Source organism: Panthera pardus, unplaced genomic scaffold (assembly GCF_024362965.1).
Source record: "Panthera pardus isolate Hobbes unplaced genomic scaffold, ASM2436296v1 HiC_scaffold_16, whole genome shotgun sequence".
NCBI classification, from domain to species: Eukaryota; Metazoa; Chordata; class Mammalia; order Carnivora; family Felidae; genus Panthera; species Panthera pardus.
In genome coordinates, this window is record NW_026526721.1 from 132,340,585 (window position 1) to 132,412,262 (window position 71,678).

The 71,678-nt window shown below is 47.2% G+C and overlaps 1 protein-coding gene across 2 annotated transcripts; it reads left to right on the forward strand.

Moving 5' to 3' along the window:
- Positions 1-8,010: 8,010 nt before the first annotated feature.
- GALNT15 (polypeptide N-acetylgalactosaminyltransferase 15) lies at positions 8,011-54,349 on the forward strand. 2 transcript variants are annotated; one of them, XM_019435713.2, is made up of 10 exons: positions 8,011-9,274; positions 27,496-27,662; positions 30,274-30,478; positions 37,722-37,889; positions 39,664-39,781; positions 41,465-41,659; positions 44,166-44,297; positions 44,682-44,786; positions 49,706-49,849; positions 52,299-54,349. In XM_019435713.2, the coding sequence occupies exons 1-10, from the start codon at positions 8,730-8,732 to the stop codon at positions 52,443-52,445; spliced, it is 1,926 nt and encodes a 641-aa protein (XP_019291258.2). In that variant the 5' UTR covers positions 8,011-8,729; the 3' UTR covers positions 52,446-54,349. The 2 variants fall into 2 exon arrangements, with proteins under 2 accessions (XP_019291258.2, XP_019291268.2); XM_019435723.2 differs by having other exon boundaries at positions 9,164-9,260.
- The last annotated feature ends 17,329 nt before the right edge of the window (positions 54,350-71,678 follow it).

Here is a 71,678-nt window from a genome sequence, read left to right on the forward strand (position 1 = left end):
TGGCACCTTGGGGAGAAGAGGATGGCACTGAAGAATGTTGCTTGCAAAGAATTAAATGCTTGGCTTTGGAAGTCTAATAGGCTAAATAGGGACAGAAACCCAAAAAATGGAAGAACACCTGAAGAGTATCAACAGTGCCTCCCTGTTCTGTACAAGAGCCAAAGGTCCCCAAAGTACAGTCTGCTGAGAGTAGATTGTGGCATCAGTAGCGACCGATTTCACCCAGAGAGGGCTCACGTGGCAGGTCTGAGGGTGGTTACGAGAATCTTGGTCCCCATTCAGAAGGACAGGAGAGTCATCGGCAGCTGAAAAGATGGAAAAAATAAGAAGAGACTCTTCTGGAGTGTTCTCACAACATGAAGCCAAAATGCACACCAACTGAATTTGTATGGAGTCACTTGCCTGGTACATTGCTGCTGGGAGCTGGCAGGAGCTGTCTGAAGTCTTGTTTCTGGGCTCAGCACGATGTTGATTTGGGTCATGGCCATTGCCCAAGTCTAGGCTTCCCCAGGCAGGCAGAGTCAGTGCTGTCACTCCCCCACCTATCCGGATGGATCCACAGGGGATAAGCTTAGTGTTCGTGATCTCCCTCCCTGTCTGCCCCTGGCTGGTATCACTGAGCAGCCTGCCGAGCAGCAGGGGGAATTTTCTGAATACTTAGGAGAACAGCTGTTGCCTTAAAAGAAATACATAATCATGACCTGAAAACAAAATAACGGGATCTTTTTAAAAAAATTTTTTTAGTGGAATTGGGTGATTAGAATGAATTCCAAAGTACTGTTAGGGTCACTGGGATTAGTTAATCTAGTATATCTAAACTAAAAAATTAGTTGTTTTTTTTTTAAGACAGTCTGACTTTACAATATCAGGCATGGCCTTTACCCTTCAACATATTTTTCCAGGCATAATATAGAATATGCTGAAGAATGTTTCACTCCTTTAAGGACTTCAGATCTAATAAAGTGCTGATTACATAGGTATCCATTTTATTGCATAGACTTCAGATCAGGAAATGTGTCATAGTTAGACTTACATAAAATGAACAGAAATAATCTTGCAGAATACTATAGGAAGTTGTTTCTTTCAGCAATTACTTTCCTCTACAACCAGGAAGAAAAGAAATAAAGTCTTTATGCTGGTTGGCATCTCTTTCTTAGTTTGGATTCTGCTAAAAGAACTTGGATGTAGGTAGTTTATGTGGGGAGAGAAACAGGAAGTCCAAGCAAGGGGATGGCGAGAATGAGACAAAGAAGGGAGAACATGGACAAAGGGCGTATTGATAAGCAGACTGCCACTGGGGACAACTGGGACCTCAATCCTGCTAGGAATTCTCTAATGAATTGTGGAAGTCATATCTCAGAATAGTTTCTCTGAGCTTATTCAGTATTATCCACCAATTTCCTTTCCTTAATGACGGAAATTGCTCCGGTAGTTAAATCCCTAACTTTCCTGCCTCACTCTGCATGAAGGGTGAGCAAGCTCCCTGATGTTGGAGAGACTCTCAGATGGGCAGGGAGATGTGGGCACTGTGGTAAGCTCTCTGCACGAACAGCTAGTGTCCGTCTGCAGCTGTGGTTGAACTCAGAGCAAGGCCAAGTGGGTCTAGTGTAGTCAATCAACCATGGCTGCTAAAATCTCTTGGGGAATTAAAAATAAAATTATATATATATGTATATATTTTTTGTTGTTGTTGTTGTTGTTGGTTTGTTTGTTTGAATCCACTAGGCCAGGAGAGGAAATATTGAAGGGAAGGGAAAGCAAAGAGACCTTGGATCCTGATGGGTTCCTAAAAAGTGCCCTAAGCCCCTCCTCTAAGCCAATTCTCAAGGCAGAAAGTACATGCGGAGGTAAATGACAGAAGCCCCACATAGAGAGGACCAGTGTCCCCATGCTCAGGTACTGTCCAGGGTGATGGTAATTTCCCAGAATCCTCTTCGACAAGCACAGAGCAAGAGCGGGAGAGCAGGAGAAAATTCTTACATAGGTTTAGGCTGGTGGGTGTGAGGCAGTCTCAGAGAGTTCCCCGGGCCCCCCAAAAAGAGTGGTGTGGCTGGGCCTTGGGAAGACTGTGACCCAAGGAAGCCTTGTGTTTGGAGAACAAGTGGATTCAGCAGAACCTCTGTAGGGAAGTTTCTAGAGGCCAGATGGGAACGGGGCCCTTTCAGGGGACTCTGGCATAGATAAATGACAATGACGAGGACAGGCGTGCTCCCTCTCAATGCCTGGGCCCTGTGTAGCACCCACAACCTAGACTCTGCCCTGGGGAGAGGGAGGGGATGAAAAAAATGTGAACTTTCTGAGACTGGTTTATGTGTAAAGGCTGGATGGGTGTTTTTATTTTTGTTGTAAATAAACTCATGAACCCACACTGAGGAGAATGTGTCCTTGCACATCTGAGTCTGTGACCCGGGATTTGTACACACAAAACTGAGCTCCCTTACTTCCCCTTCATGCCCAAGAAGCATATGTCCCAGGCCAGGGAGAAAGAGAGAAGCAACCTGAGTTTGGATTTCTTCTTTGTCATGTTAAGGGAGATGTATTCTTTATTTTAAAAAATTTTTTATTTGAATTGAAGTAGAATGACACAATATTATATTCATTTTAGGTAAACAGCATAGTGCTTTGACAATTATATACATTGAGGAAGAAACTTTTTTTTGAGAGAGAGAGCAAGCAAGTGGGATTGGGGGGCAGCAAGGGAGGGAGACAGAATCCCAAGCTGAGAGCGCAGAGCCTGACGTGGGGCTCGAACTCACACCGTGAGATCATGACCTGAGCCGAAGTCAAGAGTTGGATGCTTAACTCACCAAGCTTCCCAGGTGCCCTGAGGGAGATACATTCTTTGTGAGAGAACTCTCCATCCTTAGCTGACATCAGAAGCATCTGGAAGGCCTGTTAAAACACAGATGCCTGGGCCCATCCACATCAACTCTAGCTCAGTGTGTCTGAGAAGGGCCTAAGAGGGGTCTATATTCTTGGTCACTCTTGCGTTTGAAGATGACCCTGCTGGTGGTGGTTGGGCACAGAGAGGTGGCTTACAGGCATCAAGGATGCCACTCCTCCCTTGAGGTAGCCCTGTGTAAACCTGCTCTCTGTCAGTGCTTGTCATGGTGGCCTTGACACACAACCTAACCACTGGTGATGCTCTTTTCCAGTACAATCCATGCACAAGGAAAGCCAAGCCAAATGGGTTACAGCAGAGAACCAGGAGTGCGGTGGGGTTGGCCACCTCAGGCCCGGTTCCGTCAGGTGGTCTGAGGGAAGGGGGGAGGTGGGGCTGGCATGGCCTCCCATTTCTTTTCTCCCCTCTCTTAGGCTGAACATTGGGACCCGTCCAGGCTGTCACCTTATTCTCAATGCTGCGTTCAGTGTACATCAGGTCTCATCTTCAAGAGCCATGAACTTGACGCGTGTTGCTGAGCGGGCACCGCGCTGCTTGTGGGAGAGACGAAGATGGAGGGACCGGTAACAGGGGGGCCAAAAAAGCAAACAGCCATCACCATGTGTGGTAACGAAGTAAAGCAGAGGACGCACCTTGGGGAACTATCTTCTCATCCTGTTTCTTGCTCTTCTCTTCATCTCAGGTTCAGATGGGAATCCGAATGGTGACCAGACATACCCCTGTTGACGACATCTTGAATCACCTGGGCCAGGTCCCCTGTTACAAGGCACAGGGTTTATTTACTAGCGGATGCCCACTGTGAATCTCTCAGTCTCTGACTTGTTCAGGCACTTTAACCTGCTACGAAACTGAACTGAAAACTCAACTTTTTTCTAGGCAAATAGCAGTCTTTTCTACACTAAAGGCGCTGTGTCCTATGAGAAAAGCCAGGGAGAGGGAGAGCTGAGGGAAGGAAAAGGTGGGCGGGCAAAAGGAACTATATTAGTTTCCGGAGCTGGTATCGCAAAGCACCGCAGACCGGGTGGTGCTTAAACGACAGACATCCATTTTCTCACAGTCTGGAGGCTGAAGTCGGAAATCGAGGTGTCGGAGACTTGGTTCTCTCTGGGGCTGTGAGGGGGACCCTGTCCCATGCCCCTCCCCCAGCTGCTGGTGGCTCGCCGGCAATCTTTGGTGTCCCTCGGTGCATCACTCTGATCTCTGCCTTCCTCTTCACATCTTCACCCTGTGTGCGCCTCTGTCCAAACCTCTCCTTGCATAAGGACATCGGTAATGGTGAATTGGGGTTCACCTTCATGACCTCATCGTACTTGATCATCTGCAAAGACCCTGTTTCCAAATAAGGTCGTATTCCCAGGTACCCATGTATAGGACTTCAACCTCTTTTGAGGGGACACAGTTCAACCCGTAATAGGAATACAGGTGAGAAAGAGAAGAGAGAGATAATGGGGGACAGGGCCTATGGGACTGTGTCCAGCCCTTCCTCCTCTAACTAGACCTGGACAGGGGCAGGGTAGCCCCTGAGGCTCTGGGAAGTGACAGAAGGGATGTCCCTCAGGGAAGTCCCATTTCTTTCTCTTTTTTTTTAAGTTTATTTATTTATTATTTCAATTTTTAATGTTTTATTTTACTTATCTTTGAGAGACAGAGCATAAGCGGGGGAAGGGCAGAGAGAGAGAGGGAGACACAGAATCCGAAGCAGGCTCCAGGCTCTGAGCTGTCAGCACAGAGTCTGACATAGGGCTTGAACCTGTGAACCGTGAGATCATGAGCTGAGCCGAAGTCAGACACTCAACCAACAGAACCACCCAGGCATCCCTATTTATTATTTTAGTAATCACCACACCCAGGGGGGGCTTGAACACATGACCCCCAGATCAAGAGTCACATGCTTTTCCGACCAAGCCAACCAGGCTGAGAGGAATAAGGTGGAGACTAAAAGGACTTTATGTTGTGTTTGGAGATCCATGGCTTGCTTGCTTTTGTTTTGAGTGGAAGACACAGAGAAGAAAATTCCAGCTGCATGAAGACAGAAGCTAAGTGCCAGCGTTGTAGACTGAAGATGCATGGCTGATATCTGGGTGCTAAAGGGGGGCTCCTTTAGCTGGTACAAGCAGCAAAGTAACACCCCCGTGAGCCAGGGGCTGGGATGGGCCAGGAAGGCCTGCTGCTCCCTCTACTTGGGGTGGCTCTGTCCACGGGGGGATGTACATGGGAATTTTATTTCCTTCTGGGCAGACTGAAAGTATCACCCCATGATTATGGGCTGTGTGGAACCTTTTAGGGCTGATCCATATCCCAGAGTCTCAGAGGACACACAGACCTCACTTGAGTTGAATCAGAATAGCTATAGCATCGTCCCTATATTCATTCGACAAATATTTATTAAGTGCTTACGCTCTGCCAGATACAGTCTCTGGGGAAACAGCAGTGAACAAACTGATAGAACAGCTCTCCTTGTGGAGCCCACCTCTTATGGAGGTGGGATGGGGGCATAGACAACAAAGAGCCAAGTGTCTTACTTACCAATTGTTGGGAAGAGCTCCAGAGACTCTCAAAGAAAGCGAGGCAAGAGGACAGAGAACACCATGGGTAAGATGGAGGGCTTCCGCTGTGAAACGGTGGGGAAAAAACACAAAAGCGAGTAAATGAGCCTTATGGCTGGTTTCTGGGGAAAAAGCAGTCAAGCAAAGGACGGGCCAGGTAAAGGCCCCGAGGAGGCATGATGTGGCTGACGAGTTTGAAACCAATGTTGCCGGAGAGGGTAGGGGAGGGTGTTCTGCCCTGAGGCTGGAGACTGCGCCTACCTTGTTCTCTGAAAGTCCCCTGGAATCATCCTCGTGAGCCTCAAAATGTACCAGAAATTCTAAATTACATCTTCCAGAGTGTGTCTTGAACCTGAAAGCCATACAACTCTCACCCCAGCCTACCCTGATGTGGGATTCGGAAAGCACGGTCCAATCCAGCAATCCCTAACTGCTGTCCATCGGGACACTGTGCTAGCCTATTAGGAACAATCACATATAACCCACCATGTCACCTCTGACTCTGAAAGGCTTCAGGGGAAACACACACACACACACACACACACACTCACGCACACTCACACACGCTCTAGAAGAAGCAACAGAATCAAAAGGAAAAGCATTTTTTTTTCCATGAGATGTTTAAGCTCACATTCCAAGATCAAAACCAAAACAGAAACAACGAGCAATTCATTTCAGGAATTCCCCAGTGGCGTTCCTCCCCCCACTCCACTCCTGATTACTGGGAAGGCTGGGCCGTTCTGCAGTCATCAGAAGAAATGCGGAGTTAGTCACCCTTGATCAGCTATTCGGGCCAGAAGCTCAGGAGCTCTGAGCATGCTGGCGTCCATTCTGTCTCCCATCTACGTCTCGCGCTCCGTGACCTTGGATCTCATGGCTTCAGACATCATCCCTGTGAAGTTTTACCACCTGCAAGCCAGACCTCTCCCTTCACCTCCAGCTATCGCATGTCCCACTGCCTACTCTCCATGTCCCCTTGACTGTCTAGAAGACATCTCAAACTTCACATGGCCCAAGGAGCCACTGCCATTCATCCCCTTCTACCAACTCCTGGTCTCCCACATCTCGGCCGATGGCAACTCTACTCTTCCAACTACCAGACTTGAAAGCTTGAAAATCATCCTTGACTCCTTTCTTTCTCTGACACTGGGTATCAGTTCATCAGCACCTGCTGTAGGTTCTTCCTGAAAATATACCCAGAAGCCGGGGCACCTGGGTGGCCCAGTTGGTTGAGCATCTGACTCGATTTCAAATCACGTCATGATCTCTTGATTTGCAGGATCAAGCCCTGGGTCAGGCTCTGTGCTGACAGTTCACAGCCTGCTTGGGATTCTCTCTCTCTGTCTCTGTCTCTCTCTCTCTGCCCCTCTCCCACTCTCTCTCTCTCTCTCTCTGTCTCTCTGCCCCTCCCCCCTCTCTCCCCCTCTCTCTGCCCCTCTCCCACTCTCCCTCCCTCTCTCTCTCTCAAAATAAACAAATAAATAAACATTAAAAAAATATGTCCAGTAGTTGCCTACTCCACACCTCCTCCACTGATGCCACTTTGGTCCACACCCTCATCGTTTCTCGCTGCAATAATGTTAGCCTGACTTGACTCCCTGCTTCTGCCCTTTGCTCCCCCAGTCTGATGCCAACACAGCAGCCAGAGTGATCCCATTTAAATCTGAGTCAATTGTGTCCGTCCTCCGCTCACAACCCTCCAAGGGCTCACATCTTAGAGGAAAGAAGAGAAGCCAAAATTCCTACAATGCACTCCGATGTCCCGTAGGATTCCCCCCTCATCTCCTGCCTCCCCCTTCCTCTTTCGTCCTGTTTTCCATCCCACTCTGCCCTCCTCATTCTGCTCCTGCCACACTGGTTCTCTCTGCTCCTCCAAAGGCCTGGCACGTGCTTGCCACAGGACCTTCACTTTTGCTATGCCCCCTGCCCCAAATGCTCATCCTCACATCACTGCCTGCCCCTCCTTCTCACACAGATGCTAGCTCTTCTGTGAAGCCTCCCCTCACCACTCAGTGTCCCCTGTCAGTCCCCAGCTCATGCTCTCCAGCCCCTTTCCCTGCTTTACTTTTCTCCTTCACCCGTATCACCCCTGACCCAATGCCTTTCTGAATTAATTCTCTGTCTGCCTCTCCCACTAGAAGGTAAACTCCATGAGGCACAAATTTTGGTGCTTTATTCATTGCTGGACTCCCAGTCCCGGAATAGTTTTGGCACATAGTAGGTGCGCGTCAACATCTGTTGGTTGGATGAAGGAGGTTTTACAACTGAAGGAACACTCCTCACCGGATGCCCCTGCTTAGTGGCCAGTGCCTTCAGATGCTTTGGTGGCAGGAGGGTCATACAGGAGCGTCTCCCCTCCCCCCCCAGCTTCCGTCATTTTCAGAGGGACAAGGACAGTGGTCCTCAGCAAGGAGGGAGAGTCCAGCCTAACTTCACACATCGCCTGTGGGAGGCTGAGGGTACAAATAGACAGCTGTTTGCATCTATGCCACAGGCACAGGCTTTCTGAAACCAGGAGGGAGTACTATTTCCTTCCCCTGTGGGTGGGGGAAAGAAGTCTTCCTATGAACTATGAACGAGATTCAGATCTGAACTTCTGGGATGTTCCTGTTTGGGTTTGGTCCTAGCAGTGACGGTTTATATTTTGCCCTGGAGCTGTGCGCTGCGGGATTGTGCAAAGCCCCGGGAACAGTGAGGGCATTAGGACCAGGAGCGAGGCTTGGCTTGGCTGGGGCTGCGTCTGGCAGAGAGGGCTCTCAGCTGAGCGCAGAGCTATGTGTGAAAGGAAATCAGGCGCTGCCTGCCGGCTTCACATCTGTTGATCTGACCTGACTTGAAGCGTCCAAAGGAGGACCACTGTCAGCGCTGCTGGACTGAGGACCCACCAGCTGCCTCTCCAGACATCGCCTAGCAACCTGACCATTCATGCAAGGGGGGAGACGAAACACGTGGGACTAAACACCTGAGCAGAATGGAATAATTTTTTTTTTCCTTAGGAGAAAAAGGGGGTAAAAGGGGCCAAACAATTCAATTTGAAGTCCCTGTGAATGGGCTCTCAGAAGGCAATACAGAAATCCACTCAGAGAGGTCCCGTGGCTTTCTGATTATAAGTGGAAGTCAGTCTTACACATGCTGTTGGCAAATGTCAGATGGGAAAAAAAGGAGCAGGTTAAGTGACCAGCAAAAAACTTCCAGGTGGAACTAGGAAGCCAGGTTCTCCTGCAAGCCCGAAGGAACCTGGAGCAGGAGGAGGACGCGAACGTGAATATGACCTGTTGCATATGGCAAGTTCCAGCAACATGCTCCTAAGGAAGCGATGCAGGCATGGGCCGTGCAGACTGCAATTCCTGCTGCTCTTACTGATGCTGGGATGCGTGCTGCTGATGGTGGCCATGCTGCACCCTCCCCCGCACGCCCCGCACCACGCGGTCACAGTCCTGGCCACCCAACACAGCCCAGGTGCTGGGTATCGCCTGGACTTCGGGGAATCCCAGGAATGGGTGCTGGAGGCCGAGGATGAGGGCCAAGAGTACAGCCCCCTGGAGGGCCTGCCCCCCTTTATCTCACTGCGGGAGGATCAGCTCCTGGTGGCCGTGGCCTCACCCAGGGCCAGAAGGAACAAGACCCAGGGCAGGAAAGGTGGCAGCTACCGGCTCATCAGACAGCCGAGCAGAAGGCAGGATGAGGAGGCCCCAGAGAGGGACTGGGGGGCCGAGGAGGAAGATGGGGAGGTATCTGAAGATGAGCTGACCCCACTCAGCCTGGAGGAGGCGCTCAGTGCCCGCATCCCCCTGCAGAGGGCGCTGCCCGAGGTACGGCATCCACTGTAAGTAAGGCCCTGGCTTCCCCTTCCCCCAGGTACTGAGGCATCATCAACAGACCCAGGAATGCCAACTTTCTGCCACCGGCTGTCCTTAGGGCAGCAGTTCCCAAGGTTTGGTCCCTGGACCAGCCGCAGCAGCATAACCTGGGGACTTGTTAGAAACGCAGAGTCTCAGACCGCATCCCAGACCCACTGAGTGAGAAACTCTGATTTAACCAGCCCTGCAGGTGAGGAAAAGGGGGAGCTCTTACTGGTTCTTCCCTTCCCCATCCTGGTTCTAGTCCTTCTGTCTCAGGACTATCAGGTCAAACAGCTTTATCCATATACCACACAGGAGCTTGGGGCAGATGTTCTCCAACCCACCTTCCAGTTCTAACACCCCGCCTCCAGGACGTTTTGATATTATGATTGTTGTTAGGGTTTGCTTTCGTTTCGGGTCAAAGTAACAATCGCAGCTAACATTTACGTGACTCCTTCCATGTGCCTGATTTTAATCTAAGAGCTGTTCGTCTATCAGTCCTTACAAGATGAGTGCTATTATTACCATCAGGCTTATTTTACAGGTATGAAAACAAGGCACAGAGAGGCTGAGTAACTTGCCCACCATCACACAGCTAGCAGGTGCCAAGGCAGGGATTTGAATCCAGGAAGGAAGAAGCTCCAGTGTGCCTGAACTGCCACCCCATTAGACTTAAGGGGACAGTACCAGTGCGCAGGAGCTAGAATGCGGTGGTGCTGCAGCCTGACCTGGCGGGGTAGCCCCACCCCCGGAAGCCAAGCTGGAGAGTGCATCCAGGCTATACCCAGGAGATGCTGAGCTCCCCTTGTGCATCCCCTGTCCTCCCCCTCCCTTACTGTGGCTGGCTGCAGAGGAGGGCCCCAGTCGGGCATCCGTGGCCGGTGCGACTGGTTAGCTCTGGGAAAACCCTTCCCTGTAAGCCACTGCTCTTCCTAGAGCCCAGAGTGCTTCTCACGAAGCAAACCCACGTTCAGACCTTCCGAGTGAGTGGATCCATCTAGAGCCGCGGTCAAGAGCAAGACAGTGTACTCCTCTGATCCCTGGTGGGGTTCCTGTCGGTCTGGCCGCTTGGCAGTCACCCTCGGGGTCAAAGCCAAACGGTCGCTGACGTATTGGTTTGATCGATGCCGGGGTCCCTGCCACGCACACAGGAAGCGAGTGATTGCCAAATGAGTGAACGTACTGTTCTCAAAGTCTTTGGATACATCTTTCTCTTTGGCCTAAGACAAAAATGAGTATCTTCATTTTGCTGATAAGAAGCATTGCCTCAAGCAAGAGGGTCTCTGGCCACCCAGAGGCGTGTATGTGTGTCTCTGCATTATGCAAGTGCGTTGTGACTATGAAGTTCTGTGGGTACGTTGCATATAGTTGCGCGTGAGTGTGTCGTACACGCACTGTATCGTGTGTGGCGAATGGATGCTACGTACGTGTGCTGCGTGTAGTACGTGCGCGTAGTGGATTACGTGGTGCCCGCGTGCCTAGTACCCGCGTGCGTTGCGGTGTGAGTTGTGCACGTGTAATCACACGTGCACGTGTGTGTGGATGTGTCCGTGTCCTTATGCGCGTGTGCACATTGATAGGTGCAGTGGCGTGTGTGGTACACGCGTGATTGCGTATGTTTCGCCCTGGTGTGACGCGCGCACGTGTGTTGTGATTTGGCTTTTGCTGTGTATGCGTTTTTGCGGGACGTGTGTGCATGTATGTTGTGTTGTGCCCGGACTACGTGTGTTTGATGTGCCTGTGTGAGTGTGCGACTCGCATGTGTGGTATAAACGCCTTGTTAGAGTTGTACACGGGTAGGTGTGCTGTGTGTGCTATTCGTGCAGTGCGAAGCGCACAGGCGTTGTGTGTGCGTGTGGTGCACGTAGGTTAGAGAGGCGTTGGGCGAGTTGTACGTGTGTGTGTGCAAGTGTGTTGTGTGTGTTATGCTTCTGGTGTGAAGTGCCTGGTAGGTGTTGCGCGCCTGCGCTGTGAGTGTGGGCACATTTTGTGTCACGTGTGCGACGTGCACTGACATCGCGTGCGCACCACTTCAGTGGTCACTGCTTCAAGCCAGGGTGACCACCTCGGCTCAGTTTGTCTCGGTCTCCCCGGACTGGGACGCCTCCCGGTCCCTGGCAAACCTGGACGGTTGGTCTCCCCGCCCCATACTTCCCTCCCCTTGCCCCGGTTCTAACGACAGCCATCGGCTCTGTCTAGAGGTGTGTGGCGCCCTCTGCTGGTCGCAGCTGCTCCCTGCAGCCTGTGCGGTCTGGGCCTTGGCCCCCAGCCTCTCCTCTACCCTCCGCAGTTCAGGTGCTGGGTGTCTCTTCTGGCCCCTCTCAGGACATACAAGGGATCCTCTGCAAACTGAGGCAACAAGCCCCCACTGTCCCTCCAGGGTGACAGGACTCTCCTACTGTCAGCGCTTTAAAACCAGGCCAAAATTCAGCTTATGAAAGAACGGCCGTATATTAAGCACCTACTCTGTGTGAGTCCTGCTCTGCTTTCCCACCAGGGTTGGGAGAACTCTGGAGACCCCAGTCCCTCTGCCTTCTGCTGGAGTGTGCCAAGCACCACCCACCCCAGGGCTTTGCACAAGCCTGTCCCAACTTGGGCTAGTCCCGCGCGCCCTTCGTGCACCGAAACCTCTAGACCAGCCCTTGGCCTTTGCTCATCACCCCCATCCAGGCCACAGGCTTTTTTCTGAGTACCTCCGGGGTCACTGCTGGAGGTCATTTTGAAAAGGGGCATGCCAGGAAGTTAGTAATAATGTAGGACCAAGACAGAGAAAAAAGTCAGTGTAAAAGGTCAAAAGGCAAACTCTGGAAAGAAAGGTAAAATTACGGTGAACTTTTATCTGAGCACTTACTATGTGCTAGGAACCCTGCTAAGTGGTTTTAATTCACTTAATCTTCCTAATGAACCCATAAGCTGGATACCATTAATATTTCCATTTTACAGATGTGTAAACTGAGAAACAGAAAGGTGAAGGGACTGGGGCCAGGTTATCTGACCAGGTGTGTCTGACACCAAAGTCATGTTCTTTCTGTTTGTTTGTTTTGTTGTGTTATTCTTAAGTTAGATAACATACAGTGTGATACAGTGTGGCCTTGGCTTTAGGAGTAGAATCCAACGATTCATCATTTACATACAACACCCAGTGCTCATTACAAGTGCCCTTCTTAATGCCCATCACCCATTTTCCCCACCCTCCCACTCTGTCAACCCTCTGTTCTTTGTATTAAAATTTTTTTAATGTTTATTTATACTTGAGGGAGGGAGAGAGACAAAGTGTGAATGGGGGTGGGTGGTCAGAGAGAGAGGGAGACAGAATCTGAAACGGGCTCCGGGCTCCGAGCTGTCAGCACAGAGCCCTATGCGGGGCTCAAACTCACAAGCCATGAGATCATGACCTGAGCCAAAGTCGGACGCTTAACTGACTGAGCCACACAGGTGCCCTGTTCTCTGTATTTCGGAGTCTCTTATGGCTTGCCTCCTTCTCTGTTTTTATCTTATTTTTCCTTTCCTTCCTCTATGATCATCTGCTAAGTTTCTCAAATTCCACATCTGAGTGAAATCATATGATATCTGTCTTTCTCTGGCTGCAAAGCCATGTTCTTAACCACCACGTTGTACTTTCTGAGCAAGTCACTTAAGCTAGAAGAATTTCAAGTTTTTCCACCTATAAATTAGGGAGAGCTCACACTGGTCCTCAGGGAGACACGGAGGAGGATGTCTGTCACAGCATCCTTGGTGGCACTGAAGAGTTGGAAACCACCTGGACACGTCATGAGTGGGCACCAGGGAAGCTGGGCACAGCCCAGAGACACGGCGGGACGTAGAAGCAACAGACTCAGTGCACAATACCCGGTGGAGGGAGACCTTCAAGTACCATGCTGAGTGACACAAGTAAGGCGCAGAAAAGGGGTCCATAGCACGACATCACTGGGGAAATGTGAACTCCATGCGTGCTGACCAATGCATTCTTTACAAGAACAGAGGAAGCTCCGGGGAGTGGCTGTGTTGTGTGGAGGGCTGGGTCCTGGGGCAGGCGCGGGAATAGCAAATGAATATATAGAGGAAGTAAAGAGAGGGGCCCACATGGGAGCCCCAGACTGAAGACTAGGACTGACTCGGCGCCTCAAAGCTGCTCTCACAGAGGGGGTCGGGGAGGAGCAGGCCTTGCCCTTCAGCCTCCTGTGGCACAACAGCTTTCAAGGCTCTTCCGAGCCCAGCTCTCCTTGATCATCCTGGGGCCTAGCGTAGGGCAACGACTGTCCGCATCAAAGAGGCTCCTGACGGAGAAAGCGCTCTTGTAATCTGGTCTAGGCAGTGGCTCTCAAACCTGAGTTCACATGGGACCACCGAGAGGGCTTGCTATAATGCAGCTTCCTGGCCTCCTCTCCTACAGTACCTGACTCAAGGGTCAAGGGTGGGGCCCAAGAATTTGGTTTCGACAAGTTTCCTGGGAGACGTTCATGCTGCTGATGTGTGGGCACTCTTTGTATCTAACAGGTTGGACAGAGCCACGCTTCTCAGACTTTCAAGTGTATGCAAACCCCTTGCCCCGGGGAATCTCATTAAAATGCACAGTCTAATGTAGTAGGCTAGGGGTTCCACCCAAGATGCTACACTTCTATCAAGCTCCCAGTTGGTACCGGTGTTGTTGGTCCACAGGCCACGTTTTTGAGCAGCAAGGGGCTTTATCGCTGGTTTGCCAAGTATGTACTTGTGGATTCCCCCACATTGCTTGTTAAAAATGTAGATTTTCAGCCCACTTTTCTAGAGACTCCCCATAGTTCTGATTTGGAATGCAGTGATCTGAATTTTAAAAAGCTGATGTTAGTTTGGGGAACCACTGATACAGACAATGAGCAGAGAGGTAGTAGAGCTCTGGAAGATTCCACAGAGAAGGGAGTCGCGGGATTGGAAAATAGAAAAGAGAAGTAGTGAGCCACACAGTCCCTTTCATGACCTGGAGTTTTGTACTTAAATATAAATGTCAGCTCGGCTATTGCTGGCTCTGTGCTACCTACCTACTCGCATCAGTTTATAACTTGGGTTCATATTTTGGCCCGTGTTAGCCTGGTTTATATACCGGCAACTGTGACTAACTCACATGCCCAAAGAACAGGAAACCTGGGGCCGAAACCCGGCCCCATCTCTTACTGTGTGACCTTGTATAATCACTCAGCCTCTCTAAGCCTCAGTTTCCTCAACTGTAAAATGTAGATAAAATAACACCCTTGCGTGGGGTTGTAGGTTAAATGAGATAAAGTGTTGATGATCTCCCCGCCCCCCCCCGCCCCGGAATTCAAATCCAAACGGAAGTTGTCCTTATCATATTCTGGAGTATAGGGTCTAGGAGTGAATTGAAAGATGGAGAAAAGCCAGAGCAGGCAGCTGTGGACATCACGTCATTGTCCTTTCTCTGATCAGAGTTATTTTCTACCCCGTGGGCTGCTAAATCATCACTCACTTGGTGGCACACTGGAAGCCCCTGGTAAGTGTTACAAATGACCCATACTGGGGTCCCACTACCAGGGATTCTTATTTAGTTGGTCTGGGGAGGGGCCTGGGCCTCCCCAGGTAGTTCTGATGCGCAGCCGGGGCTGAGAAGCAACGCTGTGGGGCACCAGGTGGGCAATGGCATTTCACAGGCAGTGGGAAGACATAGGAAGGGGTATCCTCCGCTTCGTTCCCTCCCTCCCGCCCAGAGGCCGCTTTGGCAGCAGCTCTATATTGTCAAGGAGAAGGTGGTGGTGCAGTCTACCTTCCAGTCAGGTCAGTCGAGTTCCAGGCAGGCAGGGAGCCACTCCAGCATGTCTCCCCACCCCTATGTTGGCCCTGACACCTGGGCTACAAAAGTGAGAGAAGACGGCTGGCAGGGCACCAATAAATCGGAGTGAGTAGGTGCGGCCCTGCGGTGGGGGCTTGCAGGGGAGAGCAGGAAGGAGCAGCCTGGGGCAAACACCTGGTGCTGGAACTCAGCTTATCTACCCTCCCACTCAGGAAAGGAGGGAAGACAACCCAGTGTGGTGAGTAGGCGTGCTTGTTCTGGTGCCCGGCCAGCCAGGTCACAAGGGGAACTCACAAGTACCAAGCTTTCAGCCCTCAAGCCCAGTGTAGCCAGGGCTGGGAGCCGTGCGTCCCCAGATCTCCACCCATCCTCAGTGTCTGTGGTGTAGACAAGGCTGAGTATAACCCTTTGAGATCACGGGGCGCCTGGGTGGCTCAGTCAGTTGAGCGTCCGACTTCGGCTTAGGTCATGGCCTCACGGTTTGAGATTCATGAGTTCAAGCCCCGGTCGGGCTCTGTGCTGACAGCTTGGGAACCTGGAGCCTGCTTCGAATTCTGTGTCTCCCTCTCTCTCTGCCCCTCCCGTGCTCACACTCTGTCTCCCTCTCTCTCAAAAATAAATAAACATAAAAAAAAAAATGTAACCCCTTGAGATCAAATGTGCCCGTGGTAGCCAATGCAGTAGAGTCTTGCTTTGTGCTTCGGGTTAGGCTTGGGGATTAGATCAGAGGTGGTCAACCTGCATCTTATCTTGTTTAATTCTTAAGGAAACTGCTATTTCCGCTGAAAGTATGGCCCTCAGACCTGCAGCATCAAAAATGCAGACTTTCAAGCCCCACTCAGACCTACTAGATGAAAATCTCTATTTTTAACAAGATCTCTAGCTGATTTATATTCATGTCAGAGCTTGAGAAATGCTGATGAGGCCAATGGTTCACAGCCCTGCCTGCACATTGGAATCAGCTGCAGAATTTTATAAATCATCACACCCAGGCTCCACCCCAGACCAACCAATTAGATACAATTCGAGGGGACTCTCCTAAGTGATTCTAATGTGCAGCCAGGCTGAGAACTCCTGCCAAGGCCCTTTTAGGTGAAAAGGAGCAGAAACACTGGTGTTACTGCAGGTGGTGGGGTTCCTGTAGTTTGCACAGGAAGTGAGGAACATGGACAGTCCAGGGAGGACTGCAGGGGGTATAGGAGGAGGACAGGAAAGACACTCACGAGCCATGGTACTTCTAGGGCTCAGCCTTCCTGATGTCCTCCAGCAGCTGGCGTCCCTGGAGCCTGCTCATATCGCCCTCATGGCCACTTACTTGCTGGTGTCTCGTCACTAACAACCATTGTCCTCTACTCAAGCTCTGGTCTGGAGGCCCAGCAGCATCGGGATCACCTGAGATGCAGAACCTCAGGCCCCACCCAGACCTCCTAGATCCAAATCTGCATTTATGGAGATGCCCCGGTGGTACAGGTACAGGTTAACGTGTGAGAGGCACTGGGCTACCTCTTGGCTTCTGCTGCCTCACCTTTGACTTACTGCCTGTCCTATGACCTGCTACCAACTGCTGATCCTCTCTGTATGTCTGAATATCAAACTCCTTGAGACAGAGGATCTGGAAGTTTCACTTGGCCATTATTTGGGGGAGGCTATGCCTGTTAGGGGAAACTACTGTGCCAGGATGCTTCATAGGCTCTGGTCAGTGTTCAGACCAGCGACTACCTGTCAGTGCCCACTTTTAGTCCAGGGCTGAGGAGCCAGAATCAGAGCAAAGCTAAGGATGCCTGGAGCCCCTAGAAGGAGGCTGTGAGGCTTCTGAGGACCCTACAAAGAGACTGTGTGCCCCTTGTATGACTTCTCTCTAACTCTGGGGAATGATAGGCGGGCAGCATTAGCCTTACCCACAGGCTCCAGCCTGAACATACTTCCCTCTCATTCATAGGAACACTGTCCATCCCTCACAGGATCATCCCCAGGCCATGTCCCAGCCCTTGTGTCTCCAGGCATGGCCTGGAAATTGGTGTTCCCAAGATGAGCCCCATTAACTACAGACAAAATGTACTAAACATTGGGATTTTCACAGATTGTGGAGAACTGAGTCTACGGTTATTACCCTCCCATTTATATAGACAACCAGTCTATATACTCCTTGTGAGCAAGAACAGTGTCTACCTTCATTCACTGAACAAATAATTATTTAGCAACTATCAAAGGTGAGAAGGTGAGCAGGACCCCGCCCCAAACCCAAGGAGCTTGGGGTGAGTTGAGGGATACAGATAAGCAACCAGGTTGTTACATCGCTGGGCTCAGGGCAGCGATATGGAAACTCGTCTGCGTGGGGGACTTCTGCTGATTTGGTAGAAGCTGGAGGTCAGTAACCCCAAGACAGAAAACCCAGCAGAAAGCTTTCTACCCTGGCCAGGTGAGGAAAGGGTGGGGGCGGTGTTTGTGCCACAGCCAGGCCATCTGGCGCAAAGCTGTGACTCATCCTCTCCAGAATCATCATCCAAATGCATTTTCTGAGTTCACAGGGGACCCTGGAGCTGCATGCAGAGAGGGCATGCATCTGTGTATAAAGCCAGACCCGGACTCCCCTGATCTTGGAGTGTGAAGATATGAAACTAACTTGTATTCAGCAGCTCTCTAGAGCCAGGACGATCCCTTTAATCCAAGAAGTTCCCCTGGGCTATCGAAAAGTAACAGCATCCTTGTGTTGACTAATTAGGGGATGTAAATAGCAGAACCAGGATTCAAAGCCGAGTTGATTGGATTCCAAAGCCCTTGGTCTTTCCTTCCCCACTGCTGCCACTCAGAAGATGGACACATGAGGTCAGGTGAGCTTTTCATGTATACGAACTGAGATAGTAAAATATCCACCAGATATATGGTTGAAGAACAAAGAACGTAACCCTATTAGCTAATAAGAAGAATGTGCATTTCTTCCTTTTCACAACTACCTGTCACATTTGGATACTGCTCTGCAATGTCCGAAAGCTGTTTCTATGCGCCGCCCCACTGATTCCCCCCAACAGAGCCATGGCACAGATAGAGCAGGAAGAATGTGCATCCCCACTCGACAGAAAGGATGCGAGACGTGGGCAGGTGAAGTGACTTGCCCGGGGCCACTTGCATGGACCATTTACCTTTTGCTCACTTGTTTGTTTACCTACCTACCTTCATCCCTCAAAGGATTTAAAAATACATCATAAAATAGAAAATCGCTATTAATATGATGTTAATCAAGATAAGGGGAAATATACTTTGGAACACCTTCCTTCAGTTACTGGTATACACCAAGCTCCTTTTTACCTCTAGGCCTTAGCAGACGCTATGACACCTGTCAGGAACACTGTTCCCCACCCACACACCTTCCTTCAACTGCCTCCTACCCACCCTTCAGGTCTTGCCTGTCATCTCACTGCTGCCCCACTCCCTGAGGATCTCCTTGGAGCACTTGCTACAGTGGTTAAATAATTATTTGGTCATCCGCTTAATAGGATGTAAGCTCCATGACACCAGAGACTATCTTAGCTTGGGTTCCTCCAAAGCAAACCCTGAGACAAGCATTTGTTTTGCAGATGATGTCAGGGAGCACCGGTAGGGGACTGGCAATGTGGAGCAGAAAATAGGACAGCAACGAAAGGTGTGTTTTCAAGGCAGTTACCTTGGTGGTTAACTAGAGCTAGAGCTCGGCCTGCGGGGGAATCTGGGAGAGGCTGTGGCACACGCAGCTCCATGTGTTAGACCTCCTTAGGGTCAGGGGTTGCTGGGTATTAATATGCCAACTCTTTCTCATCGCTGGCTGAGGACAGCTGTCAGGGGCGGGTGGGAGGTTAATTCTCCAGCTCTTCAGGCCTGCTTGAGGAGAGCATCTCCAGCAGTCAGAGAAAGCCCTCACACGATTGGAAGGCAGGCTGTTCTGTACTATATTGATAGGGCCAAAGGGGATATGGCTGGGCCATCACAATTCTGCTTCAACGATCTTATCTATTTTAGTCCTCATGCATATAAGCTTGTCAGTAAATATCTGTTAAACCACCAGTTGGACGATGGAAGGTCAGGATCAAAGAGAAAATTAAAATGAAGACAGACAATCCGTAGAACCGTCTCGGTGACTAAATATCCTATTTCCTTACTCTGAGCTTCCTGGCAGCCAAACTGAGAAAGGAAACACCTTAGATATATCATGATCCTTATTGCTCATGAGGAGAAAACATACCAAGTCCTCAGAGGAAGAAAAGTGCCTTTTCCCGACACTTCTGCCTGAAAGGAATTTGCCTTCAAAGCTGCGTAGAGGGAATAGTCAGTGATAGAGGACACGACAGCCTCAACAGTTTCCCTCTGTAATGCAAAGCAGGTTTCATAAACCTGATGAAAGCTGAGAGAGTGATGCCAAGCATGACTCCACATAAGCACATTTCTAAGGCAGCCAAGACAGTGCTTTCTGAGGACCTTAACGAATCAGTGTAGACAGCCCAGAACATGTGAAGGAATCAATGGATTGCGTATTCTTCAGATAACCCTCCATCATTGTCACTTTGATCCGGACAGTGGGACCCAAGCCTCATGACTCTGAATCCAGAACATTCTGTCAGCACTTTCGTCAAAAATAGCGATATCTATACTGGTTAAGAGCATTAGGTGTAGAGTCAGGCTGGCCATCTGCTATCTGCTGTGTAACTTAGGCTCTCTGGGCTCTAGTTTCCTCATCTTTAAAATGGGAATATGAACCCATTATCTAGTGCTGCACACACACCACCTCAAAATTCCGTGGCTTAAAAAAACAGATAAACTGAACTTCATGAAAATTAAAAGTGTTGTGCTTCAAGAAAGCGAAAATACAACCCAAGAACGGGAGAAAATATTTACAAATCTAATAAGGGGTTTGTTTCAGAATACATAAAGAACCCTTACAACTCAGCAAAATGACACCTAATTTAGAAATAGGCAAAGATTTCCGGAAGCCTGGGTGGCTCAGTCAGTTAAGCATCTGACTTTGGCTCAGGTCATGATCTCACGACTTGTGAGTTTGAACCCACATCGGGCTCTGTGCTGACAGCTGGGAGCCTGGAGCCTGCTTCAGATTCTGTCTCCATCTATATCTGCCCCTTCCCCACTCACACACTGTCAATTATCTCTCTCTCTCTCTCAAATATAAATAAAAATTTATATTTAAAAAATAGGCAAAGATTTGAATAGGTATTACTCCAAGGAATACATGAAAATGGCCAAAAAACACATGAAAAGATGTTCAAGCCATTAGTTAGCAGGGAAACACAAATGAAAACCACAGTAGATACCACTTCACCCCCCACTGGAATGGCTAAAATAAAAAAGACAGACAATGACAAGTGCTGACAAGGATGTGAAGAGGTTGAAATCCTCACACATTGCTGGTGGGGTTGCAAAGTGGTGCAGCTGCTTTGGAAAATAGTCTGGCAGCTCCTCAAAACGCTTAACGGTTACCACATGACTCTGAAATGCCAATCCTGGGTATACAACCAAGAGAACTGAAAACATAGTTCATATGTTCCCAAAAACTTGTTTGATGAGTTCATAACAACTTGTGCATGAATTTTCATTGCAGCGTTATTCAAAACAACCGAAAATGGAAACAAATGCCCATCAGCTGACAAACAGATAAATAAAACGTGGTGTATTCAAACAACGAATATTATTTGGCAGTAAAAAAGAGTGACGTACTAATACATGCTACAACATGATGAACCTTGAGAACATTATGCTAAGTGAAAGAAGCCAGTCACAAAAGGCCACATACTGTGTGATTCCATTCATACGTATAAAGTGTCCAGAGTAGGGAAGTCTATAGAGACAGAAAGTACATTAGTGTTTGCCTGGGGCTGGCGTGGATGACAGAGGGATGGGGAGTAACTGCTAATGGGTAATGGGTTTCTTTTGGGGTGATGAAAATATTCTGGGGGGGCACCTGGGTGGATCAGTTGGTTAAGCGTCCAACTTAGGTTCGGGCCATGATCTCGCGGTTCATGAGTTTGAGCCCTGCATCTGGCTCTCTGCTGTCAACACTGAGCCTGTTTCAGACCCTCTGCACCCCCCTGTCCTTCTGCCCCTCCCCGCTCATGTTTTTTTCCTCTCTCTCTCTCTCAAAAATAAGAAAGAAATATTTTTAAAAATCTAAAAAGAAAATATTCTGAAATTAGATAGCAGTAGTAGATGAACAGGTTTGTGAAGATACTAGAAACCACTGAATTGTATACTTTTTTAAGGGTGGATTTTATGAGGTGTCAATTACGTCTCAATGCAATCATTACTTCAAAACACTAGTAGCTTAAAACGATAACCATTTACCCATGATTCTATAATTAGGCTGGACTGAGCTGGGCATTTCTTCTGCCAGCCCCACCTGGGGTCCTTCCTGTGGTTGCTGTCCTCTGGAGGCTAACTGGGACTGAGCGATCCAAGATGGCCTCACTCACGTACCTGGCAGCCGATGCTGGTTGTCTTCGGGGGAACCTCAGCTTTTCTCCAAGTGGCCTCTCACCCTCTGTTAGAGTAGATAGCCTTCCTGGCATTGCAGTTTATGGCAGCCAGCAGAAGCGGCAAGGCCCCTGGGAACCTAATCTTGAGAGAACATCACTTCTAGTACATTCTATCCATCAGAAAAAATCACAAGACCAGCTAGGTTCGGGGGGTGGAGAAATAGGTTGCACTTCTCAGTGAGAAAAGCGGCACAGTCACGTCTCAAAGGAACATGCATGTGAGGGTGGACAGAATTATGGTGACCATCTCTGCACACGTGAAAAGACCTATTTCAAAATGCACTTGGGAGGATTAGATGTGATAACGCATGTATTTAGCACAGCACCTGGTACACAGGAAGAGAAGACTCATTAAGTGGTGGCTATAAGGAATATTAATAAGACACTGCAATATCACATGGTCCACCCTAATTTCCCCAGTCCCCCATTGTAGACAATGAGAGAACAGAGTGTAGACGACAAAGCTGGAAATGTCTTTAGACACTGTGCAGTGAGTGAACTCCTCCCTCATCAGATATGGAAACTGGGCCCCAGAGAAGAGACAGACCTGCTCAAAGTCCCTTATTTCCCTTCCTCACAGGGGATTCGGAAGTCTGAGCATGACATAGGTCTTCTTCAGTGCACACGGCACATGCTCTCTGACACCTCGTCTCACACTCTTCCCTCCAGACCAGTATCCCGGCTCGGGCTCTAATCATAGCGCTTGCTGGCTCCAAGCACGAGGGTCTTAGAGGGAAAAGAAGCACCGAAGGCAAATTGTTGCCTGGGATGAAGGACAGGAGTCACAGGAGTCAGGGGTAACTCAGATGTCACCAAATGACAGTTCGCAAGTTGTATCCTGTCACAGACATGTGGTTTGGCCACAGTTGTTTTTGTTTAAGATTTTATTTGTAAGTAATCTCTATACCCAACATGGGGCTTGAACCCACAGCTCTGAGATCAAGAGTCATATACTCTACTGACTGAGCCAGCTAGGCCATAGTCTTTTTTTTTTAATATTGGAAGAGTGACCAATATTTAAAAATTGACAGATTTGGGGCACCTGGGTGGCTCAGTCGGTTGAGTGTCTAACTCTTGATTTCAGCTCAGGTCATGATCCCAGTGTCATGGTATTGAGCTCTGTGTCGGGCTCCATGTTGATCATGGAGCCTGCTTGGGGTTCTTTCTCTCTCCCTCTTCCCCTCTCCTCCTCTTGCTCTCTCTCTCCTTCTCTCAAAAATTAAAAAAAAAAAAATTTTAACATTTATTTACTTGAGACAGAGACAGCACAAGCAGGGGAAGGACAGAGAGAGAGGGAGACACAGAATCCAAAACAGGCTCCAGGCTCTGAACTGTCAGCACAGAGCCAGACGCGGGGCTCAAACTCATGACTGCAAGATCATGACCTGAGCCGAAGTCGGACACTCAACTGACTGAGCCACGGAGGTATCCCTCAAAAAAAAATTTTTTTTAATCAAACCAAGAGATTTCCCATAAATAATTCAGGTTTATGGCTCTTTCTGAAAATCAGAAAGATCCGGCAACACTGGACTGAATTTCCTCCTAGTAACATTGGCTGCTCTTGGGGAGGGCGGCGGGTGGGGGGTGGCGGGTGAGGCATGTGATCTTCAGCTCACTGCAGCCCCCACGGGGCCAGGTTGCTGTCCTCTGGATGTATGCCAGTCTCTGCGGACGTTTGAGTGTGTGCTCACTCTGTACCCGACCAAGGAGCACTTGCAAGGAGGTGGTGGCCTAGATAAACTTTAAGGCCCCCCTTTAACAATCTTTGCTGGCTGGATTTTAGAGGGTTTGTTTTGTTTGCTTGCTTGCTTTTTAGAGGCTTCCAGCAACTTCTCTGAATCACTGCTCAAGCTCTCTCCCTAGTTCTGGCCTACCACACCCCTCGCTCTCCACCCTCCAAAGCTCTGTAAGATTGGTGGGAGGTGGGGAGGAAGCATGGGTATATTGTGAAGCAGACGGCAAGCTTTTAGTGCCAACTGCCTTCCTTTCCCCATTTCCCACCTCCTTCCTTGTGCCCTCTCTCTCCTTAGGGACCTAGTATCCCCGTGGTGACATCAGGGGCCCAGGGTTCCCAGACACAGGTGATCAGGGCCCCATGATCCGGACCATTCCTTACTGTTCCATCAGAATCTCCCAAGCCTCACACACTCACGTCAGTTAAGGAGTGAGTGGATGCTTGCTATCACAAGCCTTACTCTCTTGAGGAGAGTTCATCCTGTATTTTTACAAAACAAAATGGAAGCCACCTAAGCCACTTGGATGAACAAAGGGGCTGGGAGGCCCTTGTTCCCAATGGCTGCCTGGGCGATTGTAGGCTGGTGTTCTACAGAGAGTGGGTCCGGCAGGGGATCTGGATGAACTCCAATCACTCATATGTCTTTCTTTGCCTGGAATCCTCTGTGGTGGATGCTACCGTCATGCTGTACAACTCCGAGGGGCACCATCATGTGGCATTCTATGAGCGTGGCACCCACTGGAGTTGGGCAATGCAAAAGCCCCGCGATGGGAGTGAGCATTAAATGACATAGCACGTGGGAAAATCCTACAAGTACCAGCAGTCCTTATTTTTAGAACACCTGACCAGTCTTCTACCATGATAGAAAGCAACACCGGAAACCAGCCCGCACACAACACTAACCTGAGTAATGGCAACAGCTTCCATTTATTGAAAGCTTGTATGGACAAAGCACACAACACACATCTTTGTTTATATAATCTTTACATAGCCCCGTAAAGTAAATCTACATGTTATCCTCATTTTATAGACAAATTCAGGTAGTGAAGTATCTTGGCACACAGAAGGCTTGTAAGAAATAATAAAAATGAACATTTATTGAACTCTTACTATGAGTACTTTATATGTATTAACTCATTTGGCCCTCCCAACAACCCCATTTTACAGATGAGAAAACTGAGGTTAAGCCTATGACATGCTCAAAAAAAGGCTTACATTCTCACAACAGACCCAAGGGGTAAATATCATCCAGTGTTCAGATGAGGAAATGAAGGCTTATAAATATCGGGTATATTACCCAAGGGGTTAGGAAGCAGCAAGGTGAAGATTCAAATCTAAATATGATCCTAAAGTATAAGCTCCTTAAGCACCTTTCTTCAAGGACACACGCACCACACACTGCTGTTTCCAGTGCTCACATTCTATGGACTGGGGAGAGAAAAGACAAGGCCGTGTTCTGCACCAAGGTGACAGACTTCAGTCCCAGTAAAACTGCAGCCCCCGGGGCACCTGGGTGGCTCAGTCCTGTTAAGTGTCTGACTTCAGCTCAGGTCATGATCCTATGGTTTGTGAGTTCGAGCCCTGCGTTGGGCTCTGTGCTGACAGCTCGGAGCCTGGAGCCTGCTTCAGATTCTGGGTCTCCCTCTCTCTATGCCCCTCCTCTGCTCTCGCTCTGTCTGCCTCTCTCTCAAAAATAAATAAACATTAAAAACAAGCAAACAAAAAAACTGCAGCCTCAAGAATGCCATATGCAGGCCTCTCTGTCCCCAAGCATGACCTCAAGCCATTGCCCTAGTGATGTTTTCAGTACCTACTGGATTCACGAAGGAGGCATGATTTCTTTTCACAGCCACCAGATGCCCCCGTCCTAGGACTCCGGGATTTGCCTACACTCTCAACCACAAAGGAAATAGAGAGGACACAAAGGAAATTTTGAATCTGTTTGTGAACAGGTCTAGAGCAATTCTGAGGGCAGAGTGGAAATTCTCAAAGTCAGTGGGGTGGGGGAGAAAAATTCCACCGGGGTTTGGGGAGAAAGGAGGGGGGAATGGGGGGAGGAGATGAAGGGGTAAAATACCTCCGCATAGCCCACAATATGCGCTGGGGACCCCTTTATCTTCCAAAAACCTTATGAGAATGGGTTCCCCTTTGGACCTGTTATCTGAACAGCCCTGAAAGCAGACTGTAAAAGTGCGTATAAAACTCATTATTTCATTTGTCACAGGCATGCTGCTAAGGACGCTGTCACCCATTTAGGGACTTCTCTCTAAAGTCCATAGGAATTTCTCTTAAAAACTAGTGCTGGATGTAACAACTGGTGAAGTTCAGATAAGGTCTGTATTTGAGCTAATAGTATCTGAACCGTGTGAAATTCCTGATTTTGCTCATGGTGGATGGTTACGTAACATATCATCACTGGGGGAAGCCGGGTGATGATAACACAGGAACTCTCTGTACTATTTTTGCAACTTCTTGAGTCTTAAACTATTTCAAAATAAAAGTTATTTTTAAAAAAAGTATTAGAAAGAACATCACTTTCCCTTAAAAAATCTGGGATGTAACCTCTCCGATAGTGTCAATTCCGTTGCAGAATAAACCTCCTGTTTTCCTTTGGTTACTAGGAAGCTCACATTTAAAATTCTTTCTGGAAACACCCAGGCCCTTATGGCCTATATATTTATGTTCTTTCTCCAAATGTTGACTTTCTACTCTTGCTTGTATTTCCCTACTCCTGATTTTCATCCTTACTTTTATATTACCATTATTTGATTGTACGTATTCCTTTTGAGTGACTTCAAATCCTTTATGGAAAGAAAGAGTGCATACATACAGAAACTAATAAAGTAACTGGCACAGCTAGTTTATGAGATGTTCATTTTTTTTTTTTTTAAATCTAGGATTTCTGTTTTACTGTTACCTTAAAGCTCTTCCTGACTATCAATTCCCTTCACCGCCTGTGATAGGATTTTTCCCGAGTCACATGCAGGTGTCCTGCACACGGAGGGTTTCAGCCTTGGTTAGCATGGTGCCAGGCAGAGGGATGGTGAGCCAATGGGGCAGCCTGGTATTTCTCTCAGGCGGGGCCAGCCTTAGTCCGGCTGTCAGACTAAGAACCGCATGCACTTTGACCATCACAATTGCCTTTAGGTGTCAGAAGTTTGAGGTCCCTGAGATAAGCCCTACTCAAAAGCAAATACTCCTCCACGGAGGGACATTTAGAAGCGACCTAGGAAAACAAGTGCCTCCGTGAACAGTCGTGAGTCACGCACTGCTCTACGCATCCCGTTGTTGTTATAATTCATTCCACTGTGGTCTCAGTCGGAACCCTCAGCAGAGGCAGGGCAAAGCAAATCCGAAGCATCGTGCTCATCTGCAAAGGAAGGAGGGAACCGGACAGGCCTGCGAATGGCCTGGAGGAGGGAGCTCCTCACACTCCCATCTGTCCAGCCACGAACCAGCAGAGGGGAAAGGGCACGACAGCTTTGAAGCTCTGTGCCACTTACTGGTACTGTGACATTTGATAAGTCTTGCCCATTCTCTGAGCCTCGGTTTCCTTATCCCCCAAATGGGGGTAAAAGCCCAAACCAAAGACGTATTTTAGTGTAAACAAGCAGTAATATGTGTAAAGGGTCTGGCATTTTGTTGGCCCTCGCACATGTTCAATCCTTGTCCTTCCGTAAGAATAAGAATAATTCTTAACATTTATTATGTGCCAGGTGCTATGCTAGACTGCATGGAAGCAGACACAAAGAGAATAGTGTTTCTGCCCTTCAATGAATGATAATTTGTGTTCATAAGACACGCACTGTGTACCTCATCCTATTCAAGCCTAACAACAGCTCCGTGAGGTGGGTGATGTCCTTCATTCCCATTTTACAGATTAGGACAGCCGTCTCCTGGGAGTGGTGGAAACACCCCTCAACTGCTATGAGAGAGACGTGGATTAAACACTGTCAAGATGCTCCTGGGATATGAGGACTGGGAGATCATAGCACCACTGCGAGGGTGTGATGGGTTCTCTTTACACGGAAGTTTCAAGCAAACCCAGAGAGACAGCTACTAAGTTGGGGGATGGGGTGAGCCATCTGGTTAAAGCAGCTCCAGTCAGGCCCTAGGGAGGGAGTTAGAGGCCGTCCAATGTTTATTTTGTTCTTCTGGTTCTCTGCCCTTCAGGTGTCTGCAACAGCACCCCGAGGAGAGCCTGCCCACAGCCAGCATCATCCTCTGTTTCCACGACGAGGCCTGGTCCACCCTCCTGAGAACCGTGCACAGTATCCTTGACACGGTGCCCAGGGCCTTCCTGAAGGAGATCATCCTGGTGGACGACCTCAGCCAGCAAGGTGGCTATGGGCTCCTCCCAGCTCTTCGGGTGGGCCTGGACCCTGGGGGGTTCCCATGCAAAGACTGGGGTTTGGAGCCCCTGGAGGCCAGGTTCCCAGAAGCGTACCTCCAGATGAGGATTCAGGTGCAGGTAACTCATGAGTGAAGAGCCCCAGGGGCAACCAGTAAGGAAATAGGGGGAGAAGGCATAGAGAGCACAGCCACCAAGCAAGGCAAAGAGATCTGAGCCAGAGTCCCGGGAAGTAACTCCAGCCTGATCCCAGGGAGGTATCTCCCAGTCCCAACCTCCACACATCCTAATACGCTTCTTCCCAAGACACTCTAGAATCACAGCAGGGTGGCCATTCATACGTGCTCACTGCCTCCTAGACACTGGGTGATGCACTTGAGCGGATTAGTCATTAAATCACTCTTGGTTAGCCTAATCCATTCATTTTTCAGATGAGGAAGCTGAGGCCTAGAGATGAGACTTGACCAGGACTGAGTCAGGCCAAGCGCAGCAGAGTCGGGCCCAGAGCCTAGACTCGCAGAATCTGCTCAGATGTTTACACTGACGGGAAACTCACTACTAGGGACCAGCCCGTTGCATGACTGAGTCACTAAAAGATGATGGAGACAGAAGAAGGTTCAGCGGTTCTCAAGCTTGAATGTACATCAGAATCACCGGGCTTGCTAAAACACTGATTACTAGCTTTTCCCCCAGAGAGCCCCCAATTCTGGTATTGGGCCCAAGAATATGCATTTCTAACGATATTTCAGGTGATGGGGATGCTGCTGGTTTATGTACTGCACTTTGAGAAACACTGCTTTTCTTTGGGGGGCTTCAGGCCCATATGTCTGTATATTTCTACCAGTGTTGGATCAAAAGTCTATTACTAGTAGCAAGGGAGTCTTGGGGTAAGTGAGTGATTTTAGCTGCACTGAACAAAGTCAAGCTTCTTCTAGTAGGATGGAGGGGGGGAATGAATGTTGGATAAGACAACCAGCAGTGTTCAATACAGTGGAGTCACCATCGGGCTGTTTTTCACATATCCAAGTTCAGAAATTTTAATAGCTTTGCTAATAGATGTCCTTCACGAGGGAATGGACCTGGGGCTAATAAGCTTACCAGAAAAATAATTATAAAGTAATAAATAGGCAAAAAATTTTACCACCAAGAAATTCAACAGCCAAGTGACTGGAAATCCATCCACTGCTCGACAGTTTCCCCTGCAGAAAAGTCTCCTTGGGGAGCCACATGCTGTTTAAAAGGTGGAGCTTTAAAAAGACTGCCTGAGCCTCCCCTCGCCGGAGACCCTGTCGCCAAAGCAGCAGAGCTGGGTGTATCCCTGTCAAGACTGTCTCTGGGCTGAGGAACTGAGGAAATCCTTGCTCTTTGGCTTAGTTCTGTTGAACACACACGCACTGAATGCCTACCATAGGCCAGCCCTGTGCTAGGGCTCAGAGCAGTGGAAATGGGTGAGGTACGATCCCTGCCCTTGAGAACGTCTTAGTTCAGTGATTAGGGGCGCCCCATTTCCACGACTTCATGGAGGACGCTACTTCTTTCTGAATACATTATTCCTTTGGTCTCCACTGGCTTGTTCATCTTGGCGTATGTGTGCATGCACACACACACACACACACACACACACACACACACAGCTTTTCTTATCTTACATGAAAAACCTAAGAAGCCTCTCTCATTCTTTATCCCCTATGGAATCATTGTTCCTAAAGAAAGTCTAGATTCTTGGCTCATTCTCTTCGACCCACTGTGCTGCCCACCCACCCCTACCACTACAAGGAGACCACTTTGGCCAGCACCACCAATGGCCCACCAGCAGCCACATTTCACGGACCCTCTGTCTTGAACCACTGTCTTAGGTCAGATTTCTTAGAAGTGGAGCCTGAGATGAGATTCATGTGCTCGTGATTTGGGGGGCACTGCACTCTCAGGGGAACCCCACAGAAGAGTGGGGGAAGTAGGAGAAGGAGAGGAAGGAGCTAAACCAAGATGAGGTTTCAGATGAAGTCCAGCCGCAGCCCGATCCCACAGACAGCTCTGCAGTGCAAGCTGCACCTCAGGATCTGTCCTGCCTTGGGGCAAGAAAGCGGGTTTTGGTAACCCTGCACTGTTTGGTCATTGGCCCTGGGCACGTGGGGCCAAGGGTGGTGTTCTGCATGACTCTCTGGCACTCACAGGAGAGGCAGGTCCATATCCAAGGGCCTGTCTCCAGAGAAGGATGCAGACTACAATTAGTAGTAAACCCACAGCTACATGAAAACCAAAACCAAACCAGTAAAAGGGACCCTAGGGCATCTGCGTAGGGCACCAACAGTATCTGCATACCCTCGCTGCTGCAGTTAGAGAAGGTTAGCCACTTCTCTCCTCTCCTGGTTTTATGACCATCTCTGCTGGTTTTTACCAGAGAGAATACTGACCCACCCCAAACTAACTAAGCAACTTACATCCTAGCAACAGCCACAGTGGAATGTATCTCAGTCTCAGGACATTATGCTCACCCCAGCTCCCAAGAGAATTGCTGATAGTGATCCTACTGACAGTCGTCACAATTTCACCGGCTGTGGTGTCTGTGACCCCACTGACCATGACTCTGTCAATTCCAGGACAACTCAAGTCTTCTCTCAGCGAATACGTGGCCAGGCTGGAGGGGGTGAAGTTGCTCAGGAGCAACAAGAGGCTGGGGGCCATCGGGGCTCGGATGCTGGGGGCCACCAGGGCCACCGGGGACGTGCTGGTCTTCATGGATTCCCACTGTGAGTGCCACCCGGGCTGGCTGGAGCCCCTCCTCAGCAGAATAGCTGGTGACAGGTAACTTCGCCCCTGAGGTCTGGGGAGGAAGAGGTGGGATTGGGAGAAATTATCGGCAGCCTCAGCCACTCACAGAGCATCTATCCACCACTGAAATAGTCCCCAAGTCTCCTCCGCCATTAGAGAGCAGCATGTGTCATTGTTTTTTTTTTTCTGATGTTTGAGTTTGAGCCTTTTCAAAAGCACAAGGAGGTAACGTTGGAAGGGAAGTTAGAGGTTCTCCAGTCCATCTGCCTTGTTTGCTGCCTTCTAGACACAAAGACTGAGGCCTGGAGAACAGCTTCTATTAAGTTGCAAATATTCCTGGATAGGGTAACATCTTACCATGGTTATCACTCTCTTTGATGAAAAGTGAGCAATTTTAATCAAGATTGTAATATAACCTGAGAAAAAGTCTTTATACTTTGCTCATAGGTACTTATCCCTAAAAAGAAAGCATTAGACCCGGTGATTGCTAAACTTCTATCGAGAACCAGCATTGCTTTTCTGGATGAGGGGTCTCTAATGTTCTAACCAAGGCCTCAGGAATGTGCAGTCAGAGACAATTGCATTAGCCAAACATTTAAAATTTCTTCCTTGACCATTTTCCATTCTTCTTTCCCCATCTTACTGTCATTTACTCCCCCACTTCCTGCTCTCCTTATACAGTTTCTAAACATGTCTTGTCGACCATTTTCTTCAACCTGAATATCCCACTGAGGAAAAGCAAAACCTGGTGGCTAGCCCACCTTGGACCAGCCCGTGGGGTTTGCAGAGGCCTATTACACAGTAGGGGTTCAACAAATGATTGCTTCTGACGATGCCCCGCCAGACAGGGCTGATGCTAGAACCAAGCCTTATGACTTCTATTCTTGCATTCCTTCCCCTGGTAAATGTTCGCTGTCTCCTTTGAAGTTGGGGATGACCACATATAAAAAAAAGTCATTACTGGACGAGGAGGTAGAAGAATTAGCATATTCCACTAGACGGAGGAGCTTTCAAGCAGCACAATGCAAATTGTTAATAGTCCAGCAATTCCTTTTTAATAAAGAACCATCAGAGCTCAAGCGAAATCAAGAAGGATTAATTATGCAGGACCATGACGCAGATTACTGCCCATCCTTGGCTATTATCTCAGAAGAAAAGGAAACGTGCATAAGTCCAGCACCAAGACCAAGGCAAGCAAACACGCGAAGCCTGCAACTCTGCCATCTTGGATTCTCCTCTCAAAATCACAAGGACCGTGTATCTTTGGAGCAGGACCTAAAGTTGGTCCTGCCTATTCCCTGCATAGACAGATGGCTTTCAGAGGGACCTGTAAAACCATCTAGTCCTACCTCAGGATTGCACTGCTGAAAAAAACCGAGTTCCTAGGAGGGCAAGGAGACCCCTCAGGGTCATACAGGCACTCAATAGCTGGGCTGTTTTCTTTTATGCAGACATTTAGGAGCCTGGTCATATATTATTAAGCCATATGTATGCATAACCCTAACAGATCGCTTTCGTATAATTCTTCATTGACCTGCCCTCCTCGTGAGATGTCTCAGGCGGCTAATTCTGCTCCCGTTTCACAGAGAGGGATGTTGGGGCTCCCTGGGGTGAAATGATCTGCAAGGGCACACAGAGACTCTGCAGGTGAGCCAGGTGTTCCAACTCTGGGTCCACTGCTCTTTTTGTTGTCTAGGAATTTTTTTAAGAATTGGAGAGCGGTACCTGTATGACTCAGTCAGTTAAGCGTCTGACTCTGGTTTGTGATCTCATGGTGTGTGAGTTTGAGCCCCATATCGGGCTCTGTGCTGACAGTGCAGAGTCTGCTTGGGATTCTCTCTCTCTCCCTCTCTCTCTCCCCCTCCTTTTCTTGCTCTCTCTCTCAAAATAAATAAATAAATAAACTCTATTAAAAAAAAAAAAAAGAATTGGAGAAGCTGATCAGGGAGTAAAATTTGGTCATACCCACCCCCACCCTGGTTGTGAGACACGTGTTAAAACATTGATTAGAACAAGCCCCTCATGTCTGCTTCTCACATTGGTGCCATTTTCACAGATCTGGAGATTTCTCACTCTAGGCTGAGTGAGGAAGACTTGGCAATACCTCAGTGTCCTCAGCTTGAAATAAAATGGGTCTCCCTGAGAAACCTTCCACAGTGAAGAGGTGGGTCCATGAAATTTTAATTTCCTGGGCTCTTCCCTTCTTCTCTTTATCAAACTTCTCCCCCTCTCCTTCTCTCTCTCATTCTCCCTCCTTCTCTCTGTCTGTCTCTCTCTCTCTCTCTCTCTCTCTTGCACACGTGTGTATACACACACACACACACACACACACACACACAGCCTCTGGTCCCAGACCCATTCTGGCTTGGCTTCCTCATCATGTCCCCTCCCTTCTGTGGTTTGACCATCTTTTTGCGACCCCCCACCTCATTCACAGCTTCCTGTGCACCCTATTTGCTCTGGGACCTAGTGTTCACCTTGAAGGCCTTTGCAGGTGAGGGTCTGAAAGAAAAGCTACCTCTCTTGGGTCTGATTTCTCATCTCTCTCCACTGCACACAATGATACTCTGAAACCTGCACTGGGTCCCCTTTTAAGGTTTGTTTTACTCCCATGGCAACTTTGCTCAAGTGTTCCTCTGGCCTCCTGTGGCCACTCACCTCGTGTAAAGCAAAGCCATAGAAGCCAGTGGGCACAGTTCCTAATAGCTGCTGCTCTTTGAGAGAGGAAAGGGTCCCCAGCTGAGGTTCATGGCAAGAGGCATTCTGTCACCAGGTGAGGACCCACTGTGCAGAAGGTAAGAAAAGGTCTTTAAGAACTTTCATTAAAAAGGTGGAGTGGGATGATGAGTAACAGTGTAACAAGCCATAAATCAACTATTTCAAAGAGCCATAACTTCCTCATCAACCTGGTCAGAGGGTTCAAGGCCTGGTTCCTAGCCCTGGTTCTCTGTCCTTGCCCACAGAACAGGTCTATGGAGAGCCATATGGCAACTTTGTATGAACTGGTAAAAGGATTCCTTTCTTCATTACCCTTTATTCCCATTCCTCAGAACATGTGTCATAATACATTCGTTTTGTAGAACAACATACCTTAATGATAACTGCCAGAAATTTTAGAAATAGGTATGCAAATTTCCAATGTCAGTATTTGAGGCATTCTCTAAGTTTGGGCAGTGCACAGCCCACATAACTGTACATAGCAGCCCCAGACGGAGTTACTCAAAGAGCAGTTTTTGTAGAGCAGAATTAAAGGTGCTGATTGGTGGTTGGTTTCCATGTAAAGCAACAAAGGTGAAGATCAAGGGTAGCGGTCAACTGCCATGTGCTAACTGCCAGCTCTAGTACCCAAGCCATGGAGTGAGAGTCATGGCCCTAGACAAATGAAGGTTTCCAGTGGGAAGGGGGCAGTCCTTAGTGAAGTGCTCAAAGACAACACCCCCTGAGGGGCGATGCTGGCTCCAGAGGTTGTTTAAGTTGTTTTCCACTTAAATTGGGTCTGGTCCTCTATCTTAGAGACACCTAGTTCTTTTTTTTTTTATTATTTAAAAATATATATATTTTTTTTGATATTTTTTCATTTTCGAGACAGAGACAGAACATGAACGGAGGAGGGTCAGAGAGAGGGAGACAGAGAATCTGAAGCAGACACCAGGCTCCGAGCTGTCAGCACAGAGCCTGACGCAGGGCTCGAACTCATGGACTGTGAGATCATGACCTGAGCTGAAGTCAGACGCTTAACCGACTGAGCCACCCAGGCGCCCCGAGATACCTAGTTCTTAAGGTCACCTAGTGCTTAGCCAGGGCTGGGCCTGCTCAGTGGGGAGAAGCAAGAACCACTCTGCCCTGCAAGAGGTTAAATGATGGAAAGCAGTCTGAGGAATCCTGTGTAAAAGTGGTGTGTGTGTGTGTGTGTGTGCGCGCGCTGAGGAGCAGCAGGGGCCCAAGATGCCTCCAGCCCACAAAGGGAGCAGCCTCCTTTTGGTCTCACGTCCCTGGGAAATTCTCCAGCCCTCATCTTGCTCCACACCCCTCAGCATGACAGAGTCTGAAAGAGCCAGCCGCAGCAGTCCTGGGGTCACCCTTGAGAAGCAAGAGCTCTGGGGTGAGAGAATTTAGAGCCTTGATAATTTCCCCAACACCGAGAATCTGGGTGAACTTCCAAAATGACTGTAGTCATCATAGACCCAGAGGGACACTGAAGCACAGGAATAATGCAGGATGAGATAAACTAGGGCTTACAGATAAACTAGGTTTGGTTGGTAAGGCTGAAACCCCAGTTAAGCTGACCTCATGTATTACAGTCAACAGTCAACCAGTGTTGGCTGATAGCTCTCCTACCTCTGTGTGTCTTGTGAAACCCAATTGCCTACCTGGAACTTAGAGAGGCTTACAAGAGAATCAGCCTTGCACTTGCCTGAGAGTTAAAGCTCAATTTGAAAGAGAGAATGATGGCATAAGCAGACACTTTGAGCTCCTTCCAAGTCAAACAAGGCAGCGTTGCCATGTTGCATTAAGCATATTCCAAGAACACCAGACACATCTGTAGGTGCAAAACCCAAAGCTAAATATAAGACTGTTTGGGTTTTTTAAATCACCATTTTTGAGTCACTAGACTACAGTCACTCCTTAATTCAGCCGTGGTCAAGCAGCTGCTATCCTCTTAATCTCTACCCAAAAGGCACTTAGAGAGGTTCGTGAATAATCACCTAAGTGTCTGGTCAAGATAGAAGCAAAAGGAGATTTCAGCCAGGAAAAGGTAGCGTTGGATATGAGGGGTGATACAGTTATTAATAGCGAGCTTTGCATAGACTCTGAGGTTCCAGCAACACAGAGCAAAAAGAGAAATTCGATAAATTCCAGAGTTCCCATTTTCTGGTCAAAAGTAATGTACACCTTTGTCAGGAAGGACACAGCTCGAAGATCTAGGATCAGCAAGCTGTATGGTTGCTCGGATGCAATTTCCTTTCTTGTCCTGTTATGATTACTAAGATGGCACAAATTTGAGGGGATTCTTCAGGATTCAGCCACACAGCTTCCCTGGCTCTCGATTCTGAAATTCCACAAAATGCTTTGCCCGGAGCCAAATCCATTCCATCTGCTCAGTTCACTCTGCCGTAAGTGGGGACTTGGGGTGGGGTGGGGGGGTTGGGTGTCCTCCTTTCTTCCTTGATCTTGCCTCTCAGTTTTCTTTGGTCAATTCAGGATGCCAGAAATAGTGGAGACCCAGAGGGATTAAGTTTCCCTTCCCTTCCAGAGGCAACAATGTGAAAAGGGCAGGAAAACCCTATCAGAGTCCTTGCTCTAAATATAAACCCCATGACTTCTTATGCCAACGTCAGTCACTTGAGGACAGATAATTGAGTCCCAAGACCAGCCTGGCCCTCTCCATGTAGCCTGGGCTACCCTAGTCCTGGCCATCTCCAAGATGGAAGGAACAGAGATGGACATCAATAGAAGTGTAAAACACAGCGTGGCTGGCATCTCTCCTGCCAGGAATCTCTCTTCTCTTAGAGTGGCACCTCCCAGCCACCCCCGAGTTCAGGACTGATCTATTTCCTGGCATAGATTTTAGAACTGATAGTCATTGGGGGCACCTGGGTGACTTAGTCAGTTGAACGCGACTCTTGAGTTTGTATGATCCCAAGGTTATGAGATCAAGCCCCACATCAGGTTCCACGCTGAACGTGGAGCCTGCTTAAGGTTTTCTCTTTCTCCCTCTGGCCCTCTCCCCACTCATGCTCTCTCTCTTTGTCTCAAATTAAAAAAAAAAAAAGTAACAGCCATGACAGAAAACCTGTGACAAAACAGAAAACAATGCGACTGAGATATTGGCTAGGTGGAGATCAGCTCCTGGCACACCACCTGAGTGATCACCTGTCTAGTTACAATGTGAAGTTGTATGTAAGCGATGAACCACAGAACCTACCCCCCAAAGCAACAGCACTCTGTATACACTGTACGTTAGCCAACTTGGCAATAAATTATATTTGAGATAAAAAAAAAAAGCTTCTGACCTGTACCGGTTTCCCACATTACCCTCCCTGAGGTCATATCCCAGGCTGTTGCAAGCAGAACAAAACAAACAACAATCACACAAAAGGATAAAATACCGTCACCAACAGCCATCAGTAAATGAACAAGCAAGTAAGTCTAGACGCAGGACCGCCATTTGCTTGTAGACACCATGTGCCCACATACACTTGCATTAACATCAGGGACACGTCTGGGGCTTGGCAAACCTGATTCCTCAAGCCAATCAAGTTGTATAATACAGGAACAAGAAACAGACCCTAGAGCAGGGGCCCATGAACCTTCTGAAATTATGCATAATACTTTGGATATGTGCCTATGATTATTTTTCTGAAGAGGAGTCTACACTTTTCAAAGGGAAAAAGACCCCAAAAGAAGTCAATAGCCATAGTCCTAGAGTGTTACTGCTGAGAAAGGTATTTGTGGGACGTGGTTCAACCTCCCGCTTTACAAAGGAGGAAACCAAGGCCCGGAGAGGTATGGCAGCTGTCTCAAGATCACACAGCCCATTAGTGGCAGAGCTGAGCCTAGAACCCCATTCTCCTGTCTTTCGGTGTTATCAACAGAGGTTTGTGAAAAAAGAAAGAGGCAGGGGGGCGCCTGGGTGGCTTTGTCGGTTGAGCATCCAACTTCGGCTCAGGTCACGGTCTCGCGGTTTGTGAATTCGAGCCCCGCTTCAGGCTCTGTGCTGACAGCTCAGGGCCTGGAGCCTGCTTTAGATTCTGTCTCTCTCTCTCTCTCTGCCCCTCCCCTACTCACACTCTGTCTCTCTCTCCTTCAAAAATAAATAAACATTTAAAAAAATGTTTTTAAATAAAAAAAAGAGGCAGGCATGCTATTTAATGAAATGAGCTCCCAGCTCCTCATGCAAAAAATATTTTCTAGAACAGTACTAACAGAAATATAATGAGCCATGTATATAATTTAAACATTTCTAATAGTCACATTACAAAACAAAAAGAAACAGATGAAGTTAATTTTAATAATACATTTTAGCAAACCCAATATATCCAAAATGTTATTATTTCAACATGCGATGAATGGAAAAATTACTGAGATTTTTACATCTTTTTTTCATACTAAGTCTTCTAAATCCAGTGTGTATTTGACCCTTACACCACACCTCAACCCAGACCATATTGTGGCCACTGGCTCCCATACTGGGCAGTGCAAGTGTAGATCATCTTTCTAACCTCCAGTAAGTGAATGGTTTGTATCCCTTATTTGATTCCACAATGCTTTCCAGGAGCCGGGTGGTGTCTCCAGTCATAGACGTGATTGACTGGAAGACTTTGCAGTATTACCCTTCCAAGGACCTGCAGCGTGGAGTGTTGGACTGGAAGCTGGATTTCCACTGGGAGCCTTTGCCAGAGCGAGACAGGAAGGCCCTCCGGTCCCCCATCAGCCCCATCAGGTGAGGTTCTGTCACATAGCCTGCTTTATACCTCTGCTTCCTCAGGGTGGACTCAGCAGCCAAACTGCCTGGGATCTAATCCCAGCCCCACCAGTTTCCTAGCAAGTTGCTTACTCTGTGCCTCAGTTTCCTTATCAGTGAATTGAGGGCAAAAGGGTTGTTGGGAAGGCTAAATAAAAGAGTTCCTGCGTGAAAACCATGGAGAGAGTGCCGAGCGCAACACTTGGTGTTATTAGTGTTATATTCTTATGGGAATGGGGTCCAGCTGAAGTTCCTCCAGGGAGCGTCAGTGGATGCCTCTGTGTGGGGCAGTGAGAGAACCCGAGCTGGGATCTTGAGCTAACTCTACTTCTCCAGGTAACACTGGAATTTCCCTGGCCTCAAGTACTTTCTTGCTAAAAAGGAAGAATTCAGCCAGGTGAATGCTAAGACACCGTAACTCTCAAAATATATCAAATTTTATGGTTGCTTGCTTGCTTTGGTTTTTGGGTGTGTTTGGGTTTGGGACAATTATTCTATTTAAGAAGATGTTCTAGATATCTTCTGTTCTGTAACAAACCACCCAAACTTCACTGTAAAACAACAACCGTTTTTTTAAGCGCACAGATTGTGTGTGTCATGAATTATGAAAGGAAGCATCAGGGTTGGGTGTCTCTGCTCCGTGGTATCTGGGGCCTCAGCAGGACCATGCACTAGACTAGAATGGCAGGAAATGGCTCAAGGGGCCGTGGGGGTGGGGCTGGAATCCCCGTGAGGCTCCTTGAATGTCTGAAGGTTCATGCTGGCTATCGGGGGGACCTCAGTGGGAACTTCACCCGCTCTCTCCCTGAGGTCACTGCACGTGGGGCTGGCCACACCATGGCACTGGGTTCTAAGACTAAGTATCCCACTCAAGAGGCCCAGGTGAAACAAGCTGTATCCCTCTCCCCCTTTAAAAGAACAATTTATTGCCATGAATTTCACGTAACACAAGTGAGCCGTTTAAAAATGAACAATTCAGCAGCAGGTAGCACGTTCACAGTGTTGTGCGGCCACCACCTCTATCTAGTTCCAAAACATCTCCATCACTTTACAGTAAAATCCCATACCTATTAAGTGGTGTTTCCCACCCTCTCCTCCCCCCAGTGCCTGGCAACCACCAGCCACTGTCTGTCTCTATGGATTGATCTGTTCTGGATGTTTCATATAAATGGAATCATAGGATATGTGACCTTTTGTGTCGGGCTTCTTTCAGTCAGTATAATGTTTCAGAGTACGTATCCCGTTCTATAACCAAACCTCAGAAGTCACCCAGGGTCACTTCCAACATAATCGCAGGCCCATCCAGGTTCATGGGAAGGAAGAAGACTAGACCCCACCTCTCAGGGGGAAGCAATATCAATGTCACATTGTAAGAAGGGCCCGTGGGACAAGGGATCATGTGGTGTTTACCCCCGGGCAGTCGCCCTCCATCTGCAGTTTGAGCCCCGCATTGGGCTTGCTGCTGTCAGCACAGAACCTGCTTCAGATCTTCTCTCCCCGCCTCTCTCTCTGCACCTCCCCTGCTCACACACTCTCTCTCAAGAACAAATGAATCTTAAAAAAAAAAAAAAAAAAAAAAAGAATACTGGGATTTTTGACCTGGTTGCTTGGCTCCAGTCTTGCAATTAAAAGCACTGAGGTCTATCTGGGCCCAGAGTCCACTCTCTCGGCCCCTGGAGCTCCCACATGGTAAGACTTCCCGATATACTTGAGGTTCTGAACTGCAGTCTGTTCCTGTCTTCTCTCTGCCTAGGAGCCCTGTGGTGCCCAGTGGTGTTGTGGCCATGGACAGACATTACTTCCAAAACACTGGTGCATATGACCCTCTCATGTCACTGCGGGGTGGTGAAAACCTCGAACTGTCTCTCAAGGTATGTCCTGGACCAAGGGAGGAGCCAGATGGGTTCTGTGGAGTAGTATGTGAGGTCCCAGCTGAGACGCAGCCATTAGAAATGCCCCTGGTCAGGGATAAAGCTGCAGGCAATGTATCGAGTCATGAAATGTAGTGTGTTTCTTTCCCTTCCCACGTCTCTCATGCCCTATTCTGATTGTGCCCCCAGCCTCCCTCTTGAAACCAGCTATCCAACCTGTGCATAGGAAAGGGCATCATATCAGCCGTCTACACTGTAGCACAGGGGTTCCCGTACATTCTGTGTTCACAGCACCCTTGGCATCTCAGGCGTTATTCATGGCACCCATAGGCCAAAACAAATGCCAAACAGTTCTGTGCATTGCGCTCACTGGTCCTGCCTCGTCCACGGATTCAGTTGCCCATGGTCCACCTTGGTCCAGAAGCAGATGATCCTCCTTCTGAGGTATCATCAGACGGGTAGTAGCCTAACCCTAGGTCACAATGCCTTGTCATTTCCTTACTCCATCTCATCACGTAGGCATTTTATTATCTCCCATCACCACATGAAGAAGAGTGGGTACAATATAAGATGATATTTTGAGAGAGAGAGAAACCACATTCACATAACTTTTATTACAGTATATCATGATATTGTTCTATTGTATTATTAGTTATTGTTAATCTCTTACTGTGCTTCATTTATTTATTAAACTTTATCACGGGTATGTATGTATGTATGGTATAAGAAAAAACATAGTGTATATAGGGTCCAGAACTATCCGTGATTTCAGGCATCTGCCGGGGGTCTTGAAACATGTCCCCCATGGATAAGGGGGAACTACTATAGTTCCAAAAAATAAGTATTTGCGCTAAAAATTTAGTGCCTAAATTTAGTGTTGGGCACTGCACAACTTCTCAAGCCTTGGAATCAGACCAGACACCATCACCTTCATTTCCCGTTCCATGTCGATTTGAACACGAGACTGGCTTTTTCATCACAGCAACCACTGAAAACCCAACCCCGTAAAGGTGTACATTATCGAAAATACAGCCATCTAATGTGGAAATCATGAATTATCTCAAGCTTGTAGTTTGCAGAACACCCAATAGATGTCACCGTGTTTTTCTCAAACATTTAAAATATCCCGCACGGCCCTTTGAGGTTGATGGGGCACCCCCAGGGGTACCATGGCCCAGAGTTTGGGAACTCTGTTTTTGGTGTGTTTCAGTCCACATGCTGCCTTCTGCTAGAAATGTTTTCGCTTTCCTCTTGATCCCCAGGATGAAACGAAAGGCTTCCTTTCAAATGAATTTTACTGGAGAACTCTCTGACCACCAGGGACCCCTTTTTCCCTGAGGAAGCAGCTTTGGGGAACAGGGGTGCTAATCCACACAGCTATATCTCTAAAGGTGCCAAACGTGTCCATGTGCTTTTGGGAAAGGGCCCGTTCCGGTATTGCATGGATGCGGCTCCCTTACTCCACTGGTTCTGTCCCGGGACAACCGCACCCATTCTTCCCGCACTGTCACTCGCCTGCCCGGAACTCCCAGATCTGGAAACTCTGAGGCACCCCGCGGACTATCGTTCTCTTCACCATTTTGTGTTCGTGATTTCCTGTGCATTTTTCCAGCCCCTGTCAGGATCCCTAACTCCATGTCCTTGGAGTTGTGTTCAGATATTTATTTTCTCCTTTTATGGCAGGCCTGGCTCTGTGGTGGCTCTGTTGAAATCCTTCCCTGTTCTCGGGTGGGGCACATCTATCAAAATCAGGAAGCCCAGTCCCCCCGTGATCAGGAGGCCACTCTGCGGAACAAGGTTCGCATCGCCGAGACCTGGCTGGGCTCATTCAAAGAAACCTTCTACAGGCACAGCCCAGAGGCCTTCTCCTTGAGCCAGGTAAGGAGAGATCCTGGCAGGGGCCTCTGGGCCCAGCACGGGCCGCCAGCAGGAGGCTGGGCCAAGGAGTGCCTCTCTGTCCAACCTGGAGGGGAAAACAAAAGCTTCTGGCTTATGCTTCCCTTAAGTTGCCCCTCTCAAGTGGCCCCCTGGCAGAGCTGCCTGTCTGTCCCAAGCATCTCCACACAGCATCACGGCTGGTCTTGGCCTGGAGCCCCCTGAGGTCTGTGGAACATCTATGGGCTGCGATCCTTTATCGTGGGGCCAGAGGGCAGACTGGGCAGGGAATAAGCAGTGACGGGTCTCAGAGCGCCCTTTCCTCCTGAGTAAAGCACTCAAACTGTGGAATCATCCAAGACATGAAACAAATATAAATATAAATATAAACATAAAAGATCCAAAACAAGCCACAAAAAATTTAAAATTTTAAACATTTCATTAATGTCCACAAACAGCACATCTTCAACTGCCACGTAGCCCAATTCTCGTGGAACTGGCACATAAATACTATTCAGCATGAGACGTGGGTTCCCATTACTGTTTCCTAGGCTGGGAGTGGGGCCTCCGAAGATAAGATTTCCGTGACCCGCAAAGGTCTTGGGACAACTCCCATAAGCCTCTCACCAGCCTGCCCACACTGCTGGGTGTGCTCCATTCTCTGATCCACAAATCTCCCCGTCATCTGGTCATCTGATGACTTTCACAAGGACAATGGCACCTCCTACTGGTAAATGAGAAGACATTTGTTTTTCTGGCTTTTTTTTTTTTTTGGTACATTCCTCTTAATTCATGTTTTGGAAATGTCCTATGGCTGACATCGATGTTAAGATTTTAATAATATCACTGCCTCCCTGAAGGTTGGAGACGTTAACTTTATGCTCTTAGTTTAAATTTAAGTAGCTAAAAATTAATTTTGCTCTATAATTTCTATCCTTCTATCCAAACCCTCACATGGATTTTGAGATACAGAAATTATAGGCACCCAAAAGACAAGGTCAGGGTTTCACTGTTGGAGGAGTTAACATTCTCTTGTTTTTCCCCTGTCAAGTTTGGTTGTACAGAAGGGAAAGTTCATTGTCAGCATATGCCCCTCATTTGAGATCAAACAAAAGGCTGGAGAGATTTGCCACTTTGTTTGACCACTGAGAAAGGTGAAGGTGATGGAAAATTCATGAGGGAATATTCCTGCTTTGGTAGCAAAGTCCAGCCCTGCAGAATGACTGGTGAGGTCTCAAACGAACACTAAGAAAGCCAAGAAACCATAAAAAACTTACACTAATTTCCTTAGAGTAAAGAGTAATAGATCTCTTTGGTTTAATGGTAGGCAGGTGTGCTGAATAAACAAGACATCCCTGCCTTAGAGAAGTTGATCCCAAACTTTCTGTGGATAAAACTCAGCAGGAGAAACGGTCAAAATGCAGATTCCAGGGTTGCTGGCCCAACCTACTGAATCATAGTCTCTGGTATAGGGCCTAGGAACCTGCATTTTTAACAAGTTCCGTGGGCATTTCTGAGCCAGGTGCTCAGGGGATCATAGTCTGGGAAGCATACCGAGAGCATGTCAGTATGGCAGATCCACACCATTTATATCTGAGGAGTAAAAGATGGAAAAAAGCGGAATCACTTCATTCAGCCTGTTAGCCCAGTGTTTAATTGCCAGACTAAAGGCCATCAAACTGGAACTCTGACATGGACTTCTTGTTCCAGCCCCCTCTCCCTTCCTCTCCTTACCCCAGGAAATATGATCTCTCTTTTTTGTTTTTATTTTTGGTCCTTCCTACCCCTCCTTAGCACCCCTGTCTTCCCTCAAGGTATCCAGGATTTAATACTAAATGTATAGGTAGGTTTCCTTGTATCTTATCAATATAGCCAAATGTATAAATTTATACTCGAGTGTTAAGGACTTACCCGATATCCATCCCAGGACAATTGTATTATAAAGGAGAATCTCAAGGAAAGGGGATAGAGTAGCCCAAAGGAATGATTTATTAATGGTAATGGAGGAAATTGGGCACTAGGAGGGGAAGAAAAGTAAACTTGTCTTGCCCCCATCCCACCCCACAATTTCCTAGCTTATTTCATCTCAGTTGCCTTTGGGTCAGTTCCTGCCTCCATATGGCTCATTATGGTGCTGCAGCACACCAGCCTAGGTGCAAAGCCCCGCCATTTTGCCAGCTTCCACAAAAAGTCCTTAAAGCACAGGTATAATGGTCTTTGTAGACTGAAGATGTGAAGGATTGGGGAGGGAGTGCTCTCACAACCACACTGCTGGTTCCACAGCTCTCTGTAGGGAGGACCATCCTACTCTGTCCCTTCTAAACTTCTTCCCCTAACACATGACTTTCCCCGCCTGGCTACGGCCCTAGGGAACCGTGGCCTTGGTCCCCTCACTCTGTCCCAATCCTTCAGCTTCTTCCCAGCTACCTCTGTCCCTCCCCCACGTGTGAATTGTGGTGAACAGTCAGCCTTCCCCCATCTCAGTGCCCGTGTCTTTCTCCTCCATCAGGCTGAGAAGCCAGACTGCACAGAACGCCTGCAGCTGCAAAGGAGACTGGGTTGTCGGATGTTCCACTGGTTTCTGGCCAACATCTACCCTGAGCTTTACCCATCTGAGTGCAGGCCCAGGTTCTCTGGAAAGGCAAGTCATGCCCCCGGGAAGATGAGGAGGAAGGGGAGGGGATGGGCAGCCTCCCAATACAGAAACTGGATACTCAGATGTTTGTCCATGACCCTGGCCACACAGTCCCGAGGTCAGGGGAGCCTCGGAGGCTTCCATGCCTACCCTGAGGGAGGTGACTGGGTTGCCCCAAAACCTGTTTCAGGTCCTTTCATCATGACAGATGTGGCCTGCCTCCTGTCCATTGGTATTAGAGGCTTTAGCTTGACCTTGCTTATTTCTGTGGCCTGAACCTGGAACCGTGAGCTACACTGCAGGGAAGGAGGAGAGGAGGACTAGCGCCTGATGGAGGGTGTCTTAACAGTGGAGGGCGGGGTTCACTTCTGTATGGATGTCCACTTTCAGCTCCACAACACCGGACTTGGCTTCTGTGTTGACTGCCAGGAAGAAGGGGACATCCTGGGCTGCACCATGATGCTAGCTCCTTGCAGTGACAGCCGGCAGCAACAGGTGGGTAGTCAGAGTTCTCAGGGTAACATCCGGGCAAGACCTAAGAATGGTTTTTCCTGGGATGCTCCTCACTTCCCTTTGGGGCACCTCCTTTCAGTGGTGCCATGTCCCCCACCACAATGATGCATCCCAGCTCTGCCCACGCCGCCCCCAGGCACAATCACAGACATGGGCCATCATCAGAGAATACAAGCATCTGAGCCTGAAGCAAATAGAGACTATCTAGCCAATGCTTTCATCTAACAGATGAGGAAACTGAGGCTCAGAGAGTGACTGACCCAGGGGTTGCAAACTCAGATATCCCCAGGGTCAGGCAGGGATGAGCACAGTGAGCTGGGTGGAGGCTGCTATGCCTGAGGAGCACATGCCCATCAGAAAGGACAGCCATGCCCGTCCCCCAGCCTCAACACATGTTTTCTCTTTTGTAAGTGGGTCCAGGATTATGAGATTAGCCCCCAAATTTAAAAGACATTGGAAATCCGGAGTTTGTGGAAAACCTCCCTATTTAAATTAAAAATCTCTAATCAGAGGTCAAAGAAATTGACACACATTTCTATCAGGGCACCACTTGAAACATCTGGACCAGCCAGAGATCCTCAGCCAGCTAGAACCAGAGATGGGGTAATATGGGTCATCCAAGTGGGCGCTGTAGGCACAGAAGCACTGAGGAGGGAAGGGGACCCCAGAGTGTGTTCCCCACTTACAGTGGTGCCTCCAACCCACAACTTGTGGTTACAGTCTTGTCTCAGTCCTCTGATTCCGAGTCCTCCCACGCAGATGTGTTGTGGCTTTCCAGGATTTAACGGGGCTCTATGGGAGCCAGAGTTCACAGAGGGGGATCTTTACTGCACAACAGAGGCCTGGTGTGTGCATGTCTGCTGTCTGTGTCTCTGTGCATATATCTGTCTGTCTGTGTGGGTGTCTCTGCATATGCACGCATGTGTGTGTGTGTGTGTGTGTGTGTGTGTGTGTGAGAAGCAGAGAAGGAGGGCTGGATTTGGAGCAGATAGGCCTCGTGGCCTTGGCCAACCATCTGCTGCACTTGCTAGAGTAGGGCTTCCACACAGATGGGGTCCCTGGCTCCAAGCTGCAGAGCACTGGCGTCATTTAGAAGATTTCCCAGGCACAGAGCAATTTGGTCCATGGGATTCCTTCCACAAGGAGAAAGTCTTTCATTCCACAGTCAGATGGAAAGCGGAGAGCACAAATACCCCTGGGGAACAGCACATAAGCTGTACTGGGATGCCAGGGCTGATGGGGCCTCTCCCCAGGAGAAAGGGCTCTGATGACTGCTGGGGAAGGACCGAGATGCAGCAATGAAGACAAACTGCACGACTTTCCCCGAGGCCCCACTCTGCAGTGTGGCCAGACCTGTCAGTACCCAAGATAGATGGGGCTGCCCTGGTGACAGAAAAAGCTAATGGCCCAAAGGGCAGCCGAAGAGAGATGCTGAACATGCCTGACAGGCACCCTGCCCACAGGGGGAGGCCCTTCCTTAAGCCAAGGTTCCTGTTCTTGGATATAGATGGTTCACCACAGGACAGACTATTTGAAACTGACATCAAGAAATCCAGGTGGCACCTGGTTAAAGTGTAGGCCTAGGAAGGCCTAGTAGGGCCCTCCATCCCTCCCTGTGCTTCCTCATCTTTTTAGGTTGTATCTAGTGGTTGCCTTGTGGGGGCAAGATCAACCCCTGACCCCAAATTTGGTTCAGATATTGAAACTGATGACTCCCCACATGCAACAACAGAGAATGGAAAGCATAATTATTCACCTAATGAGACTTCCTAGTGGAGCAGAACAGGCTCCCAAGCAAGCAAGACAAGCAAGACAGCAAGACAGCAAGAAGGGGCGGCTGACTTTGGCTCTTATGTGGTTGGGGGGTGGTTGGTCAGGTGAGGGTTCCCAAGCTCTGGCTGGGCTTACCTGGATTGAACTTCCCACCAGCACCAAAGAAGAAAGCACGGGGCTCTCTTAAGAGCTTGCCCAGAAGTAGAGCAAGGATATAAGGTGAAGGAGTGGAGCTTGAATGCTAAGAGACCAGACATTAGACAAGGAGTTAGACTCTTTATTACAGGTCACATCGTTCATTTAAGAAGGTAATAAATTCTAAGGACCCTTTCCCAGAAAAAAAAAAACAAACCACATATAAGCACAGCTGCACAAAATTGTAACAATTTCCAGGGTGAATAGATTCCCATGAAGCCCCCTATGGTCCCTGGTGCTCTAAAATCCCTAGTTCATAATTCCCAGAAGCTAAAGGAATGAGTGAAAGGATAGAACCATATTTCCTCCTGCAGCACCCCAGGGGTTGGTATATTTTACGCCCTCAAGTGTCTGAGAAGAGAAGAAGGTAATTGAGTCAGAGAAAGGCTCTCGATGCAGCAGGGTCATTCCAGCATCCATGAAGACCCCTTGTTTATCAGGAAGATCTCTTTGTATCTTAGGCTAAGCTTCTCTTCAAATTTGCCATCACAGAATAACTCCCCGAGGTGGTGGGAAGGCTCAGAGATGCTGGCTGAGGGTCGGTGGGTCCACTTCTTTTCACAACTTGGGTGAACCTAGAAAGGCCTAGCCCGCCCCCAAATCTCTTTTAGCCTGTGACAGGGGCCTTTGCATTAAGGTGTCATATCCCAAAGGCCTGTGTTAAAAATAAGCAACAAAGTACGAGTTGCTAGAGATATTGATCAAATGAGTCAGATGAGGCCCCGAGAGCCTGGGGGCAAATGCCAGAACATGTCTTGGAGGGAGGACCGGTGAGGCCAGGCTTGGCAAAGCAGGTTCTGGGATCCTGGAGGTGGGGGGTGGGGAGGGGGCTGGGCTGGGGGCAGGGAGGCCTGCATCTGGAGGGCACATGGGGAAGCAGGTTCTTAGGACCCATGTGGCCTCTTTCCGCTTTGCCCTTTACCAGTGTTCCGGAACACAGCAAAAGGCATTCACACCTGGCACAGGGGAGAAGGATACAGATATAAAGTGCTAAGTGAGGAAGCAGTGTAATATGGTGGCAAGAGCTCACCACTTTCTGGCTGTGTGACATCAGGGGCTTCTTAAACCCTCCAAGTCTTGGTTTCCTCCTCTGCAACCGGGAATAATGCAGTCTCAGGCATGCGAACAGAATGTTCGCTTTTGTGGGTTTTCTGATTCTTGGTGGGGAGGAGGGGACTAGCAAGGACCTCTATATCTAGCAAAATTGTGAGCTGGATAAGCTGAAAGCCCTTTTCCTAAAAGCACCTAGATATGCCAGATAAAAAAATTAAGAAGAAACACATAAGTAAGTGAATTTGTAACAAAGGGAAATCTCCAGGGGCCACAAATCAAGAGGCATCTGAAAATAGAGCCACAGGGCATTGGCCAAGCTATCCTGCCTCAGGATACATGAGCCATTAGCTACATGCAGTAGTCAGTGAGAGCCTACTTGCAGCCTTTGACAGATGAGAAGTTGGAAATGAGATGCCATAGAAAGCCAGCTTTGACCTTCAAAGAGTAACTTACCTGTGAAAAGTTTGACTAGAAAAATCCACCCACTGCCACAGGAAGATGACAAGGAAGCTTGTCTGTCTCCACAGGGTCTTTGTATAGGATAAAATCACTCTTAAAAATTTTTTTAACCACAAGTCTGCATCTAATATGGGTGTAGGATTCAAATTTATATGAACTGTGTGGTGTGAGAATCCTCAAGCGGGAATGGCTATCTAATTTTGGGGCCCAGCGCAAAGTGAAAATGTGGAGCCCACAGTTCAACAATTATTAAGAATTTCAAAACTGTGTAACATCTTGGGGCACCTGGGTGGCTCAGTCGGTTAAGCATCTGACTTTGGCTCAGGTCATGATCTCACAGTTCATGAGTCGGAGGCCCACGTGGGGCTCTGTGCTGACAGCTCAGAGCCTGGAGCCTGCCTCGGATTCTGTGTCGTCTCTCTCTCTGCCCCTCCCTTGCTCACACTCTCTCTCAAATATAGTAAACGTTAAAAAAAAAAAAAAAAAAGAATTTCAAGATAGGGCGCCTGGGTGGCTCAATTGGTTAAGCATCTAACTTTGGCTCAGGTTATGATTTCACAGTTCGTGGGTTTGAGCCCCACATCAGGTGAGCCCTGCCTTTCTCTCTCTCTCTTTTTCCTCTCTCTCTGCCCTTCTTTCACTTGTGCCTTATCTCAAAAAACAAAACAAAACAAAACAAAACCAAAAACAAAAACAAAAAGGATTTCAAGATAGTAACAGGAGAGCATTAAACCAAATACATTAAACCAAGAACACTAACCCCTTCTAAGCGCGAGGCCCCATGTGAATGCGCAGATCACTGAGGGCAACACTGCCTCCCAACCGCAAAATTAATATAAGATCCACTCAGGTTGCACTTGGCAGGAATAAACAGAAATTGGTTTTGTCAGAGTGTGCTCTCCGGCCAGGGCACACAGGCTTCCTACAGTGAGAGCCCCTCTGCAAAGATATGCACAATCGAATCGTATAAAACACTGGAGGAAAAAAATGACCTTGAGTGAGAGTCATCAGATGCAACAGACAATTTGTTTTGGGCCAGGTGACAGGCCAGGTCAGCTCTCTCCAGAAAGAGATCCCTTGGGCCTCAGAAGTGCTCCTCATGTGCTCTTGCGGTAGGGCACTCACACAACACACGGCACTCTTTTATGGCCTCACCATGATGCAGTAAGAGAGACTAATGGAGAAACATGCCACAGTGTAGAAATATGAATGCGACAGCAGCTGGCACGTGCAGATTTCAGAGGCTTGGTCCAGTCTGGCATTGCACATGTGGATTCGGCTATGAGATACGGTGTTGGCTGACTCTAAGAGAATCTAAAGATTGCCACTTGACGTCAGCCCCATTGTGAACTCCCCTTCTTTCATCTCCAGCTTTGGAGAAGGTCTCCTAGCTGTGCTAACAAACATCCCCTCTGTCCCAGCACCTGAAGCACACCGGCAGGAAGGAGATACACTTTGGCAGCCCACAGCACCTGTGTCTTGACATCAGGCAAGAGCAGGTGACTCTTCAGAACTGCACCGAGGAAGGGCCTGCTATCCATCAACAGCACTGGGACTTCCAAGAGGTAAGTAATCTGTCCAGGAAGGGCTCAGCAGTGCCTCTAGCTGGGACTGTGGCCCAGGGTCTTCTAAGGGGTCAGATAGTACCATACAGGCCAGAGCCCCTATTGTTGAACTTAGTGACCTGGCATTAAGGCCTCAGGAGGAAGTAAAGCCAACATTGTAGCAAAGTTGGACCACAAGCATCTTAAAGTGTACTCATTTGCCATGTCTCTGTAAAGCTCTGACCATGATCGTGGCAGAGAGAAGAGATGGTCCCTTTTTGAAGTTTATTAGCTCAGGTCACCAGTAAGACCAGGGAGCATGTTACAGAAGCAGCCAACTACCTCAGTGGTGTGGTTTAGGAGCAACAGAAAGGCCCTTCCTTCTCTACTTGGTGACAAGTGAACCTAAGACTTAGGGCCCATACATGCTCAAAGACGTCTTGGATCATTCTAACCAAGTCCTGTGGATAAGATACATCTTAGAAACAGCATGTTAAAATAATAAGTACAAGATTAGTGAGTAAGATATACCCAATATATTTCAGGCATTAAAACCTAAGACTTTAAAAAAGTATTATGGGGCACATGGGTGGCTCAGTCGGCTAAGCATCCGATTTCTGCTCAGGTCATGATCTCATGGCTCATGAGTTAAAGCCCCACATCAGGGTCTGTGCTGTCAGTGCAGAGTCTGCTTTGGGTCCTCTGTCTCCTTCTCTCTCTGCCCCTACCCTGCTTGTGCTCTCTCTCTCTCTAAGAATAAATAAACATTAAAAAGTATTATCATTCAGCTACTGTTCATAGTAGCACTATTTACAATAGCCAAGAGGTAGAAGCAACCCAAACATTCAGCGATGGGTGAATAGATAAACAAAATGTGGTATGTATGTATGTATATGTATGTGTATGTATGTATGTGTGTGTGTGTATGTATAATGGAATACTATTCAGCCTTAAAAGGATCACATGCTACAACATGGATGAACCTTGAGGACATCACACTAAGTGAAATAAATGTGTCACAAAAGGACAAATTCTGTAAGATTCCACCTAAATAAGGTATCTAAAATAGTCAAATTCATAGAAACAGAAAGTAAATAGTGTTGACCAGGGAATGGGGGGAGAGGAGAGTTGGTTAATAAATAATAGACTTTCAGTTTTGAAAGATGAAAAAGTCCTGAATATATGTTTCACAACAATGTGAATATACTTAATACTACTGAACTTTACCCTTTAAAATGGTTACAATGGGGGCGCCTGGGTGGCTCAGTCGGTTAAGCGTCCGACTTCAGCTCAGGTCATGATCTCACAGTCTGTGAGTTCAAGCCCCGCATCGGGCTCTGTGCTGACAGCTCAGAGCCTGGAGCCTGTTTTGGATTCTGTGTCTCCCTCTCTCTCTGCCCCTCCCCCATTCATGCTCTGTCTCTCTCTGTCTCAAAAATAAATAAATGTTAAAAAAAAAATTAAAAAAAAAACAGTTACAATGGTAAGTTTTATCTTATCTATTTTTACTACAATACAAAGAAAAAAAATTAGGTAACATGTATGCTACAACATGGATGACCCTTGAAGATATCATACAAAGTGAAAGAAGTCAATCACAAAAGGCTGTCTATTATATGACTACCTTTCTAGGAAATGTCCAGAATAAACAAATTCATAAATATAGAAAGCAAATTAGTGATTTCCAGTGGCTGGAAGGGAGGGACAGGAAGTGATTGCTAATGATAGTGGGTTTCTTTTTACAGTGATGGTTGCATATACTCTGTGAATATACTAAAAACCATCAGTTGTATACTTTAAAGGAGTAAATATTATGGTATGTGAATTCTATCTCAAAAGTACATAAACAAATGGACATTATCGGCATTGTTGGTTAAAATGTTTAACTTTTCATAAAGAAATCAATTTTTTGTTGAAGAAGGGATGGCTAGATTCAGTATTAAGTCTGGTGGACTTTGAGCAGGAGGCAGCTATAGTCTTTGAAACATGGCTGCCTTGGGCCCTCAGTGTATCCTTGAGCTTTTACTCTCTACTGCGACGTGGTGGCAACAGTACTAAATTGCAGGAGTCACCGTGGGCAGAGATCAGACTAAATCATTTTGAAAGCAGAAATGTACAAGCACAGTGATAACAATGAATTTCACCAATATGGTATAAAGACTGAACATGCTCTATACACTGGCATGTTACTAAACAGAACTAAGAAATGGCACAATTATACAATCTCAATAAAGTAATTGAATTAATGATCTCAAGGTTTCAAATGATATTTATATTCATAATATATTTATATTATATATATTTACCTAAATTATTTTTACACTAACCAACATAATGCAGTTCTTTACTAGGCGAGTTCACACCACCTCTGTAATTCTCGTAATGATTAACACAAATCTTAGAAATATCCTTCTTTGCCTACTGATTACAGGGAAATGACTTTTTTCCCTCGTCTTTTCTGTTTTTTCAGAATGGAATGATTGTTCACATTCTTTCTGGGAAATGCATGGAAGCTGTGGTGCAGGAAAACAGCAAAGATTTGTACCTGCGCCAGTGTGATGGAAAAGCCAGCCAGCTGTGGCGATTTGACAACGTCTACACTGTGGATGAACGATGAATGCCTGTGTCAAAGGGAAAAGAGAAGTTTAGCCATTTCAGTTCATCCCCAAGGGAACTAAAAGAGCATATATATTTCATGAAGCTGACCCTTTTGTGTTTGCGCTCCTGGTGATAGTAGAGAAGAAAACTCCATGAATGAGTATAGAAAGTCTTTCCTTCTCGCCCCTTATTGCATTGACTGTTGGCTGTTTTAGAAAAAAAAAAAAAAAAAGGATTCATTGTCTCATTGTCTTTATCACTGGATGATGGTCATTACGTAGTACAGAAGATTGTTGTTTGTTTTATTTTGTTTTCCATCGTGCACTTGAGAATTGCTTTTATCTCTGACAAAGGAGAGGCATGGACCGTCTTGGGCAACACCTCCAGGATACATACATCCGGTTGATAATATTTTTGCAAATGGCCTTACCTTGAACTATCTGTGTAGCCAACCATGAAAGTTAAAGTGTGAGAAGGGTGTAAAGGCCTGACATCCCCAAAACTTTGGATTAAGTTCATTAGGACAAATTCCATGTTCACTGGTTGAGCCATAGCTCAGAAGAAGGAAGGGAAGCCACTGAGCAAAGAACGGGGTTGAAGAGAAGATGGAAAAGCTTTGACCCAATTCTCCAGCTCAGCCTGGCAGCTGGAAAGAGTCAGCACACCTGGAATAGGATGTTTTCATGTAAATGAGAATTTCCTCCTGACTTTCTACCTCCATTCACCCTGCCCTAGCCCTTCTCTAGCTTGGTTAACCCCAACCAGAATCTCATGCAATGTATTTCTCATTAGTCATTGGCGTTGGGTCAGCTCAGACTAAGCATTCCCAATAACAAGGTGTATACAGTGGAGAAGCTCTCCTGATGCCCTGTTACAGGGTTTGCATGGACTGGATCACAAATAGCAACCTCTGCAAAGAGGCAAACCTCCACAGTAGGGAATGCCAGCATCTGAGCCCAAATTCACATGAGAGGAACCAGAGTTGGGAGTTAATGTTCGTTAGGGCTGATGTGGCCATCTCTGAGCCCCAGTCCCCCAAATGTGCCTGCAGGTTGAATGTCCACAACTGTGGGAAGAGCGTGCCTCTGCTAGAGCAGAGCCAGTGCTAGCAAGAGCTGAAAGGCTCTCCTGGCTGTGACCTGGCCTACCTAGTTTGTCCATAAAGAGCTGTGGAGTGGGGTTGGTTCTGCTGTTAAGAAGACACCATTTATGCCCATTTCTCCTCCAGGTGGAGTTTACTCTTCACATGGTCAGCTAGGAAACCTCCCTTTGAAGATACTGATCTCCTCTGGGCTGTCTCAGAACTCAGTGCATTTCAAATAAGAAAAAGTAGGTAGGAAGTGAGGGTTTCTAAACAAGGCCTATCATAATTAACATATTTTTTTCTACCAGCTTAAGTCAATGGCCTGCTGCACTTCTCCCTCCTTAGAATACGCTCCAGACCTGTGCTGTCTACGGTAGCCATTAGCTGCACGTGGCTGTTTAAATGTAAGTTCATTAGAATTAAAAAAAAAAAAATTAAAACTCAGTTCCTCAGTTGTATTGGTCACATCTCTAGTGCTCAATAGCTTCCTGTGCCTAGTGGCTACTGTATTGGAGAGCACAGATATAGAACATTCTATCACTGCAAACAGTTTTATTTGGATAGTGCTGATCTGGATAGATTCATCATCCCATTGAGAGAAGAGATTTTGGACACTGTCTTCTTCCTTCAGACACGATTATATTTAAAGCAAATTCCCCTAACATCCTGAGACTGAGATGGAGCTAAACATTCTCAGATGTCAACCTTGTAAATGGTATTAATAGTTGCAAAATAAAAATTAAACAAGACCTCTATTTTTTTAAATGAACTTAATTATTGGCATTGTGTTTGAAGTTGCTGGAATAAATTAATATAATTAAATAAAAGGCAGAATTCAATTGTGTGAGTTGTGTTTGACAGTAATTAACAAAAGGACCCAGATGGCTTATTGCTTAATTGGTTGAACAAAGTGAGAATGTGGGGTTCCTTGCTTCCTTAACCATCCCCATGATTTATTGCTTTATTATAGAAATGGCTGTCAACTTGGTCCCTGGCTGATACTTACAGATCCTTAATTTAAACAAAACAGATGTCTCCATTTAGTTCTAATAGAAATTCAACCTTCTCCTCACAGTGTAACCAAGTGTTCAAATTCTGTTCTCTGTGGATTCTGCTTTGATTTTATCCACAATGATCATTTTAAAAGTAGAGAAAACTGACAATTGGAAGATTTGATTCCCAAGAGTTTGATCTTCACTTTTATGATTGGACTTTATTGTTCAGAAGGAGAAGCAAGAGATAGATGGAATATCTTGATAGTATTCAAGTTGCTGGTTCCAGTTTGTTCTCAAGGTCTTGCTAGATCCTTGTCCTCAGAGTCCATGAGACATCTCTTAATATTTTGATTTAACCCAGCAGGCCTCAAATTTCACTGTGCTCACAAATCAGCTAGGGATTGTATGCAGATTCTGATTTGGTAGGTCTAGGGTGGGGCCTGAGATTCTATATTCCTAATGAGCTCCCAGGGGATGCTGATGCTGATCTGTGGACCACTCTCTGAGTAGCAAACATTTAAACATTTCCAGTAGTCTTCTGTTGTTACTTGGAACTAGGAGAGTCCTCATTGGACCAGTTCTTGAACTATTCTTTGCTTCTCACAGATCTTTTTTTGAATCCACATGGCAGGATGGTTTGATCCTATATGATGTAGGACAATACACCTTGTTCAATGTAATTCCTTTTCCTTTCTCCCCTCGATACTTTTCCTCCTTCTCATTCTGTCTACTAGTTCTGCTCTTTTGACCAGGAGAGTTCTTTACTTTTTTTGTTGTTCTTGCTGTTTGGTCCATGGTTATGTTGTGATTTCCTTGCTTTCCTTATCTTGCCTTCAGCTTCTCTTTTTCTCATCTCTGATCAAAGCTGTTTTTACAGCATCCATGCTCCTGTGGCAGCTTTTCTCTGACTCTCCCTTTCCTCCTTCTGGCCCTCTATGCCCTTCCATTACCAAGTACAACTGACTAATCTTGATGGAATGAACACTATCGGTTTCTCCAAAGGATTTTTGGAGCACGGATCACATCAATTAGTTGCTCCGTTTTTCAGCTCTTCTCAGCCCTCGCTTCTCTCCTGGAAGACTCCAGGATAGGAAGGAGTAGAAATGCCACTTCACGTGGACATGGGATGATTGGTGCTGCTGGAAGTGCGGCTGCTAGTCATGGGAATACAGCCCTTGTCTTGAGGAGACAGCTGCGGTCTGGCAGGCAGGTAGCCCTATCTACAGAGGACCTACAGACAGGCAGCTGTAGGGGACCCTTGGGAGATGGGCCGGGACCTGTGACCTCTGAAAACTAGCCACATCTAATAGTCATAAGATTAGATGATCAGTAAACAAATTCTGCCAAAGCCTGAAATTTGATTCCCTCAATCCTTGAGTTGCACAATAAAGATAAAGCACAACTAAGGAGATGAGATGCCAAATCCACCCTTCAACATCAGAGTCTCTGGTAGTGACATAGAGTATTCTGGTCCCTCCCACCTCCCTCTGGCCTTACAGCTTCAGGGAGCCCCTGAAGAACTTCCAACTGTCAGTATCTGCATTTCTTTGCCTGAGGGTTTTTCCTAAAAGCTGAAGAAGGCTGCTTTATGATGTGGGGCAGGCCAGAAAGTCATCCCCAGGGAGCGGTCCTCAATCAATGACTGCTGGGAGTATAGATGCCTCAGCTCCCTCATCCTCTACAATAGGATAACTCTGAGGTGTAAATTCCATACCATTTCCTACAGCTTACTGTGGGATTACTCTAATCACCCACAGTGGTAGCTGGCTTTATAATACATCTTTAATGGGCCACATCTCCTTCCCACTCCCTACTGGTGCAGGTAAACTGCTTACACTCAAATCCTTATTTCAGTGTCTCTTAATGGGAAAACCCACCTTAAGATACACGGCCTGACCCTCCAAAAGCTTCCATCTGCAGGAATTACCCTGCTTATCAATTCCACTCTTTTTTAAAAAGTTAATTAATTAATTTATTTTGAGAGACAGAGAGAGAGAGAGAGAGCACAAGTGGGGAGGGGCCCAGAGAGGGAGAGAGAATGCCAAGCAGGCTCTGCATTGCCAGCACAGGGCCCGACATGGGGCTCGATCTCAAGAACTGTGAGATCATGACCTGAGCTAAAACCAAGAGTCGGATGCTTAACCAGCTGAGCAACCCAGGTGCCCTTCATCAATTCCACTCTTTTTCAGTAATCCTACCCCATGTACCAGATGCCCCACTCCCTTGAGCTGAGCTTATCCCACTGAGCTGCAAGACCAGGGTATGGACCTCTAGGCAGCTGTGTCTCAGGAGGGAGGGACTGAGGAAGGGGAAACATCCTCAGTCCTTATCCCAAACATATCAATAATGGTAGACATCCTTCATCCCTAGGGGAAAATGACTGAGGCATAGAGAGAGGCCACAAGTATTCCACTAACTGGTATTCTTCCTTGTAGGAGCCTAAAGCCTAGGGAGGCCCAGGTTCCTCCTGAATCTCACACATACACACAAAATGCTCTCTTTCATATTCTAGTTATTTTCCAATAACTGGTGCATACCAGCGTTAGAGGATGTGCAGGCATACTAGTAAGATAGGAGTGGAGAGCGTGATTGTTCTCCATGATAAAATGAGGGGGATCCGGATACAAGGGGGTATTGAGGAAGAGATGGGCCAAATGATATGGTAAAGTCCTGAAGAGCAAGATGATCCAGGAGGGATTTCCAGTGGGGGCAGGAGGGTTTGCCAGAGGGATTTTCAGAGTTAGGTGATTAGTCCTCAATATAAACATGTTTCCTTATTTTCACCTGAAACTTTTAGCCAAGGCTTACATACTGACATGTGTGCCGTGTTGGAGGATGGGAAGGAACAGGGCTGAGAAACCCGTCTGGGACAGAGAGGAAAGAGAGCGGCCTTTGCAGGTTGGATAGATACCAGTGAGACTGGACGCTCAGGGGAAGTGGGGAAACATCAGTATAGAGAAGAACCAATATAAGTCTGGCCACCACACCGTGTCAATAAGGATAAATTCAATGAGACAAGATAACGTGTTAAAATTATATTAGATTGTGAACTAGAGTAGGGGTCAGCAAACTTTGCCTCTACAGGGCTAGACAGTATATTTTTGGCATTGCGGGGCCTACGGTCTATCACAACTACTCACATCCGCCACTGTAGCACAAAAGCAGCCACGGACAACAATAAACACGTGAGTATGGCTGTGTCCCAATCAAATTTTACTTACAAACACAGACTTGGCTCAGGGCGCCTGGGTGGTTCAGTTGGTTGAGCGTCTGACTTCAGCTCAGGTCATGATCTCGAGGTTCATGAGTTTGAGCTCAGCATCAGGCTCTGTGCTGACAGCTCAGAGCCTGGAGCCTGCTTGGGATTCTGTGTCTCCCTCTCTTTCTGCCCCTCCCCCACTCATTCTCTCCCTCACTCTCTGTCAAAAATAAATAAATAAATATATAAAAAAAAAGAAAACCAGACTTGGTGCATAACCATACTCTGCCACCCCCCTGGAATAGAGTTTTTGACCCAGCTGCAGAAGGAGATAAATTATAGATTTCAAAAAACAGAAAAATATTACCAAAGAAATTGTGAGTATGCTTGAAAAATGTAAAAGTAAAATATTTCTGTACTATAAATAACAAAAGAGCAAAGAAAAACAAAAGGGGAAAACAATATACAGCATATGTTCTCACTGTAAGCAGACCTCAATCCTTTTTAGAAAGAAATAGGAACAAATAAATCTTTTTTTTTTTTCTTAATAAAAACATAAAACATTGACATTCAGCCCATAGCCTTCTTTCTTCCGGGGACCTACAGATTCCAGGGGCCTTCGTTGTCCCCAGAGGTTAGGCAGAACAAGCTTTCTTAACGAGCACACAGGCTGCAAGAACAGCAATGTGGGAGGCTGCTAAGAAGCAAAGAGCAACTCTCCGCATTTTAGCTGAGCAAACAGGATTAAATTGTGCTAACAGATGAAATTTGTTACTGTAGTTTCATTATTGTGATGAAGACACTCACAAAGGGCAATGCACACACCCCCTCCCTTCCCTGACACAATTCTCTTGCAGCTGGGATTTGGAGACAATCAGATACAAGCTCTTACATGGGCAAGAGCAATAACCTTTGGGTATTTCTATAAACTCTCTTCCCTGACATCCAAGTTCACCAGACTTCAAAACACAAACAGCAAAAGGCAAGCAGAATAAAGTGATTTCCAAAAGCTTGGCCTGAGTCCCGGGGGTGCACCAGGCCAGCAAACCTCACTCCTTGTGCTCCGAGGCCAGCACAGGTCCATAATGCAGGTTTAAAGGCCAGGCCCAGTGATGCCTCCTGCCTGTTATAACCTATGTTTGGGGCTGCCAGCCCATCATGCCCCTTCAAGTGTCAGTGTTGGCATATCCAAGGCTGACTCCAGATAAAACAAAGATCCTGGGGTGCCTCCTCCTCCCCACCCTCAAGGACAGGGCTAGAGCTGTCCAACCCCATCTCTACCTTATAACCTAGTGTTCTGCTCTCCACACTGCTGAGCCTACGTGTCATTGTCCAGTGAGCCTTCACCAACGCACAAGGGACACATAGCTCCATAGAGCTGGGTACCCAGATGGAAGCCACAGTTGAGGCCTGTTGACTTCTATTTTGGAGAGATCCTGTTTCTTCCCCCCTGTTACTCAGATGCTTAAAGTAATAGAAGGATGAGAAGCCCCCGTTCTTACTATTCATTGGGAATGTCATTACTTCTTTAGTCAACTCTTGGAGAATACCTTTTTTTTTTTCTTTTTGAGAGAGAGCACAAGAGCACAAGAAGGGGAGAGGAGTAGACAGAGAGAGACATAGACAGAGACAGAGAGACAGAGAGAGAGAGGGAATCTTAAGCAGGTTCCACACTCAGCACAGAGCCCATGCGGAGCTCGATCCCACAACCCTGGGATCATGACCTGTGCTGAAATCAAGAGCTGGATGCTCAACCGACTGAACCACCCAGGCGCCCCTGAGAATATCCTTGACCACTCTCCATGGGAGGGCCTTGCACATAGCTCTAGGTGGTGGGCTGGTTTGCACAGAGCCACTACTGTCTCCTTGAGGTTCCAGCTCTTTGCCCAGCAACAACATCCCTTCACATATTTGTTTGAGCAACGGCCCTCCCAGCTGGTCAGGTCTCTTTGCTTCCTGTCCAAAGTGGTAGTCTTTAATTGCCCCAGACCCAGCTCAGTTTACTCATTTTTTGGCTAAAAGGAAGGCATAAGGGTACCTGCCATCTGGATCTTACCCTCTACTACCACAATTGGTCAGATATTCTATGAAGCAAAAGTGTTCTGATCTCTCTTATTACACACATTTTAGGGGAAAATGTGGCCCCAAAGTACCATCCAACAAAGCTCTTTTCCTTTATTTCTGTCTCTGAGAGGCAGGTTTCTATTTGCTTTTTAAAAAGAGACATAAAAAGCAAGTAAGCATGGCTTATAAAAATGAGAGGGGGCATCTTCCCATGGGATTCATAATGATTTCCTTCCTTTGTTGTAGATCATATGGGAGTATATGATACAGGAAGATGCCTGGGAATTTTGCTGAAAACAAGTTACAGCCTATTAACCCCATCTGCTTCCCATGAGCAGGAAAGCTATTATGTGATCATGTCAAGGGGGCTCTGGATTTTCTCAAGGCTTTTCCATAAGGCGGGGGCTTACGACAAAATCCTCCAACCCCTTGGTTCTAATCTGCTCCCTCTTAGGCCAGTCAGTAACCACAGAAGGTAAGAGCATCTGGCCGATACCCATGAGTGCTGAGTTGGAAAAGTTTAAATCTTTCTGTGCTCTGAAAGCAATGCAATGCAATGAAAAATCCAGAAATTTCAATGGCTGGGCTTTAGATTTGCACCCAGACAAAGTTAAGTGTCTGGGTGGTATGTTTACTGTTATAAACCCAAATTATAATGCTCTTTCCAGAGTGAATTCTAGACTCTTAGGGTCACTTTCCAAATTAAAAAACTATACATATTTCTTGAATACCTACTATGTGCCAAGAACGTTTCCAGGTCCTTGACCCATGTGTTTTCTGAACTGTTAGCTCTGATGACCTTGATGAATCACCCGTGAATCAGAAAATTGCAAAATATCATCTTCACGCATATTATGTCAGCACAGGCTCAGGCAGAGTTGGATATGTACTCTTCAGTTTCTGGGAAGGCAGAGGGATTTCAAAAACAATTCCAGGAAAGGAAGCAAATGTGTCCTTTGATACGTTAGCCAAGTGGGACACAAAACAGACCTAAATTTGTAAATAACAATTATTTTCCCAAAATCGCTGTAGGGACATCCTAGCATTCAGTGACCCTTAAAACATAATCCACCTATGTTCAGATAATTTCCAGGTATTTCTCCAGCCTTGACTCATCCTGGAACCTCAGATCCACTCATTCAGGCAACTTCAATTGACACTAGAACCCAAGTGATGAACCTTAAGTTCTCCCCTGCTGGAAATCCTCCCATGGCTCCCCACCACCTTCAAAACAATGCTCTGCCTCCCCAATGCAACCTGGCTACAAGGTCATTCCTAGCCTGGCCTTGACTTTCTGGACTTACCACACCATCTCTTAACATGGAGTCTCCAGTACAACACTTTCTCTTCTCTGCCTCTGCCACACTGTTCTCTCTGCCCAGAGCGCCCTTCTGTCCTTTCACCAGCTTGTTCTTGTCCATCATGCAGGATCTGTTCATGCACCATCTCTCCATGCTCCCAGGCTGGGCTAAGTGCCCGTCTTCAGGGGCACTATATGTGTGGCTCTGTCTGAACACGACCACTCAGTATTACAATGAGCACACACATTCCTCCACTAGACTAATCAAATTTTGCACATATTTTTGCCCCAAGTTCTTCACACACTTTCTGACTTTCGTTAGACACATAATACATGCCTGTTGAACTTGAACTCAAGTGGTAACAGCACCTTTTGTGCATGTATGTGTACCCTGAGTCAGGTAGAGTGAAAGCAAGAGAAGAAAAGCTATAGAACCCAAATTCAGACTCCCAAGAACTCTTATGTGCTATTAAGAGAATTTTGTCTTGATCACTTTTCAGTCTTCCAGAGTCTATGGACTAGGAGACAAAGATCCTCAATAAGCTAAAAAAAAAAAAATTTTAAAGAATGCATAAATCTAGTTCGTTGAGATCAAAAGGAACCTTTTTGGGCCCCGAATAGTCAAAGTAATTTTGAAGAAGACCAAAGCAGGAGGCATCACAATCCCAGACTTTAGCCTCTACTACAAAGCTGTCATCATCAAGACAGCATGGTATTGGCACAAAAACAGACACATAGACCAATGGAATAGAATAGAAACCCCAGAACTAGACCCACAAACGTATGGCCAACTCATCTTTGACAAAGCAGGAAAGAACATCCAATGGAAAAAAGACAGTCTCTTTAACAAATGGTGCTGGGAGAACTGGACAGCAACATGCAGAAGGTTGAAACTAGACCACTTTCTCACACCATTCACAAAAATAAACTCAAAATGGATAAAGGACCTGAATGTGAGACAGGAAACCATCAAAACCTTAGAGGAGAAAGCAGGAAAAGACCTCTCTGACCTCAGCCGTAGCAATCTCTTACTCGACACATCCCCAAAGGCAAGGGAATTAAAAGCAAAAGTGAATTACTGGGACCTTATGAAGATAAAAAGCTTCTGCACAGCAAAGGAAACAACCAACAAAACTAAAAGGCAACCAACGGAATGGGAAAAGATATTTGCAAAGACATATCGGACAAAGGGCTAGTAACCAAAATCTATAAAGAGCTCACCAAACTCCACACCCGAAAAACAAATAACCCAGTGAAGAAATGGGCAGAAAACATGAATAGACACTTCTCTAAAGAAGACATCCGGATGGCAAACAGGCACATGAAAAGATGTTCAACGTCGCTCCTTATCAGGGAAATACAAATCAAAACCACACTCAGATATCACCTCACGCCAGTCAGAGTGGCCAAAATGAACAAATCAGGAGACTATAGATGCTGGAGAGGATGTGGAGAAACGGGAACCCTCTTGCACTGTTGGTGGGAATGCAAATTGGTGCAGCCGCTCTGGAAAGCAGTGTGGAGGTTCCTCAGAAAATTAAAAATAGACCTATCCTATGACCCAGCAATAGCAGTGCTAGGAATTTATCCAAGGGATACAGGAGTACTGATGCATAGGGGTACTTGTACTCCAATGTTTATAGCAGCACTCTCAACAATAGCCAAATTATGGAAAGAGCCTAAATGTCCATCAACTGATGAATGGATAAAGAAATTGTGGTTTATATACACAATGGAATACTATGTGGCAATGAGAAAGAATGAAATATGGCCTTTTGTAGCAACGTGGATGGAACTGGAGAGTGTGATGCTAAGTGAAATAAGCCATACAGAGAAAGACAGATACCATATGGTTTCACTCTTATGTGGATCCTGAGAAACTTAACAGAAACCCATGGGGGAGGCGAAGGAAAAAAAAAAAAAAGAGGCTAGAGTGGGAGAGAGCCAAAGCATAAGAGACTGTTAAAAACTGAGAACAAACTGAGGGTTGATGGGGGGTGGGAGGGAGGGGAGGTTGGGTGATGGGTATTGAGGAGGGCACCTTTTGGGATGAGCACTGGGTGTTGTATGGAAACCAATTTGACAATAAATTTCATATATTAAAAAAAAAAAAAAAACAACGAAAAAGGAACCTTTTTGAAAAAGCAGAAGCATCTTTTTTTTTTTTTTTCCAAATAGTGCACCCAGGGACACAAATCAGAAAAGCCAAGTGTGCTGACTGGAAATGGACTGAGCACAACTCATTGTTCTAACTAAGGAGACTAAGGAGAACAACTTGAAAGGGGCTGGAAGTGGTAGACATGAAAGATAGCCATGCTGAGGGCAGGAAGTGAGCACCCACCTTCCCTACAGAAGGCTTGGCATTCTACCTGGAGCCTGTGGGTCCCAGAGCAAGCCAGGGAGGTGGGGTCCTCCTGTGGAGTCATAGGTTTGCCCTGCACTTGACAACCCCTGATGGCAGTCTGGAGTGGGGACTAGCCCAGCACCCTTCCCAAGGCACATATCAGCAGCTAACCCCCTACTCTTCTCCCAAGTCGGCCGGGGCGCCATCCGGGCATATCCAATATCCCAGACAACGGAGTGGGGGCTTGTATGGAAGTTTCACTTTGGTTCCTCAGGAGAGCTTCAGGCTATGTGGATATACCCCACTTCCCTCAGAACCTAGACTTTCACACTCACACATCTTTTCTCTGAATTTTAATATTTCCCCCGAGGCAGTAAATGCTACACACCTGGTGAGGCCTGAACATCCATATTTCTAAACGGTGTCTAGATGATTCTGACATGTCGCTAGGTTCAGGGGTTTCTGATGTCCTTGAAATGTACCCTTATCAGGTAACTGCCCTTCAACAATTGCAGAGGCCAGAACAAAACTAAACTTTATATTCTTTACAACATAAAGGAAAACTCAGGGTTGGCTCATTTGGGATATTTTGGTTTATAAGCAAAAGAAAACCTGACCCAAACTGATTTAAGCAAAAAGGGGAAATAATAAACTCATGTAATTGGCAAATCTGGGATGGTTTGCCTTCAGATCTGGCTTGATCCAGGACTCGAAAGAGATCACAGGGATCCATCACTTCCTCTGGTTTAGCTCCATTACCTGGCTGCCCAAAATGGCCACCTGAGGGATTTAGACTTCTCTTCGGGCCACAATAATTCCAGACCACATGTCCTCCCACTACACCGTTCTAGTGCTCAACTGCCACATAACAAATTATCCCTAAACTTAATGGCTTAAACCAGCTAGTCTATTATAGCTCACAATTTTGTAGGTTAGGTGTTTAGGAATAGCTCGGCTAGGCAGTTCCTCTCTTCATGGGACTCCAACGGGTGTCACTTGGTGGCATTCAATTGGTGGCTCGTCCACTCTAGAATTGCGCTCACATGCTGGGCCCTTGAGCAGGAGCATGTGGCAGGCTGGGCTCACCTGGGCCCTCCCCTCTCCGGTAGCCTCAGGGCCCCTTTCACGGTCTCTCCAGCAGGACTGTCAGGTGTCTCGTAAAGTGGCTCCGCACACCCAGAGAGCAACACAGAAGCTGGTAGTCCTCTTCAAGGCCAGACTTGGAATGGATATAGCACCCCTTGCACCGTTCTCCATTGCAAAACAATCACACGTCATCTCAGATTCAAGAAGAGGGGAAACAAATCCTACCTAACAAAGGAAGGAATAACAAAAACTGTATGGGGTGTCTTTAAACCACCACCCCTACAGGCCCAGTGGCAAAGACTGAATCTATGTTCCAGAACCCCTAGCAAAAGCCCTGAGATTAATCTGTGGTCAAACTGGCTTGGGGAACGCACCCATGCCTGAACCAATCTCTCTGACAAGGAGCGTGGGAAATTTTGATTGGAGCTGGGTGCAGAAATAATTTTAGCCAATATTATGGCTAAGAAATCCTATAGGGAGGGAATGGTGGTGCATGGGTCCTGGGCAGGGATGTTAGTTTGGAGTAACCTAAGGAGCGGACCTGAACAAGGTCTTGGATGCAGGTGCTTTATTTGGGAAGGAACCCCAGGGAGCAAGAGTGAGGAAGTAGTGGGAAGGAGACAAGAGGGAGGAAAAGCCAATGTAAGAGCGTTGTGAGCAATGAGGCTTGATTCTTCCTACTCTGAGATGCCCACAGAACATGTTCCAAACCTGACCACCTGAAGGACAGCAGGCTGGGACATTGTTCCACCAGTTCCCTTTCTTTAGTGGTTAAAGGCTGCTCCTGGGGGCATCTCCAAATGCACCTTGCAGACTGAAATTGCAGGAGCAGAGCAGGCTCCCAAGGCTTCAGAGAAGGTCCCAAGGCAGAAAAGGATGTGAGCTTGACCTTCTCATGGTGCAAGATGAGTCTAGCCTGTATGGAAACGTGTTCCCAGAGCTGATGCTGAAATCCAGAGGGCCAGGGATGTGACTCTAGGTACCAAAAATATCTGTCACAGGAGCCAACCAACAAATGGCTCCCGCAGGGTCAGAGCCAAAGTCACTTTGCCAAATGGCTCCAAGGAGCACTTCTGCAGCTGATGTGCTGGGCATCCAGGGAGCCCCTCCTGTATAGCAGATCAGTGCAGGACATCTTCCCTTTAGGCCTGTCAGTGGCACCAGCCAACACCACCAGAACACACCTGTGGCCAATCGAAGGTGGGTTCCCTGGCACTCGTTGCAACAAGGGAGACCACCCACCATAATGAACCGTGTAGGAGGTTGTCCAAAGAGGCTTATGAGAGCAGATCTTGGATTAGGTGGTTCGAGGAAGTTCCAGGATGTATGTCTTGCTCTAGACTGGATGCTGTCAGCAAATGGGGCAATTTTATGGTTGAGCACCTTTTATATAGAAGGAGATGGGAGGCACAGAGTGGGGCTAAAGCTGTAGTTGATCAACAACCATTCATGCTTTCCAGGGAGAGGAAGCTATTTGGTCATTTTTGTAGTTTGCCCAATGTTTTTGCTTTTGTCTTTTCACATGATGACAGCGTGGCTTTGTTCTGTCTCACTCCATTGTGGTCACAAGTAACTTTGTCTAATGCTGGTGTTCTGTGAAATGCTGTGTTAAGTAGGGAGGGAACTCTGCAGCCCAGGTATGGGTACCAGGCCAAGTGGCTGGTGCCTTTTTCTTTCTTGGGTCTCATATGATACAGGCTGTGTTGCCCTCATGAGAGTGACAGGTGCCCTCGTTAGCCCAGTGCAACGAGGCTGTAAGCAGAATCAGCTCATGAAGTACATGGTTCAGAAGAGTAGGCACAGATCAGGAGGGCTCTTCTGTCTCTTGAAAAGCTCTAAGGGTGTCTGGAGATGTATGAGTAGATTTTCTCTACCTCTTCAGTGACTCACAACCGTGATGTCCATGGTTGAACCTCAGAAGTAGGGAGGGCCCACCGATCCATTTCCTGCCATTTGTTTGCAGGTGACAAAACATGATGGTGACAGCTCAGATAACCTTCCCGGCCACACAATACTTAATCTAAATGGAGCCAGGCTGTCACGGAGGAGAGTGACAGGCATTGCATGTTGCAGACTGCTGTTGGCTGAAACCATCACAGGAGTGCTTTAAATGGGACTTGGAGCCTGTAGGGCAGTTTCTGAAGCAAGGTTTGTGCATGACCACTATTTTGACCAATGACAATAGTGGCCCAGGCTGGAGGACAGCCAGGCATTTTAATGCCCTTGGGCAAATCAAAGGTTTAAGGAAGTCAGCACAGTTGGGGTACCCGGTAGGGAAAATTACATGTTCCAAAAGAGGATCAGACTCCTTGATCCCCAAATCAGCCTCACCATTGCCACTTAAACTATGCGAAGTCAAAGAAGGACCTCATCAGAATTTCTGGAAGCTCAACATTTTTCTTCCCATGCTTAAAACTGGGGTTCTGCACAGAGGCTAGCATGAGCCAGAGACAACCTCATCTGGCCAGCAGCACCTCACCCAACTTGGGGTTATGCAACTTCTGACTACAAAGTTCAGTAAGGTGCTGTTGGAGACACCTCTGGTGCCAGCTTCACATGCCGTCAGACCACTTCTGCTTTCAGCCACGGCTGCTGGACAGCTCTATGCAGCTCTGATTCCCTTAACCCCATGCTAAGGGTCTTCTGCACCGCCCTCCCCCCCCCCCCCCCCCGCCCCCACCGGATCTTCTATGAAAACAGAGAGTTGTTCACAGAGCCAGGGAGCAAGCCCCTTGACTTGCTGGGAAAGTTAACACTCCCAAGGCAATGCTTAGTCATTGCAGGGATAGGAACCAGTGGGTAGAAGCTCCAGTCTCTACTTTTTCAGCAGATAATTCTAGGAGGCATTCTGTATACTTCTCAGAAGGGCCTAGCAGAATCAACCTGCAACTTTGAGAACATGCCCTTATATTGGCTTTTCCTTCTTTCCCGTCTCACTTCCTCATTTCCCCAGGCCTACTTCCCAGTTTCATCTCCCACATCAACCAACTGCACCCAATCCTTGTGCCAGGCTCTGCTTTCAGAAGAATCCTCACAAAACCATGCACAAACACAGTCTTCCTTTATTACAGGGGTTTTCCAGACAAACACAGCTGGTGCCAAGTACATTTGTTCTCCAACTCAGGGCTGCAGAATTAGAACAGAGCCCAGACATCCAGATGCCTCTGAGAATCCTACCTCAGGGCCCTAGGCCCCACTATAGGGCTGGTCCTACATCCTAACGTAATCAAGAAATTCTTTTCCTTTTTTTTTTTTTTTTTTGGATGGGTCAGCCTTTCTATCAGGAACCTTTAATGGCAAGTGACATAAATGCACTTAAATGAGCTTAGTCTTACAGAGGCAGGGAGATTAGTAGGAGAATATTGAAGTATCTCATGTAATTGAAGGAAGGGCTGGATAACAGGGGAGCATGACACTGGCTTCTTTGTTTGTTTGTTTGTTTGTTTATTTATTTTGAGAGAGAGAGAGAGAGAGAGAGAGAGGGAGAGAGAAAGGGAGGGAGAGAGAGAGCGTGCCCAGACGGTGAGCAAGGTGGAGGGGGAGCACAGGAGAGTGGCAGAATCCCAAGCAGCCTCTGCACTGTCAGCACAGAGCCCGGCACGGGGCCCGAGCTCACAAACTGTGAGATCATGACCTGAGCCAAAATCAGGAGTCGAATGCTTAACTGACTGAGGCACTCAGGCTCCCCATGACCCTGGCTTCTTTACCTGGCTGGAGAAGATGGCCCCCCAAAACTCAGAAGGCCCATATTAAAGAAGACAAACGCATATACAAATATCATGTGAATGGGTTCCTGTAAGCTTCAGGAAAAAGTTGTTCACTGATTAATTCAAGTACCAAAACATATCTTCAATATGGTATGTGGTTACTAGGTATTTATTGAATGGATGAGTGAGTGAATGAATGAATGAATGAAGAGAAGGTGGGAAAGAGAGGAGGTAGAGATGAAGGAAGGAGGTTTGGGAGGAAATGAGGATGAAATTACCTAGTTCCCAGCTTTGGACAGTCCCTGCTCTTTCCAGGGGTCATGACTGGTGATATTGTCCCAGCGGAACTCCGCTCAGAAGGCTGCTCTGGCTCCCCATTGCCTATGACAAAAAACTGACCTGCTTAATATTCCATGCTATTTGCCCACAGCCCAGCCCTAACCACCTCTCTCACACACACCCTCCACTCAGGGCACACTGGCCTACAAACCCCATCCTGAGGGAGTTGTCCTGAGCCAGCATCACTGGCTGGTGATTTTCATCATTCCAGGTTTACAGAGGGAGAAACTGGCTTGCCCAAGATCACAAAACTAACAAAGGATTCAAATCCAGAAACACCAGATCTCAATGCCCTCGCTTTCTTCTGGGTTGGGCTGTGGCAGTCCTGACAAGGGAACTTGCGCCATCTGGTGGCAGGATTAGAATAGGCACCAGGTCAGTGGACATCAAGCTGTTGAAGCTGCAAGCTACCTGTCCCTAAAACAGTTTGTGAAACCTGGTGAAGCAAACAGGTTCATCTGTGTCCCACCCTCACCCCAACCTCATGGCCAAAAAAAAAAGTCAGCAAAATCCAATGCCACCTTAATACCAAAAAAGAACAAATAGTGCCAGGAGATTTCAGGAAAGTTAAAAACCCCTGGGCTGCTGAGCGTGCCCTGATGGGGTGAAGTGATTCAGAGAGAGGAAACTCCTATTTCCTTTTAAGCATCACCACACTTTTGAGTAGCTCAAAAGTCGTTCACCCACTGAAGATTCCAGCTACCATTTTATTTATTTTTCTTTTCTTTTTTTGGGATACTCTTATTCTTCATCATCTATTTCACCCATTTCCCCACCCACCTCCCCTCTAGTAACCATGTTTGTTCTCTTTAGTTAAGAATCTGTTTCTTGATTTGTCTCTCTTTTTCTTTGTTCATTTGTTTCTTAAATTCCACATATGAGTGGAATCATATGGTATTTGTCTTTCTCTGACCAATTTCACTTACCATTATACCCTTTAGATCTATCCATGTTGTTGCAAATGGTAAGATTTCATTCTCTTTAAAAAAAAAAAGTTTAATTATTTTGAGAGAGAGAACATGAGCAGGGGAGGGGCAGAGAGAGAGAGGGAGAGAGAGAATCCCAAGCAGGTTCCACGCTGTCAACACAGAGCCCAACGCAGTGCTCGAACCCATGAACCGTGAGATCATGACGTGGGTCGAAATCAAGAGTTGGACACTTAACCGACAGAGCCACCCGGGTGCTCCATAGATTTCATTCTTCTTTTACATCCAGCTACCATTTTAAACATCCATTTTTAAGTGCCCATTATGGGAAAGATGACATGAACACAAGCATCAGCCAAGGGTTGCTGTAAGTATCTAATCTTTAATTTGGAAACCTCTATTATGGGACTTAGCACATTTCACTGTAATTGCAGATTTGAGAAACAAATAAACAACTTTTCTTTGGCCACAAGTGTGAATTCTACCCCCACCCCTGTCCACCCCCAAGCTCCCCCGCTCTCCCGTCACAACCAACTTCAGCGCCTAGCATGTTGAATAATGAGAAAGTGCAGATCACACCATTCTGTGAGGAGACCTTGGGGCAGGATCATGCAGACTCTACCACAGGCTGGCAACCATACTGTCAATGTGTAAGTTTCAAAAAGTTAAAAAAAAAAAAAAATATGACCCTCATTCAAATTAGAGTAAGCATGTGCCAAAGGTTTATTTAACTCATTAATGAGGGAATCAGCAGAATGATAAACTTGGGTCAAAGAATAGCAGGGGCTGGCATAATCAGAGGAAGAAAGGATATCGAAACGAAACGCTAAATTAGATTAAGTCTTACAGGACAATGAAACCTTTGGGAGTTCTATTTTCTGGTGGATAGAATTTATTTTGCATCTGTACGAGGAAAAAAAAAACCATTTAGAAGTGACCACTCTTTCACAAATTAACATCCAATCTCATGGACTCTGAGCCCTAATCAATAATAAATAGTAAGCCAGAGGCACGTTTCTATAGATATTTAGATTATTCTTGAGTAGGTCTTGTTGGATAATGCCCCAGGGTGATACTGGAAGGACATACAGCCATCCTTTTGCCTTATTTACAGGTTTTAGATGATCTCTCAGCAGAACTGTTGGACTAGTCCTGAGATGTTTCCAGAACAATATGGAACCCTCATGCTGCAGGGATTCTCAGAAAGCACATAACACCTTCAATTTTGTAGATGAGGAATTTGAGGATAAGAAGATCTGTCGCCAGAGAACTGGTGCTGTGCTAGGGGAGTCCAGTCTAGAGCCCCTCTTCCTCACACAGGGCTGTGGGTTCCCTGGGGCTCCCAGATATCCAACCCTTGCAGACTTCCAGAAATGTCCCCTCAATGTCATTTGACAACCCTAACCTGCCCTCCCTCATTCTCTGCCCCTCCACACACACCTGGTGCCTCTGATAAGGGGCTATAAGGCAAGCTGAGGGTCAAGCACAAGTGAGGACACCCCTCCCTCCACCAGGGGGGGGATCTGTGTGATATTCCTCAGGCACCCCTGGCTGCCCAAGAACAAAGGAAAGGACAGAAAACAAATGGGTAAACGATAGTCTCCATCAGTTTACAAATATCTCAATAGACTCCTCTCCAGAACTCTTTACTCTCTTAAGGATCAATGCTTTGCTAGAGGGCGAAACAACCTCAGCTTGACAACAGCTATGCCTCCAGTAAGCTGTAAATTCTCTTTAGCATATGGAAATCCCTTTAAGAAACTTCCTCTTGACTTTACGCACCCCCCCCCCCCAACTCCACAGAATGTAAGCATTCACTCTGCACAACTCCAGTGCAGCTCTTTCTGCCCACGGGTTCTGTCCCCGTGCTTTAATAAAATCACCTTTTTGCACCAAAGACGTCTTCAAGCATTCTTTTTGGCCGTCAGCTCCGAATCCCACCATCACTCCAAAACTGCATCACTCTGGTCCCATCGCCGACTTCCCTATACCCCCAGGGGTGTCCAGGTAGCTCATAGCCTCTTTCACCTTCCAGCTGCCCTCTCCTCAGTCCTGCCGAAACTGTCAAAAGACAAAAGGGTAAAATCATGACCCTCATACAGATGTAAAAAATGAATATGTTAAAGATTTTATTTAACTAATAGGGAACTATTTTATTTAACTAATGGGAGACTAGGAGACGTTATAGCCAGTTCAAAAGAGAATCCA

Bases quoted from the DNA above. Each gene is read 5' to 3' on its own strand.
- GALNT15 (XM_019435713.2), top strand. From the start codon at position 8,730: ATGGCAAGTTCCAGCAACATGCTCCTAAGGAAGCGATGCAGGCATGGG. The intron at 27,663-30,273 runs GTGGCTATGGGC...TGTCAATTCCAG, and splicing joins GGACGACCTCAGCCAGCAAG to GACAACTCAAGTCTTCTCTC. The intron at 30,479-37,721 runs GTAACTTCGCCC...AATGCTTTCCAG, and splicing joins AGCAGAATAGCTGGTGACAG to GAGCCGGGTGGTGTCTCCAG.